Source organism: Choristoneura fumiferana, chromosome 12, assembly GCF_025370935.1.
Source record: "Choristoneura fumiferana chromosome 12, NRCan_CFum_1, whole genome shotgun sequence".
Taxonomy (NCBI): domain Eukaryota; kingdom Metazoa; phylum Arthropoda; class Insecta; order Lepidoptera; family Tortricidae; genus Choristoneura; species Choristoneura fumiferana.
In genome coordinates, this window is record NC_133483.1 from 9,349,054 (window position 1) to 9,421,142 (window position 72,089).

Genomic DNA, 72,089 nt, shown 5'->3' on the forward strand with positions numbered 1-72,089 from the left:
GTCGCCCAGGTATCTTTTTATGTTATTTCCTAAAAATGTTTGAATAAGTTATAATACCTGGAAAGTAGGTCGCAGCTCCCCAACAGAGAAGAACCATGCCAAAGTGATGATAGACGTGTAAGAAAGTGATCTGGTTGAATTTTTTACGTAAAACAAAAAACACCTGAAATTTAAGAAGGTAATAAATTAGCACACTTAAATTCATATCCACATCTCATCATCATCATTGCCTACTTATGTCATCTGTAAAAAGACGGTTCAAGCAGCGTCCATACGAAGCGTTGTCAGGCCTCCCACCAGGTTGACTGATGACATCGTTAGAGTTACAGGAAACTAAGGTCCGACCGAGATCTCGGTCTCGGTCTCGGCCCAAAACAACCGAGATTCTCGGCCGCGACCGAGACTCAACGGCGGCACTCAATTTAAATATTGGCGCGCGGTTAACCGCGGTGGCACGAGCTTTCCTTGGGATTTTGATTGGTCGCCCCGCCCGGGCTCGGTGCGTGTGGTACTTGCAACTCACTGACACTTGCTAACGAGAGTAAAAAGTGACAACTTGCTCATTTCTTTTCGATAACGATTGTTAATAGGTGATAGGTTGATTTACTTACGTGAAAATTAATATAAGGATTGTGAGAATACGTTATCGTATAGGTAAGTGATTGAGTGATTTATACTGTGAAAAGCTTAAAGTTCCTATAAAGAAATGCAGAAAAGTGGTTAGACACTTTCATAGAAGTGAACAAGCCCGCCGATACTTGAAGTCATATCAAAAAACGTTAAATTTACCCGAACATGCTCTTTTTCAGGATATCGAAATAAGGTGGAATAGCACATACTCGATGCTGGAACGTTTACACGAACAAAAACACGCTATAAATTTATACCGTGTTGAAAAGGGGACGGGGTTCAGGAAATAGACGGAGAAGAATGGAACACTATTAAAGACACTATAAATGTTTTACAATGCTTCTATCAGGCTACATTACATATCTCGTCGACACATTGGTTTCACTAGTTATACCGCTAGTAGCAATGTTGAACTGAAATTAAGCATATACAAGATTTCCACAGCTCCAGTCAAGAAGAGAAAGAAGAAGAAGAAGACATTTATTCACTTAACAGAAGCACACATATCAGAAAATTAAAAATAAAATAAAAAAAATACAGAAAAACACATGAAAACATTAAATACAATATATACAATGTGTGTGTCCCGCGAAAGGAAACGGTCGCTGACTCACATTATGCTGAAGCGTTAAACGCCTGCAGCGCTGATTTTCTGCCAAACGTCTGTGACTCACGGAACGATAACAAATATAATAAATAAATAACCACTTATCTATACTACACAAATAACTTAAGAGAAAAATAATAATAATAACTATAACAAACCAAGAAATAAATAATTAACGACAATAAGACGACACAAGACGACGAAAATTCGCCAACTCACCAAAGGCATACGGAAACAGAGCTAATGAAAAGCAAATTGCTGGCTGCATTAAATCAGAGGTTTGCATTCTTGAAAAGTTGTTGGCCTTTAATTACCACAACTCTCATCAATCCAACATTTAAAACCAAATATTTGACCGATAGTTAAATAAAAACAGCCAAAATTAAAGTATTTGAATTGCTTAATTCAAAAACTTCGGATCCCAGGAGACAGAGATGCAGGGAGTTACTTTAACGAATTCAATGGTGAGCTCACAAGGCACTCTTTGTGGGCGGTTTATAATTCGATTGATGCCGAGGACGAGCCTATTAATATAATAAGTAGCCTATGAATGAGTGACACTAAGGCACTACAAGAATTGGCATTGGACAGCTTTCGTCGAGAACCAAGACTACAGCGAAATGCTAATATATTTTTGAATATTGGCATCCTCGCCATATAAAATATTACGCACTGCAGCCAACAAATTTTTATCAGCGCCACCAACAAGCGTTGCCAGTGAACAGCTGTCAGTCGGGCTGGACAGTTGTACGACGAAAGACGGCATAATTTGACAGGGTACAATGCCGAAAAAAAAATTTGTATCGTACAATATTGTTCTATTTGATTTTGACTATTAAGTTTGTTGTGTAGGTGGAATGTTTAATTAAACATAATTAATTAATTTAATTTATTTAGTTTAATTTTTAGTGGGCTTAATTTAATGGCAGTGTTTAGTTTGATTTTATTTTGTTTTGTTGTTTGAATTTTGTAATTTGACATGTATTGCTATCTGACACTAAATAAAATATAGTAGCTAGTGGATTAAACATAATAAAACATTTTTTTCATTCATAAAGCGTTTTTTTTTTAGGTAAAAAAATTAAAATATATTGAAAAAACTTGTTTTGTGCCTCGGTCTCGGTCTCGGCCGAGATTAAAAAGCAGTCTCGATCGACTTTACGGGAAACCGGTGGATTCAAGTGGCGAGTTGTCGTTCATTGTGGCGTTCTAAGGGGGGGGGCTTTGTTCAGCAATGGACGTCTTCCGGCTGATGATGATGTGAAATGATGGTGCGGCATGTACGCACATGGTTGTAAGAGAGACAGCTACGGCCACATAATTGGCAAATGGGTGAAGACCAAAAAGTTGCACAGCGTTAAAGCTGCGTTAGCACGTAGTTTTAATTTCCATTAACTTTTTTCATTGTGACACGAAATTTAATCATACATTAGCCCTGAAAATGGTTTGAATCAAAATGGAGTTTCAAATTTAAAAGCACGTGAAAATTGGATTATTGTGGGAAAAAATTTCTTACTGTGTCTAAGAGGTCAAGAATCTTGATAAGATAGTAGGTGTAGACGTATGTTGCTATCTGGATTGCATGATCACTGTTAGAGAAGTCCACTGGCTCGCAAACCCACCGGTAGTGGAAAGCCCAGGCGTTTAATAAACTCTGAAAACATTTCATAATAACATTTTTGTTAAAAACTTGAAACAAATCTGAACTACAAAATAAACACGTCGTTTTTAATCTAAACGACATAGTAATACACGCTTATCGTCACTACTTTGAAAAAAGCTGGTATCTCAAAATCGATGATCTTTCCGAGTGAACTTAATGAACATTGCTTTAAGGGTCAAATTTGTTGACATATTGATTTGAGATACAAGATTTTTCAAAGTAGTGACGTTATGCAACAACACCGAGTAAGTCTGATTTTTCCAAGATAACACAAAAAAAAAACATCGAAGTCGGTCCATCAGTTTGAGAGCAAAGATGCCACTGGCCGGTTAATTATTTATCGTCAAACAGGTTATTATTGTAAGTTAATACTTTTTATTTAACATTAAAAGTAGGTATAAAAAACAGGGACTAAGTATAAAATGAACATAACTAAAACTAACTTAAAATAGCTAAACAAAATTTTATTTTTATTACTATCTAAACTTGGACCCTTAGGTAGAATGCCCATCACGCAGGCAGTATTCCCACTTTCACCGTTCAGCATTCACCATCACGATCACGCATATCAGTATTTTCAAATTAAGAGCTCTTTATCTCTTTTGAGCGAGAATAAGTAGACTTTTACAACAGCAGTGAATTACATCTTTGTCATTATTTCCCCATGGTAGAAATCATCAAAGAAAACACCAGATATTTGCGATCAAAGGTCATTCATCAAGGTGCATTGAACACTGACACTACATGCGTATGCGTTATTTAAGAAACTGCAGAATTGCCAACTAATAAATAATTCCAACGACGGACATTTGTCACTAGTTACATTGCTGATATGAAAAATTATGATTACGTACACTTATTAATAAGAAGACTTTAGCGGGAATATCGGGTAAAGGGTAACAAACATACACACACACACACACACACACACACACACACACACACACACACACACACGCATGCACGCACGCACGCACGCATACAAACTTTCGCGTTTCGCATTAACATATAATATTAGCAGAAATAAAGGCAGACTTAGTTTGTTATTTCAAATGATAAATATTCTATAGTTCTTGGTAAGTAGTCAGTTTTCTTAGAATTAAAAAATGTTATTGTTTTATTCTATTTACTTAGGTATGAAAGTGAAGCTGCAAAGATAGTGATCTTACCCCAGCAAATAGTCTCGCGCAGAGAAATATCTGTATTGCATTGTACACTATGAGGACCTTATCCAAGTTGAATGCATGTCGGTTTTTCATCCACTCAGGTCCCCATTTCAGCACAAATATGAGATAGAGGCCTAACAATGCTAAGCCTTGATATGGTTTTGCCACTAAAAACCAACTGCTGGTTCTTGGATCTGAAAAATGTTGAAAAAGAAAAATGTTTTTAACCAAAAACCGTACATTTTTATTAAGTATGTCATTTTGTAAAGCCATACATGGACGTCCTCTGTCTGGGACTGAGATCAAAATTGCTAATACTCATGTAGTCATTCATGACGTCATTGTTCTTATACTCGTAGAACTAGAACTTTATACTACTACTTTATTATACACTTTAACACTATACGTTCCGCCCAGTAGGCATATTGTTTATAGCGCAGATGTATATTTACAAACACAATCTCTTTTTAACGTCGTCTTAAATTATAAAAAACATATTTTCACGAGATGTTGATTGTGATTAGTGATTACTTTACTGCTATTGTGTGTACTCTTGATATTCACCCGTCTTACCTATGTCGTAAACCGTAATCTTAATGTTTGAAACTGCCTCGGAATATTAGGTGCTTATGAAAGGTGTGGGGCTTTCCGGCGGGGAATGCACTAGTCCCAAACGCACTATTGGTCAATACACTCTAATTTCGAAAGCCCCTCTTCTCATAAGAAACTAGGCTCAAAACACCATATTTCCAAAAAGGCTCATTCTCGATTTACACGAGAACCATTGAGAACTAGTCCCAAAATACACCTTTCCCAAAATACCCCAAATTGTGTTCACCTGTAGGTGGCGTCATACTTCATTCTCATAATGCATAGTTCTCAAAACACTCTAGTTCCAAAATACCCTAATTTTTCTTCTTTTATATTCGAATGACTCTTTGAAATTGCTTTCAAAATGTGCATTATTTAGATGCTTTTGAGGTATTTCATTTAAGTCAGTCGTTATTTCGTTCGATTAAGGTCTCAACTATCATAATACCATTGCCTTACGAATACAGTTTTCTACGGTGTTGTTATAAATATGTTTTAAGTACATATAGTAAAATTGGCCAAGAAAATGTGGAGCCATGCTCAGTTTAGGATTTCGTAATAATGTTATAATAGAAAAATGCTCTTTGTCATTGATTAACTTAAAGAACACTAAATCTTGACGGCACTGACGTCCTTTTAGGGAAATAATAGGGTATCTATTTTAGTAAATACGTATCCTCAAAAGCATCTAAATAATGCACATTTTGAAAGCAATTTCAAAGTCATTCGAAAATAAAAGAAAAAAAAATAGGGTATTTTGGAACTAGAGTGTTTTGAGAACTATGCATTATGAGAATGAATTATTATGCCACCTACAGGTGAACACAATTTGGGGTATTTTGGGAAAGGTGTATTTTAGGACTAGTTCTCAATGGTTCTCGTGTAAATCGAGAATGAGCCTTTTGGAAATATGGTGTTTTGGGCCTAGTTTCTTATGAGAAGCGGGGCTTTCGAAATTAGAGTGTATTGACTAATAGTGCGTTTTGGGACTAGTGCATTCGCCGCCGGAAAGGTGTGGGGTAGGCTGTTTATAAAAAGAGATCTCTCTCAAGGGAGAAGTTATGCTGGGGACTGAAATCTGAAGGAAGAGTAAGATATTTGAGTTGAAGTTATAGTTCGAAGTATAGTTATAGATAGTTGAGTTCGAAGCACGATGTAGTTTGTAGCTTGTTTTATTTTATGTGACTAGATGGCGCTTGAAGTCGCTACAAGGATAATCATGCTCTACATCCCATAGCACATAAATCTAAAGTAATCAACCGTTAATCATTAAGTCATTTTAAATCATTTGATAGAAAATAATAGAGTATGCGAAAGCGGGCGTGCATCTGTTAGACACTAAGTCCTAAGATCTTTTCTAGTGGTAGTTTGTTTGCTCATCATAAATCATTCTTGACTCAAAATATTTCCTCTAGTTGCCACCGGAAAGTCTTGTAACGGATTGGTGTTTATTAATTGTTCATCGAAATCAACATAATTAAAATATGCAAAAAATTAAGTATGAATTTATTTCCAGAACAATAAAGGTCCAACCATAAAAAAGGTATATTAGGTACAATAAAATTAAATAAACTAAAACTATAATAAATCTAAAAATGGACCCTGCGGCATAGTACCAAAGATGCTGGCAGCATTTCCCCGCTGAATCGCAAGACTGATGCGTTGAGCGAGGAAACTGCCAGCTCTTCGGTCTCCTGTGGTATCTCTGAGTCTCTTTGATAGATATTTGAAGAGACTTAGAGCGCCAGGGCCCCACGGACCAAGGGTCTCGACGCCGAAAGGTACAAAACCATATTCGGCACCGAGACCACTGTATTTTCCTGCTTTGGCAGTTTTTGCCATTTCTGCTACTGCTGCTGCCCTTATTGATGTTCGGTGGAGATGAGACGGGGCCAGTGTGTCAACACAAGTTGCATCCCACACTAGCACACGTCCCATACTTCACGGAATCAGCGACATTCCGTCCGGTCTCTTGCCGTCATATCTAGATATGCCTGTTGGCTCTAAAATAACCGGCACATTGACCGTAGCAAGAGACCGCCGGATAATATCATCAAGGGCAGCATGTCTTGAGAAACGACCCGCACTTCTCTGGCAGGAAAGACCGTGATGCCCAAGCCGGTCCACGTCGTTTCCGCAGGGACACCGATGTGGGGCGCAGACCGGGACCCCGAGGCGTAGGCATACCGACAGTCACAGGGTATTGGGTTCTAGAAAGGTGCCCATGTTTCGGGAGGGGAGCGCGTGGAGCCAGTAACCAGCTTCTCTCGTGCCTGCAGCTAATAATCTGGCTCGTCCAGCAGTGCAGGATTCGCGGAGTAGAGATTCTTGGGTCAATTTTGATATAGTGTCGTCCCAGCTCCGTTGCGATTTTGGATTTTCCGGAAAATTTTGACTGGGGCAAGCAATTGACCAAGCGTTTTTGGCGTCTTCCAAGTCCAAGATCTCATAGTTTGTGCGTAGGATTTTGCCTACGAGACTGATCGAGCTATGGACTGACGACAAAAAGGCTGGTAATGCGACATCCGAAATTTTGCGGATCCCTAAACCACCGTACCGAATGGGGATGGATCCTTGGGTCCACGACTGCTCGCTAAGTGGACAATTAAGGATAGCTTCCAAATTAGTTTTGATCAGATTATCCATTGGTGATAAGAGATTTTGATATTTCCAGAGAGGGGAGCAGCGTAGCACGTAAGTTAATTTAGGAACGAAAAGGCAAAATTTAATGACAGACAATGCGTAATGTGGGCTAATTTCAAGAAGGCGATGAGAAAGATTTTCGAATTTAGATTTGCAATTTTGAGTATATCCGGGAAAGCTGTCTTCAAAAATGGGGGAACCTAGGAGGCAAAGCGTATTCTTATCAAGTATTTTAATGTTTGGTGCAAGTTGGTTGAATTTTAGTTTCAGGTTGTCGACATTTGTGTTGGTATTTGGAATATATAGTTCACATTTATTGAAATTAAGTTCAAGACCAATAGATTTGAATTTGTCAATTATTAAAGAAAGGTCGGATAGTACAGAGTCTGCATCACCTCCTAAGGTCCCGTCATCCAAATACCATACATTAAATTTTGATGTCAAATTTTGAATTATTGGATTTATTGCCAAGCTGAAAATTGCAGGCCCCAGGGGATCATCTTGCTGGCAGCCGACTTCGGATGACAACTCGTTTGAACGGTACATCAACTTTGTTGGATCTGCATAGCAGTAAAGGACATAATTGTAATTAAAATTAAGTTATTTGCGTAAAATGTAGACTTCGTATTATACAACAAAGTATTTAAACGCCGATCAAAAGGTTATTCTGCTACTTATTCATACCCATTTCTAGTAAATATACCTACATAAGCTTACAACAATTCTGACTGATTATGCATGATAATTATCAGTATTTACCCGAGATAGAATAGAAACGGCTATTTTTTCGATCAAACATTTCATGAATTACTAAAAAAATGCACGCATCCATAGATTATTTCCGAATTCTGTCCGTACAAAGTATTTTTATGACAAGGAGAGTTTTTATATGTTGGCGCATTTGACGGTTATGTCATCTTATATGTTGAGATCGATTGTAGCTTCCTCATTTAACCCTTAACCACCTACATGCGGTCTCTCAGACCTTAGCAGATTTAAAAATGATAATAATTCGATGCAATCGCGGCGCACAAACTTCTACTGACCTTTTCCTGGGGGCCAATCAATGGCCGCCATGTGGTCGACAAGTTTGGATGTGTATTCCTTTGAATTAAGTGAGCATAATACTGGTGACAATGGTCTCAGAGACCGTAGGTAGTACTAGGTAGGTGGTTGCGTAATATTCATACGAGGTGGTTGTGAGTGTTTTATTTGTTAACATTTTTAATATACCTAATTAAAAAATATAAATTTTTATTTTTTAGTAAAACATGCTTCCTAGTAACACAGTCACAAAAGGTGGTTAAAATAGGTTGCATCATTGAATGCAAGAGACTAATTTGTCTCAAATGTTCGAAAAAATATTATCGATTTCCGACAAAAATGGTTGTTTTGAGGATTTCCAATTTTATAAAAATAAAATGTCCCTTTAAAATGAAATCAGTTAAATAACTTAGTTGATCATTCAATTTGATGAAACTTTAATAATAATCTTTATGTTATGTTCCTATATTTTGAGATCTCATATCCCCTTCGGGTAAGTAATTTTACAGTAGGGATAAGAGAAGTACTGAAATGTGTTAAGTTTATGAAAAAATCTATTGATTTATTTTGTAATGTTTATAGAAAATAAATAGCATAGACTGTTAAAATTTTATTTATTACTTTTTTATTAAATTTATACTAAATTTCTATAATAACTATATTGCATATCCTTTAAAACTAGTGGTCTTCTAGACCGCTCATAGGTGGTTGTGTTTCTGAAACAGGACGTAGGTTTAAGGGTTAAAGCTGACCTTGAGTAAAATTATCACACCGTAGTAAAGTAATGTGATGTCCCTTATTATGTCAATTGCTGAGCATTAAACTACAATCATTCAATTATACAGGTATTCGATGAGAGCTAGCCTTGATGGTGACTTGCATTTTATTAGTGCTACAAAGGAGGAACTACCTTTTTTCGAATAGTTTTCTCATGTAGGTAATTAAGTAAGCCGATGCTTAAAAATATCCATGGTACCTACGTCAATTCGTACTATCGAATTGGAGGACGAGACAATATCATCATCATCATTAGACTGGATCACCATTCTAGCGATTAGTGCAATACAAAGTAATACTGAATGTATGAATATTATTATTTTAAAGTTTTCATTGAATAAATTTTGTTGTTAGTTAAATTATGATTTCTGACATGATTGTCATTTCAGTTTATTTTTTTTAGTAGGTACTCTATCATTTCGTACGCCAATAGGCAAATTATAGCTGTGCCTACTTTTTCATTTAATATCATTTTACAATTACTAAACTGCGATAAAGCTTTGATATTGTAGATTTTTCGGACTCCAATCTCAACTAGCACGTACTATTTGGACACGTTGAATTGCATCGTTAAGAAGATACGCTTTATTAACACGTTGCATGTTGTATTCAAGTCTGCACTTACCTACTAGATTTGCACAAGGTAGAAATTTACACAAACTTTCAACGTAACTTTAACTGAATATCTTTAAGTTAGGCTCTCTCTCAAATTAAAACCTCTCAAATTCTATGAGATGCCAAATTACGAGTTATTGAGTTTGCAACTTGCACCCAAAACACAGCTTTCGCTGCTTAAACTAAACACTTACCGGCCAACTCTTCAAAGACGTAACGGTACCCTTGCCACGCAGACTTTAAAAGAAGCGCCATTTTCAAAATTCTTCAATATACGGGTATCCACGTGTTTTGGGGTCAACCGAGGAATGCTAACTGCGAACTGCCTGCGAAGCGTCTTAGACCACAAGCAAGGTGAACCTAGCGGTTAACTTGCATCACGGGGCTAAGCAAACCTGTCTATTCAAAAACTATAATCATACTGAGCTTACAACATGGATTGTATTTAAATCGACAGTGGAGTGATTAACCACATTAGCATTTGATTAGCGCCCGTCATTGTGGCATTTTTATAAGTTTGGGACAAACACGGGGCACGTAGGTACTGCAGAGTAGTCGGGTACACTATGCGCAAACGAGCAATTTTTGTATGTATTTATATATTTCTGGATCTCGGAAACGGCTAAAATGACTTCGATGAAATTTAGTATGTAGGGGTTCTCTGGGAAGCCGCGTGTTATCGAGTTTTAGCCCGAACGTAGCTCTGTCGTCCAGGTACTGCGCTGCGTTTACTATATCATAAACATATCTCCAAATAGCACTGTTACCTCACCAATCTAAACTGACTGACTGACTGACTGACTGGTGATATATCAACGGACAGCCCTAAAGTCAGCAGTGAGTAATATATAAAATAAAGATATTTTCATTTTCATTCATTTTCAAATAACTAGACCCAGAGATTTGAAATGTTGCACATAGATACCTTATACAATGTAGGCATCTACTAAGGAAGGATTTTTGGAAATTCTCACGGGAACGGGAAAAAACGGGATTTATGTATTCGTGTAAGCCGTGGTGGCCTAGTGGTTTGACCTATCGCCTCTCAAGCAGAGGGTCGTGGGTTCAAACCCCGGCTCGCACCTCTGAGTTTTTCGAAATTCATGTGCGGAATTACATTTGAAATTTACCACGAGCTTTGCGGTGAAGGAAAACATCGTGAGGAAACCTGCATAAACCTGCAAAGCAATTCAATGGTGCGTGTGAAGTTCCCAATCCGCACTGGGCCCGCGTGGGAACTATGGTCCAAGCCCTCATGTTCTGAGAGGAGGTCTGTGCCCAGCAGTGGGACGTATATAGGCTGGGATGGGATGGATGTATTTGACTCCGAGTGACCCAATCTCAGTAACTATAAAAACTAGACTCTTCAAATTTGATAAACATACATTAAAATTAAAATATTCATTTCAGGATTTTTTTAAATTCCTACGGGATAAGAAACAAACGGGATTTATATATTCAGTTCAACGGAATCCTATGAACTATAACTACTAGACTCTTCAAATTTAGCATAGAAGTAGATGATTATAATAGTAAAAAATACTTTTAACGATTTTCAGAAATTCCCACGGGATAAGGTAAAAACGGGATTTATATTCAGTTCAACAGGATCGATTTTTCGTTTTAATGGTCGAAGAAAGCTGAAATTTGGCATGTAGGTAGGTTGCTTGAGGAGTGTAGAGAAGCATTAAGAGATAATTTCTCGAAATTCCCACGGGAAAGGGCAAAAACACTCGTCGACTTTTGAGCTCCTGTAATTCTGATATTACACATTTATATAAAAATCTGAAAAACCAAAGGCATAGATAATTACGTCCCGTCCATACGTACAAAATTTCATCTACTTCTGCTGCCTTGTTTTGAAATGAGACCGGGACCGTTTGTATGGAGAATGGAACGAAGAGACATTTCTTAAATCTGTTACAACTGAAATTCTGGGATTTTATTAAATTCCCCTGGGAATTCCCAAAACTTATATCGTTGTCTTCATTGAGGTTTGAGGTTAAGAAGAACTGCCCAAAATTTCAAGACTCTAAACCCAGCGGTTGTTATTTCAAGATTTTATCCCTATCCCGTGGGAATATCGGGATAAAAAGTAACCTATGTGTTATTCCATATGTCTACATACCAAATGTCATCCAAATCCGTCCAGCCGATTTTGCGTGAAGGAGTAAAAAACATGCACACACACACACACAAACCATTTTTTTTAAATTTGTTCATTTTTTTGAATACATTCCGAAAAACGATAGATTAAAAAAACCATAAGTCAAGAGCAGTCAAAAGTAGGATGTTCATACTGAGCATATATTTCTTCACTATAAGAGGAACTCACAAAATAAAACCCGAGTCCATTTGATATAAGGGCCAACTTACTATGGAAACCCGACTATGGCCTTTGCAACTTTCTAGCACAACAGTTAGCAAACACTAAACAAAGCCGCAGATGGACGGAAAAACATTCCAAAACTACATTCCCTGTGTAGGACTTCGGAATCCTATAAATAAGTAAACCTAAACAGAAGAAAGAACGTCTTTAAATTGCTGAAAACCGTGTGTAGTTTATTTGTATAATTTTATCTGACCTGAAATATACACATTGTTGGCGACCCGACGGCTACACTGCTAAAAGCTGTGCCTCCTGTGGAATACTAAAAACAACTCTGAAAGTGCTACTTTTCAGAAGAGCGATTTTTAGTTTCAATAACCTAACCAACAGAAAGTTGGAAAACCCCCGACCCTACTTTGTCACTTCAAAGTTCAATATCTCAAAAACGGCTTAACCGATTTTGATGAAACATGTCTAAGAACCATTGCTAGAAAACCTGATTTGAAATAAATAAAAACCGCATTCAAATCGGTCTTCCCGTTTAAGAGCTACGGTGCCACAGACAGACAGACACACACAGACACGCAAAGCGGTCAAACTTATAACACCCCTCTTCTTGCGCCAGGGGTTAAAAATCACTTTCAGCAAAAAAATTATAAAGAAACGTTAAGCAGTCTTTGGATTGTCAAGGATCTTGTTGAGATGTAAAAATAATGCCAGAACAAATGAAAAAATCTAAAATGTGTGTATTAATACAGATGAACATAAACACAATAATATTAACACTATAAATTAAAAACATTAAAACTATTTAGGGCACAAAATACGTGACCCAGTACTAAATACACACAATACACAAGTCTAGGTTGTCTAAGAAGAGACAATTGGATTTGTAAGTTATGTCGACATTATAAATGTAAATGCAATGACATTTGAACCAAAGGATCACATGGAATTACTCGTAAATTAATCGAAAAGAGAATTTGCGTAAGACGTGAATTTATTTGTAGTTCATAATTACTTGATAAGATATATCTTGGTTAAATTTTTCACCAACTTCAAAAAAGGAGGACGATCTCAATTCGAGTGTATGTTTTTTTGTATGTTTGTTACGCGATAACCGCCAATTGTGGGCCAAATTTCAAAATTATTTTTAGTTCTAAAGGACATACTTCCAAGGTAGTCCCATTGACACCAAGTCAGGATCTGATGATGGGATCTTTGAGAAATCGAGGGCAACCCTCGAATTTTTAAGGCACACCTATAGCGATTTTGGCATTTTTAACATCAAGTCAAGTAGGTATATTTACATTCAGAAAGTATCATTTGGTGAACTGGACCCTGATGAAGAAGACTGTAGGTACCGGTACTCTGTTATAAAATGATATAACTAACTATGCTGTGCTATGCTGTGCACTTTTGCGAATCTACGTTCTATTGCTTGTCTTGTCAAACATAATTTCATATAATATAATCCAGTCAAATTAGGAGATTCACTTCGAAATGAGAGATAATAAGCTGGAATCTCGTATACAGCTTAATTTTGGTGTCCTAAATGTTTTCTCAAAAGTCACATTTAATCTCGAGTCCGCGTCGTAAGTTATTCAAGGTCATATGTCAAAAAAGTCAGTTTTTTGCGATTATCTCAGTTTCTATAGCTCCTACCTTCCGGCTCCATCATCAGGACCTCGGATATCGTCTAGGCCCAGAGTACTATAACAGAGTATCATAATCTTGCATTGTTACCAATTATACATAAGTGTACTAAATTTAAGCTTAATCGCATAAGCATAAGCATAATCACAGACTAGGAAGTGGTTGAAAAATGGTTTGCAAATTTTGGAACCTCACTTACGTATTTTCTGAAAAATTTACATACCCTATATAGGCACATTGCAAGTTAAATAAAAAATAAAATAAATTGTTTATTGTTAATTATATTATATCTTAATGACTTAAAACTTTATACAAGGTTTTATTCACTGAGATTCACGATTGACCTTGTCTCAGTCAGTATGGCTGAGCGCTTCGGGCTCTTTGCCCTATATCTCAAAAACGGTTGGACGTACGAAAAATTTTCAACACAATATTTGTTCCAAATTTAATGTTCTACAATTTTGTATTAAATGTTTACATCACTGGAGCTAAAGAAACCGAGATAATCGCGAAAAACTGACTTTTTTGACATTTGACCTTGAATAACTTTAACGAGGTTAAATGTGACTTTTGATACTACATTTAGGACAATAAAATGAAGCCGTATACGAGTTTCCAGATTATTATCTCTCATTCCGAAATTGACCCCTTCTCATTCCTTAAGTGGCTGGATTCATAGTTTTTAAAAGGTTTCATCGCCGTTGAGGTTATAATATATAATGGGAGGAAAACTAATTTTCATCACACTTGCTTGTAAACAGTGTCGTAACGTTGCAACCCCCCAAATAAAACCCTCGACCTTAATGTGCTTGTAATGAAACCCGTGGTCGGTAAATGATTCATTGCGTGTACAAATTTTCATGTCAAGAAGCCCAAGGTCGGTAAATGAGTCAATGTGCGTACTGATGCTACTGCGCCGTGCCCGTGCGCGCGCTGCTGCAGGACCACATGCACACACACGTTGCGGCGCGTGCTGCGGGAGAGGGAAAGGGAGGGCAGCGCTGCCAAGAGCGCAGCCTCCTTATCGCCAATATTTGGAACAATTATATTTATTTTAGAAATATAAAAAATTACTCGCAAATGTGATGAAAACATTGTTTGTCGCACGAGTGGTACTAGAATTACGAACATCGACTCATTAAAGCCCTTAGTCTTCAACTTTGGGCTTCTAATAGAGTCTGGTTCGCTATTCCTTATTTACCGCCCTTAAGACACAATGTACTATTACCGTTCAGTTACCTTCCGAAAGGAAATTGTATCAATTACAAATTCATTATCCAATTCTTTGTCTTCTATTTCAATAGTCAGTTTTTATGAACATTGTGGTTACAATTTTACTATGTTGATTGTTTCTGTAAATTAATTTGCATAAATAAATAAAACATTATCCCTTTGTCAAAGTACAAAGTTAATTAATTCCAATAGGTAATTTAGTCGTCGCGCTATTTGTAGCTACCAAAGGAATTTTGGAAATGAAAGTTTTTGAAACAATTATAATTATGTATTTAATTATGTTTGTCTAGCGTAAATTTTCAAGATTTCAAATTGTGAAACTCATGGTAGAAAAGGGTGCGATTAATGTACGATCGAGTATTCGTGGCCTCGGAATATACGGCAATCCTCGTAATGCACGAGTTGATAATATGGCTAATTACATGAGGTCATGAATTATCAAGTTATTGACTACTAGCTTTTGCCCGCGACTTCGTCCGCGTGGAATAGTAACTTTGGAAAGTGTTTAAGTTATTTAGGGTACCTATTCTGCCAATAATAGGACATAGAAACCTCTACGGTTTACTGAAAATAAGCTATTTTAATACATGCTTTATATCTAAACTATTTTTTTTTGTTCTTCCATTCGTTCTAAAACATAAATATTTTGCGGGTAGCCATATTTTAGCAATACGACGTGTATTCTACCCTGCCAACACAAAAGGACTAATTCTTCATAGTGAACTCTTGACATCTTACGTCCTTTATTGTAAGTTAGGAGGGTGGGATTATAATTAAGACGTCATTCTTACTAAGCATAGCTACACATTTTTCCGATAAGTATACTTATAGTAAATTTGTTTGGAATTCCTTAAGAACTTTCATCCCCATATTTTCAAGTATGAAAAATGTCGAAATGTGAAAAGAGCCGGAACAAATGTTTTTTAGGGTTCCGTACCTCAAAAGGAAAAAAATGGAACCCTTAGACCCTATATCCCGTAAACGCGCGGAGTATGTATCGAGTTGAAATTAAAACCCTAAACTCAGGTCAATAGTCCTGGAAGCTGTGAAAAAATCGAACTTCTAAGTTAACGCAATCAAAAGCTACAGTCATTAAAAAAGTGTTTCCATACAAATCGCCTTAACTGAAAAAGGTTTAGGGTACTTCTGGCTGTCCTAGAAACTTGGAATTTTGTATAAAGGTAGCTCTATTAGCAATTTTTTTTCCTAACACTGGATATTCATTCATAAATACCTACGTACGGAACCCTTGATGCGCGAGTCTGAGTCTAATTTAACCAGTTTTTTTTGTTCTTATCGAATACCTAAACATAAAGATTCATCGATTTATCTTTGATAATGACGACGTTCCATATAAGTTTTCATCCCCTATTTCATCCCCTCGCAGGTAAAATTTTCAAAAACGCTTGAACAAATATCTATTTAATTTTTTATAAGTGCCCAAATGCAAAGTTTCATAAAGTACAATCGATTTATATTCGACAATGACGACCTTCATATAAACTTCCATCCCCTATTTCACCCTCACACAGGAAGAATTTTAAAAAACGCGCGAACAAATATCTATTTATCTCTTATCACGTGCCCAAATGCCAAGTTTCACAAAGAACCATTGATTTATCTTCGACAATGACGATCTTTATATATAAACTTTCATCCCCTATTTCACCCCCATACAGGAAGAATTAAAAAAAACGCGCGAACAAATGTCTATTTATCTCTTAAGCACGTGCCGAAATGGCAAGTTTAATAAAGACTCATCGATTTATCTTCGATAATGACGACCTTCCATATGAACTTTCATCCCCTATTTCATCCCCCCACAGGTCGAATTTTCAAAAAAGCTCTTACAAATACCGACTTATTTTTTATTAAGTTCCTAAATGCCAAGTTTCATGGTTTTATCTTCGACAGCGACGAACTTCCACCATATAAACTTTCATCCCCTATTTCAACCCCTTAAAGCCTCTTTTTCGCGATAAAACATAGCCTATGTTCTTTCCCATGGTCTATTCTATCTCTGTACCAAATTTCATCCAAATCGGTTCAGCGGTTTTGGCGTGAAAGCGTAACAGACAGACAGACAGACAGACAGACAGACAGAGTTACTTTCGCATTTATAATATTAGTATGGAAGTATGGATTGTTGTGTATTTCGGGTCGAAATTTACTATGCATAAGCCGCGTACTGACTGAGCGAGCCGCCTCGCGAGGCAAGCGCATGACGCATGATTCTGTTCGACACATGGCTCAAAATCGCACCGAAAATGGCTGCCGCGCGAGGCGGCTCGCTCAGTCAGTACGCGGCTATACATTAACGGCACTGGTAGAAAATACTTAAAACGAATTGATTATGCTTATTCTCAAACGAATAAGCATAACATTCGCATGTTAAAATAAAAAGATAAAAAAGTATGAAATGAAATCGTTTAGTGCATTACCACAGGTATATAAATAAGATATTCGTGTTTTGGTGTGTCTTTTCATGGTCTACCATTTTCATGGTGTACAATATTTAAAAATTAAAAAGAAATGCAAGTAGGTATTTACCTATTACAAAATGATATAAAACAAAATTAAAAATTATATGTCCAGCATTAATTGGGAATATCATTTCATATTATAGAATATATTAAGGTTGTTACATAGTTCAAGTACGTTACATTTCTGTGAGAGTTCTTTGGGACTCATGTATCATAAAATGTAACAGAGAATTGAGTTTATTTAATAGCTGCATTTTAATTCGTCTTCAGATGGTAACTTTTTGTATCACTATTTGCGAGAATTAACTTAAAATGTCTCTGTAATTATTATAGAATCATTTTACGGTAATCCCCATATTATAACATTTGCAATGATATCAAAACTAGAAAGACGTCGAAAAATCGGTAAGTACTTAGTGTTTTTAATGAAAGTTTACTATGATGCCATACAGGGATCACGAGTAAAATGACACTACAAATAGGCTTATTACAACCGAAAGCGCTTGTTTACGCATCATTTCCGATTCAATCTTGAGAAAACTTCAACTACACACTTGATCACAAAATATACATATATCTTAGAATTAATCCAAACTATTTCTGCAGGTGGTTGAAATAGTTAGTGACTGAACACCGCATGTTTTTTCAAGATTTTTTAATTGTGATTGACAAATGCTTCCATGCTTAATCGATCTTTAAAATATATCTCGTTAAACGCGTGACTACATTTAATCAAAAAAGCCGATAAAAAATATTTACAGGTGTGTTTAGTTAAAAAAACCTAACCACCAGCTCAAATATTTCGGATATATTTTAATATACCTATTACATTATAAAATAAACAGATTTTCAATACGTCAAAACTCTAACAAAAGATCCACCAAAGTCTAAAGCTGTTCATAACTGAACTGTAATAATGGGTGTTGCTACGTTAAGCTGTGATTTATTTTTTCAACCAATTTTTTTTTTTCTAATTTGGATCACCGGATTTGGTTCCTTACTAAAATGCACCACAAAGGTCGTTATTTGAATATTTATTTTGCTAACTAATTATTCAATTAAACTTTTAATCGCGACAAGTTAAATCGCGATCAGAAGAATTATCCATTTATATAAAATCTCGAATAAAAGTAGAAAGACACTCATTATTTGTGCGTAAAAACATTTCAAGAGGTCTTGTGTACACACAATATAATTATTGTAGTTTCAGCAATGTTTTTGATGAGCTTCCGATATTTTAATACAGTTACTGTCATCACATTCACTGCAACAATAAGGCTATTTAAAACTCGCTTTACATATATCATTAACATCCACCCATTATTTCATTAATACTAAGTGTCATCGTTATATTAAATATCCTCACACCATTATGTTCATTTAATGACTAAACTTAAAAAATATCTTACTAGTAGGTACATCAACATATCACAAAACTAAACTTAAAAAATAAAGTCTTTTGCTAGCATTCTTTTGTTTTCCCGCTACTTATTTTTGTTTCACAATCCGCATCCTTTTGGGTCTCTCCATTCATTGCGCTATTAATTTTAATATTATTATTATTAATAACATCTTTCCTAATGCAACCATTTTGAGCTATCTTGGTGTTTGATTTAACATAGTTCACATAATAGAATTTACCGAATAAGTACAAAAAGAGACCAGCGTTAAGAGAGAGCAAGAAGTTGATGAACTTAGGGTAGTTGCAGTCGCTGAACATTACAGAGAAGTTGTGGTAGAAGATGATGCAGAATTGGATCTGAAATGTAAAATAATAGAATGATCAGGATTAAAAAGTAAAATATGATGGAAATATTATATTAAAGAACTGGCAGATTTAAATTATTCGTAAGCAAACTAAGACTAAATGCCGATATGCCAATATCAACTGCTTAGATTTTTACTTTCATTTAAAGTAAGTGACATCCAAGAATTATGATTTTAAATAAATGTGAAATAATCTGTCTAAAGCAATTATTAATGATTACATAAAGCAATTACTAAAGAAATCTAGTAATAGGTACTTACCAACTGTAAGGTAGTAACATGTTTCTTCCACCACAGGTACTTCTGGTATTGAGGCCCAAGACCGGAGATGAGGTAATACGTGTACATGATGATGTGAATGAACGAGTTGATGACGCCCAGAAGAGTGCCGTGACCACCTATAAGATGGTTAAAGCATGATTGAAAAATCGGCCAAGTAAGTTGCGCACAGTCTAAGATACCATGACACGCGACTTTATATTCCATAATTATAAATACAAGTAAACCTAATAAAAGCGTAATAAAAATCATTGGATCATTATCGTCATCGTAAAAAGTTCATAGTGATTGAATTCATATCTAAATATCTATAACTCATCATCATCTTAAAAAGCAATTACCGTACATAAGTAAAAAACTTAAGAAGATGACTTGTTGTATGTAGTAGTGCACAGAATTGATATGGGACTTTAGGACTTTTTGCGAATATGGAGCGTCGACTTATCTATACGGACACTTTACTAGGTACTAAATACAATACTACAGTGGCCCATTTCACGATGCTACAAGTTAAAATTTACAAGTGGTAGTCTCTTTTCAATGCATACTGTTAAACAGTCTACCGCTTGTAAATTGTAACTTGTAGCTTCGTGCAATAGGGCATACTCGTAGGTCATCTTCTTAAGTTTTTACCTATACCGACCGAGCGATGATAGTTTTTTGTTATATTCGCACGTTAGTAATTATTAGGATAAGGATTGTATTAAAAACAAAAATTATTAATTAAATAAGCAACATATAAATGACACTGCAATTGCTTACCTGGCAAGAACTTCACTCCAATCCAGGCGCAAATAGGCATCATGAAGTGATGGTATAAGTGGAGGAATGAGATTTGCCGGTTCTTTTTTCTTAATACGAAGAAGATGGTGTCCATGAGTTCAACGACCTTAGCCATGAAGTACCACCATACTGCTGCAGCCATCTGTAAATTGGAATTTCTTACTAAATAATAATGAGCCTAGGGTCTTAACTACTTTTGTTTATTTGTTGTTTATACTCTTTATTGTACAAAAAATCAATACAAAAAGGTTACAAAAATGTTGTATGTACTTTTTTTTTTATTCGACTGGATGGCAAGCGCGCAAGAGGGTCTCCTGATGGTAAGAGATCACCAACGCCCATAAACATCTGCAACACCAAGGGTATTGCAGATGCGTTGTCAACCTAGAGGCCTTAGATGGGATACCTCAAGTGCCATTAATTTCACTTCACTTTTCACGTCACTATAAGGCTTTTGTAACGCAAAAGGCGCGAAAGGGACACAATTTTTTATTAAGCCTCCTTTATCCGTTTGTCTCAAACTGTATCTTTAAGATCTTAATAGTTAGGTAGACATTAGGAATTTGCACAAAATAACTATATAACTAGGGGAAATATAATAAAATATAATGAAATTAAAGCGCCATCCAAAAATCCCATCATACATAGGTAGCTTTCGGTGACTTTCGCTCAATTATAAATAATGCCAATAAGTAAGTGACAACTTGCCAGTGTGTGCATTAGAGTTACGGAATCCTTTATGTGCAAGTCCGACTTGCGTCTGGCTTAACTTTTTATTGATACAAAAATATTACAATACTATCATTACTGGACTCATAATTTAAACCAAAAGATATTTTTTTGGTAGTGCGTGTTTCCAAATTAAAACAGAAGAAAAAAACCGGTCAAGAACGTGTCGGACACGCTTGAAATAGGATTCCGTAGCCATTACGAAAAAATTAAGTACCTAGTATTTTTCTAAGGATTTCGTATTTTGTACGGAATATTCCGTGTTTAGGTATGTTTTATACCTTAGGCTGCTATTTACTCTTCAACTACTAATAATGCTCAAGAAAACTTAAACATCATAGTTTTACTTGTAAGTTTGATATACTTACTACCATCCTAAATTTTTGAAATTTTTTCTACCCACCGGTTTAAATTTTAGAGGGGGGGGGGAACGCTCGATTTTAATGAAAATTTGCACTTTAAAGTTGAATATTTTGCAAACAAATATCACTGAACCGCAAAATCGTTTTTGCAACCCCCTAATGGTTTTAAAAAAATTATCCAACGATACCCCACACTACAAGGATGGATGGGGAAAAAAATCACCCTCACTTTACGTCTAAAAAAATATATAACAGCATTTTTCGGCATACTTTAAAAATATATTCATGCAAAATTACAGCTTTCTGGCATTGATAGTCCCTGAGCAAAGCTGCGGACGGACAGACTGACAGACAGAGACATGGCGAAACTATAATGGTTCCGTTTTGCCATTTTGGCTACGGAACCCTAAAAACGCACTTAGCGACAAGTGAAATAATAACACGTGCTGGCCATTTTCGATATTATTTTGACAAATTAAAAATAAAATTTTACCCTTTGTGCCTTAGGGTTATCCGAATAGTCCACTGGTTGGCATGAAAAATTATAGTCATTCCACCAACCGGAAATCATACCCTGAAATGGAAGAGAAGGCATAATGTCAAATTCAGTCCTCGCATAAACTTCAGTTCACTTCGCAGAATGAGAGATCTTGGGTTTTAATTGAGCGGGCCCATAATTAAGCCACCGGTAAAAATAATATGATTTTAATAACAGAAGAAACACATCCTATAACTTGGCAATAACACTTTTTGCTATATTACAGCAAATGCTATGGTTAAACACACAGGCACTTCGTCGCAAAATGTTTCTCTTTACCGGTTCACTATTACTAATACGGTTGAATTCGATCAATAATAATAGACGATCAAAATTAAGTATTGCATTACTACGGAATCCTACACTACGCCTGGCACAAAGATACAGACGGTGATGACAATAATAACAACATGAACAAAAATAGTTAACATCTCACCTCATAAACCAAAAATACACTTCCCAGCACTTGTATGACATTGTATACCACAATTGTGTTCTTAAGGTCATATGGCTTCCTGTCTCGCATGTAGCTGGGACCGACTGAAGTGCAGAAGTAGAGGTAAGTTGCAAGGATGGTGAGCAAGGGACCCGGCCCAGACATTAGGGTCCAATCTTCAGTTCGGGGATCTGAAAAGGAAGAAAACAAAACATCGATTTAAATAGTACACGTAAGTAGATATCGGGGATGTAAGAGATATTCAATTTCAGATCAGGATATGGATACAAGAATTATACCTATTGATTTCGGATATGTTACGGATAGATGATGAAGGATTTTTTAAATTAAAATACATTAGCGTAATGATTTGAAATTATTCCTAGGTAATTTGGTATTACAATCATCCATCTGAAAATCTGCCGAAATATGACCGCAACCGAAGCTGAATTCGTTCGTGGGCTTTCGTGCGACGTATGGAAGCAATCGAACCTGTGCATTCGATTTATTTTCGGGGCTAGCTTATTACTCCGTATCAAGTTGAAAAGACAGTCATTTTTTATAGCTACCAAACTATCAATATATCAAATAACTGCTTGAATAAAGCTAAAGTGAACACAAATTTTAAAGTGTAAGGGAGCGGCCACACCGCTGCTTAAAAAAAGGAGTTCCAAAATAAACTTTGAATAAAACGCAATCTAATTGAATTTTCAAATGAGAAAATTTCGAATAAGTGTATCATTTTCATTTTAAAGGTGCGAATAGAGGTAGTCTAGTGAATGTTGGCAGGTAGATAATAAAATATGTATATCACGGTTATGGTTAAGTTATTCGTCAAAACTCCATTAAGTAGGGATGTGATCCCTAAAAAAACTTTGTCCGTCAATTTGATCAACATTGAATAGGTACGGTAAGATTTAGAAGCAGACTCTGCCGTATGAAGTGAAAATCAACAAAGCGCACACCACAAACCTACTATTAAGTAATTATCTTTTATACATGTACTCGTAGTTGGAGAAATTGCAGGTATTATAGACAACTTTCTTCATCAAGAACAACGTAGTTTATAGTAGATCGTCCTGGACAAAACCAAGTTTTCTTTAAATAAGTGATTTTATGCGAATGGTGAAAAAAAGGAGTAAAATCTTAGTTAGAATTCTTAATCGATCAATCATACATTGTTATCCTGGGAGCAAAAACAAACCAGGTAAAGAACACATAACAGAATGTCTGTTTGGTATAAACGGGTGTATTCTGCCTACAAGTTCTAAGCATCAAGAGGTTTTTCATATCCAGCTAAAGCAAAGCCAATCTTTTTAATTAAATATTAGTGTCCGACCGAAGTTTCGGTTTCGGTTTCGGTTTCAGCCAATTTCGGCCAATAAAGTGATTTCGGCCAGAATCCGGCTGAAACCTTCGGCCGGGCCGAAATTACTTCGCGGCTTCTCGCGGCTCTCGCATCGAGAGCGCTCGGCTTAATTCGGGCGCGCTCGGCCGGGTAGGTAATAGGTATAGGTAATGCATCGGCGGCCGTCCCAGCCGGGACCAGCGACAATAGTATGTATGCAATTTGTGACGTTTGTTTGTGAACCACGTGGCGCGCAACAAAAGATGATGAGTGTTGTTTATTTATTAAATTATTATTTACTTTTTAGAATCTGTTACTGAATTTTATGCTGTGATTAATGAACAATACGTTTTATATTAGGATTGTGAATTTAGTTTAGACGTGATAAGAATAGGTAGTTTGTTTTGAATAATATAATACCTATGCCGCAAATTAGTGAAGTCTTGATAACTGCAGTAAAATAATACCTTATTAACCCTATTACTATCCCTTACATATGTAGGTAGGTATGTTATTTTAAATAACAAGTAAATAACTCAACTTATAAAGTTATAAATAGCAGACATATAACTTATTTATTTGCCGCAATGAATTGAAGACCTACTCTTACCAAGTAATACCTACCTATTGACAGAAAAGTTGATTTATGTTAAAGTAGCATGAATGCTGTGATTTCTATTGCAATGTTTGACTTTGTCACACGAGGTATTATTCTAAAACTTTGATTAAAGATCTCTGATTACAGTGATAATACTATAATTTATATAAAAGTTGATTTATGTTTAAGCTGTGATTTATCTTGCAATTGACTTTGTCCAGGTATTATATTAATTAGGTAACTTTGTTAAAAAGCTTAAAGATTTGATTTGATTTGGTTTAAAATTTCATAATTTACCTCTAATTATATCTATTTTCATTAAAAACAAACGTTTTTTATTTTGTTTAACAAAAAAAAGTAACTGTTCTCATATAAGAAATCCTTGCAATAACCTTTTCCTTACGATTTGTACAGTAATTTTGAATATTTTGATACGTCTTCAAAAATTTCGGTTTCGGTTTCGGCCGAAATCAGAAAAAAACCGAATATTCGGTTTCGGTTTCGGATAAAAATCGTGTTTCGGTCGGACACTATTAAATATGTAACGACTTAGTAATAAAGTCAAGTATGGAGGTCTGATATTAGAAATAAAGTTGTCAAAATTTGAACTCGTAGCCATAAATGTTGCTTGATATAAGTGTTACTTCTGTTATTGCTTATTTGTCATAATCTTTCAATCTTTCAGTACTGTCAAATCGTTTTTGCTCCCGCGATAACGATGTACATTAATCATTAAAAGTTGTCCGAACCAGGAACTGGATACACCTTTGGCCTCACTTGCACTTTACATCAGTTGAGGCAGGGGTCAATGACGGTCAGTTATATGTAAAAAAAATATAGCTGCTTGATTTTGAACAGCAAAAAGTTTCAAAACTGGGCACCTACGCATCCGTAATAAAACCCGAACAATTTGCAATGATCACTGTTATTATCAAACCATCAGTCCGCTTTGGTGCAACAAAGTTGATACCAAAGTTAATGCAACTTCTTTCCCAATGCTCATTAACTCTAAGGTCGGGAGCTAGAAGAGCGAAAACAATTCATTTAAGTGTACCGAATAAATTTTAATGGATAGGTGACGTTTCGAAGGACAATATGATTTTATCTGTGGTTTGGTAAGATTATATACCTACATTTAGATCGTATGCTTGAGACCTAAGTAAGACTGCATTATTTGGACCATGCTGTAAGTAAGATCTACAGATTTGTTGTCTCATGTAACTTCTGACATTACTTTTAAGAATAAACTCTGTGTCAGTTTAAAGCGCTCGGTTGTTTTATGTAATAAACGCTGCCAGCGTTTGACGCGCGTCTAATCTAACCAATCACAATCCGCGCAATCAATGGCCAAACATGTGTTTGCAGCTGCGCTCACCCCGTAAGACAATTTAAGGGCAGTTAAATTAACTGATGCAAATTGATGTGCGTCAAACGCATTGCGTTTAACGCAGCGTTTACCGCATAAAACAACCGAACACTTTATTGCAATGTAATTAAGACGTAATGTCATCAATATCATATAAAAAAATCGGTCAAGTGCGAGTCGGACTCGTACATGAAGGGTTCCGTAAACAGTTCAGTAAAAGTTTGTTTGTTTTAAAACTTTTTGCCCCTGGTTACCAATGTACTCGTCAAGACGAATTAAACGAGTCCAAGGTAGAGTCCAAGCTCGATGCAGTCATGTCGTTTATCACAGAGTTCCTAAAGTCACCCGCTAGCTTTATTAACAAATCAACTCCATTTCATAATAATAAATATAGCATTGTCATCGGATTTATACATGCGTGTAAAATTTCAGCTCAATTGGTTGACGATATCCATTTCAAATTTGAGTTCAAAGAATCCACCCAAGCAAACATAGGTACATTACATTGCAAATAAATACAATGCTTGTAATAAGTTTTGTTATTAATACAAGCTTTTTGCCGAATGTACTTGCATTGTCATCTAAACCACATATCTGTACCAAATTTTAAGTCGGTACTATTAACTATTGAGGAGTTCCCCTGCAGAGACGATCCTGGCAGGACCACCAAGATGTCACTACCAGATTATTGTATTGTCACCAAATTTACATAAGTATGCCAAATTTCAAGTCGATCGGACCACTGGAAGTGGGTCAAATTTAGCTTCCAAGATTTGACCCAACCAAACAATATAAATAAATAAATAAAAAAACAGGGCAAGCTAAAGAAAAGCTTATAAAAATATCGCCGAAAAGTAAGCACTTGTGCAAGTGTTTCCAATAAAAAAAACAATTTGAATTTTCGTCCACTTTGGTTCTTGCTGATACCATTTCCCGAGCCGCGCGTGGCTAAAAAAAAATGTGGCACCAGCGCGGTCCATTCGCGAAAAATTCGGCGAACTTCGTATGTTGTGTAAAATAAGAAGAAGCTTGACTAGTGTGAATAAATTTTAAACTGTATTATAAAGCTTGTAAATAGTGTTAAATACTTAGTATGATTTTTTTAGTGTAAAAACAATAGGTAAACATAGTGATTAGTGAAGGTGTGAATTTGGCGAGTGCTTTATCAAAGTTGGCTTCATTGAGGTTTGTGGTTCATAAATTGCTTCATTACAAAAACGAATAAACCACACAATCAGACAATCACTATATTATTATTTTCAAAGCTTTTATAAAATAAAAATCGCAAACTTAAAAGTAAACATATTCAAATTACATAGTTTGCAGGTGGTAGGACTTTGTGCAAGGTCTGCCCGGATTACTACCACCATCTTGCTCGCTAATCCTGCCGTGAAACAGCAGTTCTTGCACTGTTGTGTTTCGGCATGGAGAGTAAGACAGCCGGTGAAATTACTGGCACTTGAGGTATCCCATCTTAGGCCTCTAGGCTGGCAACGCATCTGCAATACCCCTGGTGTTGCAGATGTTTATGGGCGGTGGTGATATCTTATCATCAGGAGACCCACTTGCTCGTTCTCCATTCAGTCGAATAAAAAAACATAGGGGCTGTCATCTTGATCGCCTAGCAACGGCTTACAACGCCTAGCAACCAAAAAACGCTAAAAAAAAACAAGTTTCTTGTATGACAACCCCCTTTAATTTGTAACTTTATTTTATTTTTAGTATTTGTTGTTATAGCGGCCACAGTAATATAATTTTCTCAAAAATGTCCGTAAAAGTTGACATTATTCTTTACATATCAGAAGGTGAAGTGCATAGTTTATGGTCAGCGAAAAATTAAAAAGTTAAAAAGATTGCAGGCGCGCTAGCTCGACAACAAGGAATTAGCGCGCCTGCAATCAGTCACATTTTTTTTTTAAACTTAAAAAGGCCATGGAAATGTTGGCACAAGTCGTATACAGCCAAGTCTAATGGCTGGTATCAGATATTTTGTTAGAACTCCGGACTTTTTCTATTGGGTCTGAAATAGCTTGTGGTGTTTTCGGTGGAAAAATACACCTGCAGTTTATTTTTAATGAAAAAAGGCGGGAAAGCATAAGAAAAATGTTGGAATAAAATTAAATTTTATAATATATTTTGAGAAAAAGTTTATTCTATTTCAGAATTATTCACCATTTTTGAGAAAAGCTTTATATTAGTCTCGGCTGGAATAGCAATTGCTGGCTTCGTATTAGTTAAACGGACTCGCAAGCTCGTCCGTTTAATACTCATACTCAGCCAGCAATTGCCTACTTCCAGGCCACGACAATAATCTACTATATAATCTGTGAAAATATCAAGTGCCTAACTTTTACGGCTTAAGAGATAGAGCCCTGTGACAGACGGACGGACAGACAGACAGACACAGACAGACAGACAGCGGAGTCTCAGTAATAGGGTCCCGTTGGCACCCTTTCGGTACGGAACCCTAGAAATAGCAAACCCACTTCCCCTATGCTGGTGGTTACCGACTATTTTATGACGGAGTAAGTAATTAATTGAATCAGCAAACCAAAAGGCGAAGTCAGTGTGCAAAGCGATGACCTTGGATTGCGAACCAGAGCAGAACCAAATCAGTTCAATTTAATGATCTTCAGGAATGTAGTAACGTTTGTATTTAAAACTTTTAAAAATAGCTGAAAACCTCCATGACATTACAAAGTGCAGGAAAGTTATTTAATTTTATAATTAGTAAAAAAGTGACCGACCAGTCTTTACTTTAAAGAGTACAGACTGGACTGGAAAGAGGAACTAAACCGTAACGAACGGTACACGTAAGTATTTATAATAATATGGCTGTTCAATAGTAGGTAACTGATCAACATTGTAAAACGTTGTTTTTTACTGAAGCCAATAACTAATTATCCATAATCATCAAGTTCACTGCCACTTATCGACACCTAAGTATTTACCATTATGGTTACATATTTGAATATCGAAAAATTAAAATACCTACGGTTAAAATGTCATCATCATCATCCCAGCCTATATACGTCCCACTGCAGGGTAGAGGCCTCCTCTCAGAACAAGAGGGCTTGGGCCATGGTTCCCACGCGGGCCCAGTGCGGATTGGGAACTTCACACGCACCATTGAATTGCTTCGCAGGTTAGTGCAGGTTTCCTCACGATGTTTTCCTTCACCGCAAAGCTCGTGGTAAATTTCAAATGTATTTCCGCACATGAATTTCGAAAAACTCAGAGGTGCGAGCCGGGGTTTGAACCCACGACCCTCTGCTTGAGAGGCGATAGGTCAAACCACTAGGCCACCACGGCTTACAATTATTTTAATCAATCGACATTTCAATCTTAGACATTTTGACCATGGGTATAACAAGTTCTGATATTGTGATACAATCGATATTTTAATTTTCGATATTTTGAACATCGACATTTTACCCGTAGGTATTTTAACTTTCGATATTCAAATATGTAACATCGACATAAAATCACTACGCGCTTTTACAAGGTTTAGTATTTTGCTGTAACAAATAAAAACTGATGCTTAAAACCCGGACATTGCTGGTTCATCATTGTATTCTTGATTGAAGCAAGAACCATCTCCCTATTTTTTATCCCATAAATACCACGTATAGGATCGGTTTTTCCTCGAAAATACCTTTGCGGTGACCAGAAGTTAACAAACTACTTTGAACTTTGAACATGAAACTACCGTGAGACTCGCTCATATTAAATGATACTGTAACGGATAACTCACGTCTTTAGCTCGACATGTTTCGGGCTAATTCGTAGCCCTTCTTCATAGGAGCACGCGACTCGGCGGCTGCCGCAACACGCGCACAACGTGTCACCGCTTTGCTCGCGTGACTGCCCGACAAAACAAACACCGACGCACAACTACCCTTTCATCGCGTGCTCCTATGAAGAAGGGCTAGGAATAAGCCCGAAAAATGTCGAGCTATACTCGATTTAAGACGTGAGTTATCCGTTACCGTTACAATATCATATAAAAAACTAATTAATGATAGGTATACTTAATTACCTTTGCTTAAGTTAGTAAGTACCTAGGTAACGAGTGATCGAATTGATTTTGGTTGAACGAATCATCGTGCTGTTCGCTTAAGACTGTTTTTCTTTGGCAACTTCCAACAAAAACATCGTATAAGTAGGTGCATCTTCCTTTCTGTCGTCTATTTTTTTGGATAATTATAATTCAGTGATATCGATTTTAATGAAAATTTGTACCTGCTTTACGTCTATGGGAGGAACCCTAAAAAAAGTTTATTTTGAATATGGGTTCCTCTTTTGCCACTTTGACTACGGAACCCTAAAAAACAAAGTAACAAAGAATCCCGCTACCTGGTACTTTTAAAAGAAAATCTTACGCAGCTTGATATTATTGGTATTTATTTACTTATTAGATTAGGTACCTACTTTATTACCATCTTATTATGCGCGTTCCATGAACGCCATTGCTGGTCTATACTCGTACCTACGTGATAAGGTCCTGCATATGAATTAGTTAGACCGTGAACCGAGGCTTTATTGTCTAACGTCACTTCTTACTGTCAGACGGTATAGAATGAGGGTAGAAAGAGATGGCGAGCGTTTTCTGTTCATTGCGTGTGCCACGTAACCACTGTGCGGCAAGCATCTCGGCTGCACTATTATATAAACAGAAAACACACTCTGCTGCACGCCCCGCTGCCCGCTATTATAAGTATTCAGTATGCAGCCTTATTTATAATTTGAAATAAGGCACAGAACAAAAGTATTTTTTTTTAGACTAACCCGTCGCGCGACCAACTACTTTTTTGGGTAATTTTGGACTAGTACCCTATGTTAAAGAATGATCGAAACTAGTAACAAAAATTTACTAATCACGAGTACTTAGATACGCGCCACTGTGGCCACGCAGGGCGTTCGACGGGCTGAAAGCAGGGCTTCCCACTCAGCTACCCGCTAGCGTCTAGTTTGCGACCTTTGACGCCAAATTCTTTTATTTATTTATAAAGGGAAACAAACAACAAAAAAATAATACACATGAATATTTAAATTCGGATAACACAAAAGCCAAAACAGTTCTCACTAATGAATTAGCATCATTATGGTTGCTCAGAAAAGACTGATATGGCTGTTCTGAATGGCCTCTCCACATTCGTGCGCGATTCACGGCGTGAAATTGCGGCGTGGACCACGGCACGAATAACGGCAAAACTGCACTCGCACGCATCAAACCTTGTGTATTTCGAAATTTGAAAATTGAACATCGTATCGTATCGGCCCGCTTACCTCCATACAATACAATTAGCGTGAGCGGGATGGCAAGAAACAAAGTTCAAACTGTGAACTTTTAAGTACAAGGCCTTGTTTGCTGTGCGAATCCTTTGTTGAGGGCAAAAACCGACAGCAAACGGTGATCGAGGTGTGTAGGTTAGGTATGAGACGCGAAACAGCGAAAAATGTGTGGATTGAGTCCATAAATGCGCAGCGCCTATCGCACGTGAATATGGAGAAGCCAAAAAGCTATCATCTTTTCCCGAACCTATAGAAACACTTGGCAGGATGGAAATTTTCGACGAATATTGAGGAACAAGAAGCTGTGACTGAATTCATATTTCGATCACCTTGAAGATTCATTTTTTTTACAAGGAATAATGAAGTCAGAAGCAAGGTGGCAAAAGTGTATCGTTTTGAAGACTATGTACTATGTAAAGATTTTTTTTTTATAAAAACTCAAGTCTTTATTTTAAACGTTAGGAAAACTTTTCAATTCACCGGAAGTGTTTCCATACGAATTGCCGGAGAATCGAAATCGATTCTGAACGTTCTTTATTAATTATTATGGGTGCAGAATAATTGGTCATCCTCACGTCTATTATTCGGGAGACGTTAGCGCAATAGGTTACAGTAAAATAATACACAACAATAATGATGACATCAGTTAAGTAATGTGTAAATCTATAGACACACTTGAGTATCACTAAGGTAAATATTGTATAATTATTTAGTTGACTAAGCAAACGAGGATTAGACGCCCATCAAACATCATTGGATTTTGGCTTCCTTGCAAAAATAGTGCGTGCGCGTCATTAGCAATGTTTTTTTTTAATCTAACTGCTCAAAGAAAGGAGTACCTACGTTTATTATTTTTAAATGGATAATTAAGTACTACGCGTGGAATGGTATTCGATCGTTCAACCTCGAATTCCATAAAAATACTCGTAAGAAAGTTTACCTGATTCCACTATGATATGATCCATAGATGAAAAAATTCATAATTTTTAGAATTTGAATTCCTCAGCGCGTATTTAATTTCACAGCTTGTTGATCCAGTGTAGAAGGTCAGGTGTGTTTATGAAATTTTGAGAACATATTACTTATTATGTATCTTGCAAGCCCCAATTATATTATATGTGTGAGCCAAATTAGACACGTTTAAGTGAAATAGTTTTTGAGTTATGAGGGGGTCAAAAGTGCTCCAAATGGTTCGGGTAAAATTACACACAGTGCTGCTTCGCCATTTCTGTTAGCTTGAACTTGGCTTCCGCGTGTCTATGTAAATATTATTGGAATTAGCGGGAAGAAGAATAACAAACACAATAAAGGATACACATAAACGAAATACACGTAAATCTTAATGCTAAACAATGGTTCGCAAGCATGATTACGACTTCTTGTAGTTGGCTAAAATGTACAAAACTAATTTATTGAATCAGGCGTTACAAAACTATTCTCAATTCATATTTGTTTTTCTTTTAATTCACAGACACACAAAATCTAAGCGGTTCAAGTTGCTGTCTCAGTCACACATTCAACAAAAGAACAGCTACTTAGTTCAAGTGTATATTGTGCCACGAGAGTTGAGGTCAATGTTGCACCTTTATCTCTAGACTTTGGTTTGAAGCAGCTTAGCTTAATTAGGTAGGTACGCGAAAAAAAAAACAAAAAATAAGCTTAATTTATGTACCGTGTTTGTATGAGTGTAATGTATATTTTACTTTAAAAATAAAGAAACAAATACTTGACTAGTTTCATGTAAAATCGAATTAGTCCGTCGCTTAGATTATCAGAAAATATTGGACACGTATATTATTTTCGATCATACATATAATAATTATAATTATTACTTATTATTTTTAAATTAGATTACAATTTGACAATGTAATTTTGTTTTTGGCTGACATGATGAAGCAACTCAGATAATTATGATAGAACTTCACGTAAGGTAAGTTCGTTTAACCATTAATTGTAATTTGCTACTATCATACATTATAATTTTTTGTATACAATTTGACGATTCTTTTGTGATACCTGACATGTATTTATAATCTATTTTATTAAAGCAATAAATAAGTCTAATCTAATCTATTTTTTTATCAATTAAACAACAGTTAGGCAAGGTTTCAAGTAACTTCACAGCGTGCGCCACTTTTTAAAAACTTTGAAGCGCTTGAACTTTGTTATTTTTTTTTGTTACATTGACAATTGAAATCATGTCCAAAATTTTCTGATTATTTTACTGATGGACTAAATAGAACTATGTAAAACAATAACTTTGGTCACCTGCGACCTTATGATAGCTACGTTTATGCAAGATATGCGTGTTCATGCAGTTCCTCCACCTCCACATTGTAAGAACTCCGTGGTAAGAACACACACCAATCACACAAGCCCATCTATCACATACACCACCACTGTCACCACACTATACACTGACGCGTTTTAAACTCAGCCAGAGCTCATCTTCATAGCAATAATAATAATAATAGTGAGAAAAACCAATCCTTCGAAAATAATAATAATAATAAATTTATTTCAGCCCAAGCAATACAACCGTACTTCATGCTACCAGATGTAAGACTAACAAACGTTTGAATTTGTCACTTTAACTCCCTAAATACCCACCTATACTTTTTCACAAACAAAACTACCCACAAAAATTTTATAAATTTTAATCGTTATATAAAACTATCTTGAAATTTTATTTATTTACTATTAAGGCGTGTTTTATTAATCCTAACTGTTATTGCTGAAATTAGACTCAAGCCGTAGTAAGGGAGAATATATTAAATTTACTTGTTCATTAATAATAGAGACCCCATACTGTTGTACTTTATTATTTGCCTGCATTCCAGAGCATCGAGGCCAAACCCCTTGCCGCAATAATGTAACATTTCATAAAAAAATTTTTTTTGCAAAACATTTGTTAGAATCAAATCATTTTTTATTAGGCTTACTCAATTACATTAATGCGGCAAAGGGTTTCGTCTCGATGCTCTGGAATGTGAAAAAAGTGAAGTATCACTTCTACTTACCACTGTTTCGTTCCATAAATCGCTTATAAGAGTCGATTATTGACACGTTGAACTGAGGATTCGTCATTCCTGTAATAAAAAAAATAATACATATAAAAAAACCAGCCAAGTGCGAGTCGGACGAAACCCTAAATACCAAAAATGAAGGATACTATTTCTATTTAAAAATGTTGGCATCCCTTTTTTCTCTAAAGGAAGGATTGATCCCTTGCAGAATTGCTTTATTGTCCGTCTTCCATACAAATTTCTATAACCGAAAGTTGTATTGTATTTCCGGTACTTCTAGTTGTCCTAGAAACTTAAAATTTGGTGTAAAAGTAGTTGTCACCAAAATAAGGAAAGTTACAAAATCTTATTTTTGATCTTGTCAGTAACCAATCTAAAAACTCAACACTCAACTGGGTAAATTATGCCTGTCTACAAATTTGTACTAAACACTCGGTGCGCAAGCCTGACTTGTAGGTACTTGGCCGTTTTTTATTTAATTTATAATACTGCACCTAATTTAAAGGGTACCAAAAGCTTACAAATCTTAATAATGATTTCATAGGTCACCTTAATATTATTGGCACTGGCATAATAAAAAAATATATGCCCACCTATATTCCTACGATCTCTTTAAAAATTACTTACTCAAACTTTTGGTGAGAAACAATGTCACTCCTAACCAAATTCTAAAATGATACTAATCATATATTTTGAAAGTACCGAATATGATGAATAACGATAATGGAATATTAATGTACTTAATTTCCAGGTGCATAATTATTCTTTTTGAAGTATGCAGTTAATTGTTAATCAATAAAAGTTAGAGTCTAACTAAGTCTAACGGAAATTTATTCAACGTTTAACTGTTAAACGATTAATAAATTTTTGAAAAATGTATCACAAATGAATGTTGCCATAAATGCCACCTTCTTAAGAAAAATTGATAATATATAGTTATTTTTCCACCTTAATTAGAATACTTGATAAATATTTAATTGAATTTAGTAAAAAGTACTTAAGTATTTAAGAGTGGAACTTTCTAAAATTAATTTAAAAACTACCGAATATAGAGACAATTTATAAAAAAAAAGTTATATTTCCATAGAATATTAACATGACGCTGCTGGCAAAAGACCAGAAATAAAACGTAGGGGAGAGTGGGCTAAAAGTGAAAGAGGTAAGTAAATAAGTTGTTTTAATAATAATAATAATACATTTTTATTTCAGATAATTTTTACAATCATCTATATAAGTATTTTGGTGTGTTTTAATAATAATAATTATGATCGCGATAAAATACAGAGTAATTCGCATGATGTTTGTCGTGAAAGGAAACAACGCTAGGTCATTTCAGTTCAGAAGCAATTAGGTACAATGTAGTTGCTTCTAATATGTGTACTATTAAAAAAAGAAAAGAAACCTCACATAATAATATACTTTGACCTTTGATCATTTGTCGACTGTTGGAAGTACACAAAAATAATCACATGTCATATTTTGATGAACTACAATTCACTTTTAGATTGTGTAAACTGTGATTTAATTAATGAAGTATATGTTCATTTTAGAAACGATGGGATAACTATTCTCGTGCCTATCAGGGTTTTGGTAGGAAATCAATCTGTTTAACGATACTCAAAACCAAATTTCTAGCCAGAAAAATTAAATTATTATTCACATTGTTTTCAAATCTTAATTTTGTATTTTATGAAAACGACGCTTTTATCCACGCTCTCCCCTATATGACACTTTAACGAGACTGATGTCTTAATAGATACCTACCTTATTTTAAGACTTTTTATGCCATTTATTATAGCGCCAGTAAGATTCCCAGTGACTTGACTTGCACCACTCTGTGAGACAGTTTCTACATTCTTAACACGAACGCATGATTATCGGAAAATGTGATTAGTATATCAAACAATACGCTATTTTCACACGAATACAGAGTTGCCATAGTACTTTAAAGACATATCAGTTATACTTGCAAGCAATATCTTTCTTAACAATACATTATTACTAAGGCTACAGTTAGACATTGGTTCAAGAATGAAGAAAGATACGTGGAAAAGCGCGCTCATTACTTTTTGCGGCGACAGGTGGGTATTTTAGCAATATGGTGGGCATTGGTAATTGATATAGCATTCCAAATCAGGTAAGAGCACAATGAGCAATTTTGTGTGATTAACTGATCAGGTAGTGTGACATTTCGACATATTATAAACTGCAATTATACAATGCTTGGATTATTGAATTTACGGTTCGGTTCGGGCATAATTAATACATTTTACGCAAAGTAAAGTAATGCAAATAAGTACCTATATTCGAATTCAATGGAATTAAGCAATCTGGTAAACAAATGTGGTCTGACATTGACACTTGACTGTCGACTGGCTGACTGACTGACTGATTGACGTTGGCTCTAGTGATGTGAATGCTCTTTAAGATACTTCAATCAACAGTAAATATTATTTTTTTTTCATATTTCATTATATAATTAATTATTATTTGTATGTTTATAGTTATGATGATAAAATAGTAGCGAAATGAAAATACACGTTTATTTATATATAACCGCCTTATTTTTTTTAAATAAATAGTTTCTGTCCAATGGGGCAGAGTCAGGATGGCGGGTGTAAGGTGACCCAGGGCTATTGTATCTGAGCCATCTGATGGCGTCGTGGGATTGGCGTTCTTCTCGGCCATTTTAAGTTGTGTTCGCCAGAAGACTGTCTTCACAAAACACACATGAACATGGCGAGCATGGCGTCGTAAGGACGCCATTAGACGGCTCAGATACAATAGCTACAATACCCCGGGTTACCACTATAAATATAAAAATACAACTATACAAAAAAAAACCTCAAAATTTGCGTATTTTTTGCGTGCGTGCGTGTGTGTATGTATGTGTGTTACTCCTTCACACTAGACGGACTTTGATGAAATTTGGTATGTAGATCTACAGCTATCTATAGCTGAACATGGAATAACACATAGGCTACTTTTTATCCCGATATTCCCACGAGATTGGGATAAAACCTCGAAATAACAACCGCTAGAGTCATGAAATTTGGCATGGTTGTTTTTAATATAATGTCAATGAAAACCACGATGTCTTTTTTGGGAATTCACATGGGAATTTTTATTTGTCACTTCTACACGCTAGAATGGCTGGACGGATTTGGATTAAATTTGGTAAGTATGTAGATAGGCTGGACATTTGGAATAACACTATGAGAGTAGACATAGGGAAGTGATTACAAATGATTTTTTGGTCCAAAAATGGACTCCACAGTAAATATGATATTAGTAAATAGAATAAAATATATGAAAAATAGAAATCAACATAATTATGTACTATAATACCATATTTTATCGTCCGATTGGAAACCAATATAAGCCTTCAGTACCTAAATCACTTAACAAAATTAATTAGTATCTACGAATAAAATAATAGGTATGAATAATTTTAAGAGTACGACCTGAGCCAATAAAATTCCCCAATTTGCAGAGCCAGCCATAATTATTGGTAGGTAAGGTTGGTTCAATCAAATAATTAATTTTGTAGATACAGCACTAAATTTTCAGAGACTAGACAGACTAACAAATTTTCTTCTTCCAATTAGTTCTATAAAATAAACATATCTACACAATTATTTAACGATACAATGGTTCTTAAAAACAGTGTAGGTTCATTGAGATGTGAATGTGATCGGGATTGGCGTTCAAATAACTACGGAGTAATCGTGAAAAATTGCTTTGTTTACACCATTGTTTAATTTCATTGAATTCTATTTTCTGTTTGAACTTAGAGTACGTTATAAATGTTGCCATGATGAACTCAAAAGTTAACTGGAAGAGATTCCTTCGAGGATAGGTCAACCTTTGTACCTTGTACTTTTTTGTTTGTAACCTGTATTTTATTTTCGTACAATAAAGAGTTTTACTATACTACTACTAAGTAGTAAAAAAAACCAACAGGAAAACGAAGAAATTATAATTACTATTCTCACAATAAGTCTTATAAAAAATCATTTAATCGAAATAGAAAAAATAGCAGTTTACATTAAAAAAGGAACAATAATTTAAAAACATAAGAAAATAATATTCAGCCACATGCTTCGTCAAATTAATAAAAATAAATAAGTCTTATTGTCTGAGTTTAGTGGAATTAAAACGGGATTGTTATATATTCACACTAGCTGTTGCTAGCGACTCCGTCCGCGTAGTATTCGCTATCCTATAAATATATCCCGAATAAACGGATCGTAGTATTCTTTGTATAGAAACTCATATAAGTGCGTCCACCTGTCCGCATCGTAAGCATCGCACATTTCTATACAAAGCAACAAATCCGATACGTCCGAAGCGTACGATGCGGATAAGTGGACGCCTACCTTAAGTAAGTGGATCTGACTTCTAAAGCTGATCCAAGACTACCAATCGCCTATCACTCGAACGACCTTGAATGCCACGTCGAGGTCGAGGAGATTTTAGGTGCGACGCTCATTACCCCCTGTTTTGGCAGTCGGTTATGAGTCGAATGTCACTGACACGTAACGGTTATGACATTGACACTTTGTAATAGATTAGTGTGTTTATGAACGTGTAAAATAGTATCACGATTCTTGTACTTATTTGAAGATGTAATTAACTTATACTGACTTTTAAATGAAGGGATTGATTATTTAAGAAATGAATAGGTATATGTGAGTTGAATAGCCTCTTCGTAGCTGGTGAACTCAGTGTTTAAAATGTGTTTCGTAATTTCTTATTTACCGCCCTTAAGACACAATACAAGCTTATTAAATAATTACAACCGTGATGGCTTGGGACGGAGATGTGTTAGATAATTTACAATTGCTAAGTGTATTAAGTATGTGTAAACATCCTGCCTTATGTATAGCCGTAGCCTACATGTAGGTAAGTACTAGTAATCATTTGCATAAATATATTATATGCCTACTTTTAGGTACCAGCAGCGTAAGGAAGTATTTCCACCAGAGACGTGCAAAGCTGCGAAGCTTGGATACATCCAATATTTAGGATCGTTTTGTCATAACTCAGCTTAATTTACCTAATTCAAACCACTAATGTGGTAAGCTAAGTTAAGGTCTGATATTAAAAGATTCTGATTAAAGTCAACGGCCGTTATGAAGTAAATCCTTGCACATTGCAAAACTATGAATTTTTTTGAATATGAATCAAAGACAAAAATGCAATGCATAGGTACTTGTTGCGTGCGATAGAGTAGTAAGTATAGCATTTTTTTTAATGAATAATCAGGTACTTCGTAGTTGTGCAATGTGTCAGGATTGACTTCTTAGCGGCCGGGGACTATAGTGTACACGTACGTACAGTCGAGTCCATAAACTAGTGAGCAAACATTTGATCAAAAATATCTGAACACGCTTCCATGCCGTTAACAATAGAGTCGTGTTTAGATATTTTTGATCAAATTTTTGCTCAACAAGTTTATGAACTCGACTGTATCTACCTAGATACAGATGTTGTGAATAATCCGTTCATAACTACTACTACCGAATACGCCGACGTCGTTTCGGTGAATTATAATGTTAATAAGTGTTTTTTTTTTAAATGAAATAGGTTGCTTTATTTATTTTATTAGTGACAAATGTCAAACCACGATTTTGAAGCATATCACATTGAGATGTTATAACCCCACAATCACAACCACCAAAAATCGCATAAATCTTAATAATTTAGGTGTTAATAACTCTAAATCGATTATTAACCTCTCGACGGACCTTCCTCTACGCTGTCTTGATGTGCACAGAAGCTGACTGAAGTAGCATGAAAAATACAAACGTTTCCGAAAAAATACGATGAGAAAGGATTATTTACTTCATCTATATGAGTCCGGTAGCTACGCAGCTTAGTACAACGCTTTGTGCACTTTGGTGGGAAAGCATCCTAAGCGCAGCACGTGTGATGCGCTAAGCTAAGTAATTTATTCATACGGCATAACGTTAAATTGCTTGCATACTTTAGATACCTATGATATTACCAGAAGCTTAAGAATGGTAAGCATTCCAACTGGGCAATTGAAGAGAATCTGGAAGCTAAAAGAGTTTGAATTTTGTTTTGTTTAAAGGATTGGGGTGTAGATTTTTATTTTTATTTTGTATCGTACAAAAATGCATTATATACCTACCCATTGTATATGTCGGCGGCCGATCGTAAAATCCGCCAGATCACGAAATTCCTAGGCATATCGTGAAATGCCGCCATTTCATGAATTGGCTAAGGGACATCCGCCATATCGTTCATAACTCACCGTTTAGCGATTTGCCTAGTGACGTTTAGGCAGATCATGAAATTCCTAAACATATCATGAAACGCCGCCATTTCATGATTTGGCCAGTTTAGGCAGATCATGAAATTACTAGGCATATCATGAAACGCCGCCATATCGGTTCTGGCACTTCGCCGGCCGCTGCCGCGGCACGCTCCCTTCGCTCGCTCGGCTCGTGCGTCGTGATCACAATTAATACTAACCACTCCTCGCTTCGCTCGTCGTACCTAATTTTTTATATATAAATAAATAACAACTAGTGAATACCTTATTTACCAACAAAATTCTAACCTCTAAAATACGGGCAAACGTCCATGGTTTTTTCACATTGTGCACAGAATCCGTTTGATTCACATAAAAAGAACGGAGCTGATGTTCAAAAGCTTCTTTTGCACTTCTATTTTGAATTCAATCACTTTTTCCGGTTTAAAGATCATTTTGTTGCGACGCCGTCATTTTTCACGCGCTAAACAAACACGGGCGGTCAGCTGGTCACGGCCGCCATTGCATACGCAGCGCCACCAGTGGCCAAATAAGAAACTATTTTACGATGTGCCCGGTATAGAGCTAGGAATATCGACGAATGCGTTGCTCTAATCGATCTGCCGTATTATTTCTCAGGCACATCGTGATATGCCTGGCCAACGTTTAGGCATATCATGAAATGGCGGCGTTTCACGATATGCCTAGGAATTTCGTGATCTGGCGGATTTTACGATCGGCCGCCGACATATATAAGCTTTATTTAGTTTGGGACTAGGTCAATTGGTGTGTCCCATGATAATATATTTATTTTTATTTATTAACGAGAAATGAAGCAGGTACACAAGACTTACACAAAATATAGTCTTTAGTAGTGACTCAGGTGCCTATTTCATATCATTGTGACATAGGCTATCAGTGATTTTATAAAAAATAATGCATTGCTGGCTTAGGAAGTTCTATGGTTAAAATGAGGTAAGTACCTATAAATAAAATTAAATAAAATTTAGACCGAATTAACAGTGTTACTAACTCGCTCGTCATGTTAAAATTCATAGTAAAATTAGGGATTGGTGTGACTCGAGCCCTGTAGTTTAACTTTAGAATAGAATAAAATAAGCTTTAAGCAATAGGAAACTTTTTTATCGTGGGTGATTGATAAGATGCAATAAATAATGAGGTTTCAAAGAATCTCAAATCTACCTTCGACTAGATTAGAGAAGTATTCTAAAATATCAGTGCAATGATCACTTCTTACGTTTTTAATGGACAATAAAAAATCGCGAATTAAGGATAGGTAGAGATCTATGAAAATGACACATAGCAGAATAGTAAATCATACCTTATATTCATATATTCAGTACGATTTAGTTTTAGGACTAATTACGTCCTATAGAGCAAAATGAGATCTACCCGCGAAGTCAATCTCCTAATTTTCGATTAATTATTGTACTTTAAGACGTTTAACTAAGTCATTCCATTGGCAAAATGCGTCACCTTCCAAGTAAATAGTCTTAATAAACAAGCAGCTATATCAAACAATGAAGAATGGCCAGCTGACGTAGAATTAAGTAAATTGCCTAATGACTGTTTGGGTAAGACTGATTACACTGCGTGAGTTACGTAGGCTGTTCAATTGAGTACTAAAGTGCGAGGTTTTGAAAATCTTTTTATTCTTACCCTTTATTCGTTATCAATTTTACAATTGAAGAAGCACTAAAAGACAAAGAAGACAAAATCATTTATACCAATTTTCTTGCTAATCCTGGTGCTAAACGAGTCTTTTTTTATTGCAGTGAGCAGCGCAAAGAATAAGAATGGTTTACCTTATTCCTTCCTTATTCAGGTCAGGTCTTTTATTCATTAAGCGATAAAATATTACAAACTCCTCAACCTTGTATTGTTTTGGATCCTATTGATAATCCCACAGCAAAGGGTAGAGAATGCGGGGGTTGGTCGTTGTAGAAAAAAAATATGCGAATAACCCTCTTCGTTTAACCCGTCACGCGTCTTAGAGACTACATTAGTCGCTAACTTTTTTTGTGCGGGAAATGTCCTAGAGACTACCAGTAGTCTTACCAGTAATTTCTACTCTACTAAAGTACCTAACTGATATCCGTGCTAATATTATAAATAAGAAAATAACTCTGTCTGCCAGTCTGTTACCTCTTCACACTTAAACCGTGGAACCGATTTATATGAAATTTGAAATGAACATAGTTTGAGACCCTAGAAAGGACGTGATAGTTTTTATTCCGGAAAATAGCGTAGTTCCAGCGAGATAGAAATAAACGAATCCTTGGCGGACAAAATCGCAGGCAAATGCCAGTTATTAAAGGGAAGTAGGTACCACAAATTTACCCTGTAGCATTTAACCCGTATTTGTTGGTTGATTGAGAGTCGTCGTTCTATGACAGAGAAGAAATATAGTGTTTATATGACTGAGGTTAAGAGTTCAACTTGACAATTAAGGTACTTGAATAATTTGTACATCGGAGATAAGACTATAGAATCCATTGTACAATGGCGTAATTAAGTTTTAATTGCATTTAATAAGCCTTAATATAGTGGCACAATAAAATTAAAAGTACGATAAGATAACACAAGCAAAATCTATTAACAAAATTGTCACTCAAGGTGGTAACATGCAAGAAAATATTACTTACATGTAAACTGGAACATAATTTTTTAAACTGAAGAGTGTAAAATCATACAAAAACATAAATAACATATTAAATTTAAAAAACACCTGAGTACTGATGCACAATTTTCGGAAATCACATTAAACTTGAATTCGATGCAATTTCATTGTAAAACTTAACCGACTTAGTGAAGCTATAGTTGTCCAATTTAATATCCGATTTTACAGTTACTTAATTGAAAATGAATCTTGTTTTTAAGGATACAATAAAGTTGTTTCTTAGAATTTTAGTTTTGTAGTGCTAATTGTTTAGGTACCTAAACTGCCTAATTGTTCAGAAATAAATAAAATATTAATGCGAAGCGTTCGAAGAAATCATTGGCCAAGCTGGAAGTCATTACACTCCCGTTTAACGGGTTCCACAAGGATTTCGGCATTAACACCATAATCATCTCGACCTAATATATACGTACGACCCACTCTACATTAGGGCACAGGCTTCCTCTCAGAATGAGTGGACATGGGCCGTAGTTCCCACGTGCCACTGCGGATTGGGAACTTTCCACACACCATTGAGTTTTGCTCACCATGTTTTCCTTCACCGTAGCTCATGGTAAATTTCTATTTTAAATTTAATGGAAAAACTCAGAGGGTAGCTCCGGGGTCGAACCCACGATACTTTGCTTGAGAGACCACATAGCGAGGGTTACCTGGTCAAACCCAATAACTCGATCTAATAAATTCATAAAAACTTCGAATTTAAACTTCTACATAGTGTTCTTTTTTCAACAGCCAGTTATTTAGACTTATCGGTTTTGACCACGCAACCCTCGCAGGTCAAACTAAGTAACCATTACCACGGCTTACAAAAGAAATCTGACACCATGGCATGGGCAACAGAAAGCAATTGAATGGGCATTGAGTCAAAGACACACTAACAAACAAAACGTGCTAATTAAAAAAGACTACTTACTTTTATTTGATTTTTATTTCTTTCGCTACCTAAACTTATTGTCATTATACGTTTTTTTTAAGAAATTTAAGGTGCAAATTAAGCTATATCCGCTTTCTAAATTTGGGTATTGTACTATAATCCAAGAAAGTGAGTCAAACGAAAGCTTGGAACAGCACGGCAGAACAACCGCAAATGTTTAATTAGGTTTATATTATTACGATAACTTAGACCACGACGTTAAACTCTTGGTTAATTTTATTACAATTACAAAACTGAGTCTGTCTGCCATTTTGATAAAGGTTTAGTTTCCGATTTGAGACGTGTGTCATACAAGCTTTATTATGTTATATATTATGTGAGTAATTATGTTGTCTAACTAAGTTTTTTAGAGTTAAGATTCAGCGTTTTAGCGTTATCGTCTCAGCTAATTATTTTTTAAAACTACATTATGAATATGCTTCGCTCGGGTAAAATGTAGACTCATTTAAAATAATAACAAGATGGATACTCGATTTCAAATTCAAAATTAAAATTTTAAAAAAAGGGAACTCGATTTCAGACGTGAGTTATCCGTTTTGTTATCATTTAAAATAAGTGAGTGAGTGAGTCTTGCGATAGTTTCATGGTCAAAAATGGACGGGTGGATGGTGGACTCATAAATAATATTAGGTAGATTTTTTTGCCAGTCTAAAGACTATCGTATATATGGAACAATCTGACGTATGTATATTCCCAGCCTTAGTATTACCACAAACACTTTCACAGCTAACCTATATGTATCGGTATTTCACCAGAAGATATTTCTTCAAAATCTTATTTACCCAAATAACTATGATGTCTCTGTCTCACAATCGAGAAATTAGACCTTAGAGGTCACAATGGAGAACGGAATACGAACCTGTGATGATTGATGTGATAACATTGACATTTACTTTGCAGCGCCATTAGCAATTTATTCAATTTTATATTGAAAATACTCGATAATACAAATTTTCCGCCTACAAATTGTAGACTCGGATCGACTAACTTTTCACGCTCTTCAATTTGATGTGCATTTCATTCGAGTCTACCGTAGACCGCGGTACGAAATTATTATTTTAAAATATACCAGCCAGAACCGATGTTGAACCTGGATTGATTAAAGTGGGTGGCGATTTGTATTTTCCGCGTATTTTCGTTGTGACAATCATCGTGTGAGAGTTATGTATGACATTTGATATGAGACACAAAACGCTCGAACATCACACACTTTCACCTATTTATTTAATTTTGTGTTTTCACTAACTATTAGTTTTGATTTTACTAAAGTATAATGAAAGAATTACATTACATTACAGTATTATAAATCTGTTCTGGTATTTTAGTACAGGCTTTATTTAGTTACCATATTTTAGTTTCCATATATAATATATGGCTATCATACTTATTTGATTATGTAATTATAAAATTAACACAAGGTAAACATTATTAAAGCCGTGGTGGCCGAGTGGTTTTACCTATGGCTTCTCAAGCAGAGGATCGTGGGTTCAAACCCCGGCTCGCACCTCTGAGTTTTTCGAAATTCATGTGCGGAATTACATTCGAAATTTACCACGAGCTTTACGGTGAGCGGAACATCATGAGGAAACCTGCACAAACCTGCGAAGCAATTTAATGGTATGTGTGAAGTTCCCAATCCGTACTGGGCCCGCGTGGGAGCTACGGCCCAAGCCCTCTCATTCTGAGAGGAGGCCTGTGCCCAGCAGTGGGACGTATATAGGCTGGGATGATTATGAAACATTATTATGATTGATTGATTCACGAGCTACCTTGTGGTAGGAAGTGCGTTCGTCAGATGATATCAGTTATAAGATACAAAGCACTTACTGATTTTTTTTCAACGCAACAACGTCTCAAACGCGTTTACTTTAATGTCAAATATTAGGATTACTGATGTATGAGCAAAAAACTTTTCCCAAACTATACATCCCAAAATATTTTACTCAAATTATCATTTGGCAAAAAATCATTTGCTAAAACAACATCGCAATTTTACAGCTAGTATTTTTTTTTTGGCAAATTACAATAATTCCATTACTTAGTCATGTTTCATATTACCCAGTGTAATTAGTCAAATGTATCCTTTGCCATTACGTACTCTTCCCAAAATATTGCATCTGGTAGCAGTTCGTTTCTGTGAGGGACGCAGTTCTAACCTAACCTACTTTTCTGGTAGCAGTTGGTTTCTGAGGATGGTTTGTGTGCGAAGTGTCATTTTTAACAAACATTTTTTTGGAATATAATATTAGCCAAAAGAAAACGTTTGCTTAATAAACGTTTGTCGTAATAAAACCTGACAAAGTAAAATTATACCAAATTATAATTTGACCAATTTAATAAAATGCGAAATGTAAATATGCTAAAGATTCGTTTGGGAGATGAACTACTGCGAGAAGTTTTTTGGGAAGTGAAATTTGGCGAAGTGAAATTTGGCGAAAAATACAAAATTAAATTGTTTAGTGTCGATTCGACTAAATGGTTTGCTAAGTGGCTCCAGCGATAAAATCGAATGTGTGGTCAGATCTAATATTAAAATTGACAAAATAAATACAAATTTTAAATCGATTTTTGATACGATTTTTGTGAGATCGATTCAAGAGCATGCAATCCGATCCGTGAATACTAGTAATCTGTGGTACCCGTCCATGAAGTACGGTATTCTCTGTAGTATATTGTACCGAAAATTATTGTAAAACTTCACGTGCGTGATCTGTCAAAAGTTAAATAAACGATTGGAACGACTATAACGTTCGAACGCAGCGTAACTGTCGCCGCGACAGTGGCGCTGCGTCAGTATCGCCGAGCGATAGCGGCCGTGCCATGTTTGCGCAAGCACTGCCGCGCAATCGCTGGGATCGCACGTAGTTTTGAGGTTATTTTGCACGGAATAATAATAATAATAAATAATAATAATAAAATTTATTTAAATAACAACAAACTGACACCGGAGTCGCGCTGCTCGGAAGACAATCTGCGTCAGAGCCGCTGCGACACTGACGCAGCGGCTCTGACGCTGCGGCCGTTGGGATAGAGCCGCTCTAGTCGGAGGTCTACCTTTAGGATTAATAAAATACGCCTTAACAGTACATAAATAAAAATTCAAGGTAGGTAGTTTTATTTGAAGATTAAAGTTTATTAATATTTTGTGGGTAGTTTTGTTTGGAAAAAATATAGGTGGGTACAGTGCTTGACAAATTAAAACGTTTTGTTTTGGTTCAGTCTAACATCTGGTAGCATGGTGTACCTACGGTTGTGTAATGTTGCTCTAAAGATGTGCTCTGGTTGAGTTTGAAACGCGTCAGTGTAGTGTGATGGTGGTGATAGATGGGTATGTGTGATTTATGTGTGTTCTTACAGTGTGGCGGTGGAGGAACTGCATAAACACGCATATCTTGCATAAACGTAGCTGTCATAAACCCGAGTTTAGACTTGCAAGAAAAATCGTGCAACATTGCGAGGCCGTAAAGCCAACGAGTTTGTAGTGGTCAATCGAGCGCCGCAATGTAATACAACTTGCACGATTTTTCTTGCAAGTCTAAACTCGGCTTAAGGTCGCGGTTGAGCAAAGTAATTGTTTTAGTTCATTGATAAGGACCTCCGCAAAGTACCTAATGCCGGATTCAATATAGTAAGTGGCTTAGTGTGCTGTTGGTTCAAGCGATATACGCTAAACTCTGCTATTATGGCACGAATTAATAATAAAAGTAGTATTTCCATTGCAGTTTCAAGCGACTGACTATCACATTCATATCCTGATAGCTCCGCAATGTATTACGTTGTATCATAAAAACCAGGCCTAACATCGAGCGTCTTCGTAACAAACATTGTTTATCTGTTAAATGCGATTATGTTGTAAACAACAACCAGTTTATACGCTGCCGCTGCTGTATACATATTTATTTATCTATATAATATTAAAAACAAAAATTGTTTTTTTTCAAGACGCAAGAATTATTGTTATACTTATGCGAAAATGTTCTTATTTTATCATAACAAGAAGAAGAAAAAGATAATATCAAGTGTGAAATAGCAATGTTGTTTAATAATATAATAGGTAAGTATATAAAAAATCCGGTTTCGAGCGCATGATTTTCCACAAAGTAACGGAAACCACGGTATCATATCGCGCATGAGTATGAATGAATTTAAGGCGGTATACTAATGCTGCGCAAAACTATCTTTATTATAAAGTACGTGGACGACCGAGCTGTGCTAGGTATTTATTTACTCTATGAGTAACAAGTAGTAGTAGTATTTATTATAAGATTTTTGATTTGTTGTTCCTATGTTGTTTGCTGACAATTTATTGTAATAAGATTTTTTTTTTGTATACATTTGACGATCCTTTTGTGAATTTCTTGTAATTAACTGACATGTGTTTATAATGTATTTTTTTCAAAAAGTAATAAATAAATCTAATCTAATCTAAGTTTCAGACAAGTAAAAGAAAACAGTCATGTGTATCGTTATTGGATTTACACATATTACAAGTATTCAGTCAATCGGACCAGAAGTACTTACCTACAGACAAGGAAACTGAATCGCGTAAAACGGGAGGACGTTTTCATAATTCATTTCACAATGATTTCGTTCATGTCACTATGACATCAATTAGCACAGTTCCACCTTGGTACGCGATTCAGTGTCTGTGACTGTATCTATCTACTTTTATAAGAAATACTTTCAAGTTGCACCTAGCAACTGATCTTTATATTGTCTCTTCGACGCAACATCAACTGGCAACCTTGAAATTTCTACGTGCAGTTTATTAAAGTTTAAAGTATCATAGTTCAAGAAATGCAGCTTTTTAATATAATATATTAAAAATGGATTGACAGATAGACGGCGGGCAAACCAAACACAGATTGTACAACAAGAGCATAAAGTGAGACATTTTACCCGAGACGTTCATGTAGCCACCCGACCCGGTACGGCGAGGGTGGATAGACACATCGAGGGGAAAATGGGTTTAAGTAATGCTCGAGTTTTACACTCTGTTTTCACTTCGATTGAGAAGAAATTAAATAGCAACAGTCGAAACAATTGTTCACTTACTAGGTAGGTAGGTACTCTCTTATTAAAAAATATTAGCGCCAACGGGACGGCGAGATTCGAAGTTCGAATTTTGCACTTCATAGTAGGTATAAGTCCTGATGACGAGGCTGTATACAGTAGAACTTAGCATGTCCGGATGGACGAATAAAGCAATAAAAAGTCGAGCTCGCAATTGGCGCGAAAGCATACTTCGTTTGGTAAAATCTTTGAATAAAAATAAAAAATAAATGGTCAAGTGCGAGTCGGACTCGTACATGAAGGGTTCCGTAAACAGTTCAGTAAAAGTCTTTCTTAAAATTCTTCTAATATAGTTTTTAAAACTTTAGCTTTACTACCAAGCCTCATGATATAATAATAAAAATTAAATTAAAAATTACCTGCAGGAAATTTAGTAGTTAACGTGATTTTCAGAATAAACTTTTAATATTTTTTCTCTATTTGGAACAGTTAAGCTAGGGCGCCTTTCTGTTAACATCCATTTCAACCAACTGAACGATCTTTCTACGTCCGTAGTTGTAATAGGCGTGAGTAGGGACTTAATCTTTTCAGGTTTATATCATGCAGGCAGAAACCTGCTTGAGTACATTCTGTTTTTTATGTCAATACTTACTCTTTGGCTAATGTCAAACATGTATGCGACAACTAACTGACATCGATGTCTGCCTGCGACCTTCGGGGGTACTACGAAATTAGAAAATCGAAGTTCGTGTCGTTCCGTCCCTCTCACTCTCGTATTAAATAATATAAGCGTCAGCGGGACGGCAAGATACGAAGTTCGAATTTTGCGCTTCGTAATACGGGCTCTGCGTGACAGATACCATAGATAAACCTAGATACTTATGGATTTACTTTTCAGGTAAATGGATTCATCCCTTTAAATAAATACGAAGGTCTAACTAAGGTCAAACATATTTTTGCCTATATATTCGTAACCCTTAAGTATTTTTGAATCAGAATAGGACGAAGTTGTTCAAAAACCCTGTCCCTCGAAATGGTTTTCGAATCAGGGTACATTGGTAAAATATGAACAATGCCAATTTAAAGAGTTTCAACAAATTAGTTATTGTTTTTGAAAAAACAGTCTAATGGTTACAAATGCAAGAAGTTTTTACCTCTCAAGAAGTGGAAACTTTTTTAAACGAAACACCTGATGACAGTTATATAGCTATAAAATTATTATTTAATGTCAGTGGGTATAATCTTTTCTGTGTTAATTAAAAATTTCGCTCAATTTTTACTCACTTATTTAACTATTACCTACTTACTTTCCTTGTAGTCGAAATAAAAAGTAGTGTTTAACTTGGGAAAAACACCAATATCACACTTGAAATATTGGCATCCTCGCTATGCTCGGGTGCCAAGTTACCTCGTGTGATATTGGTTCTTTTCCTCTCTTGTTGAACAATTTACTAATATGTCCCTAGATCCAGCATAAATACCAACTTTACGAGCATGAGAAGTGAAAAATATATATGTATATAGTAGACGTTGGCGCCTTAACCAACAATAATTATATGTTAACTTAGCTACAGTTTACTTGCGCTAGGTCCAAGTCGTATTAACCATATATTTTCCACTTAAGTATATGTGCAATTAATATTCATTAATAGTTAATAGCATACCTGAGTGACGCACAAATCTTTCGAGAAAAAAATCTTGTTGACATCATTACAAACAATACGGCTACAGTATTATTTATTTATACGCCAATACTGTTATATTTCAATATAAAAAGAAACCAATCTATTTAGTCAGTTATATAAAGCTATATTACTGGTCAGAATGGAAATAAACAGGTAGGTACTGATTGGCGCTGCGCAAAAATAAAATGAATAGGAAAATACCGTGCGTGCTATTCGTTCATTGATCTTATTCTCACGACATTATTAATTTAAACAGATCTAGGTGAAAAATGCGTATAAATTAACGCAATCCATACTTCTTCTTTTGTAAATAAAATTTCAAACAACAAGTTTCTTGTACTAAGATTCCGTTTAATTGTTAATTCTATTTTATTTTAATCATTCATTTGTTTTAGTGGCAATAAAAATACACATTATGTGTGTAAATTTCAGCTAATGAACTAAAATAATTTCTTTACTCACCCGCAACCTTTTTTTATTTATTATTATAACCATTTGACATCGCTATCTGATAAATAGTATTTACCTCTAAATCAAATGAGTACCTAAATATCCTGGTATTACAGTATCTGTGTACGTGGGGTGGTGGTGCTGTAATACCAGCATCATCTTGTGTTGGGTGTTTTTGTACATTTGCTTTAACTTTGACACAGTGCTTGGTACATTAACATAAGTTATCCTGTGAATCAGTTTCAAGATATTTAAAAAAAAATTTTTTTTTTCAGATTTCGTACAAAGTAATTAAAAATTTACTTGCAGACTATTGTAAAAGGTAGGGTCAATTGGGTGTCATCTACGTCAGTAACTTAAACTTTGTGCATGACAGCATTGACAGCTCTTTTACAAATTTAGCTCAGTGGTAGTTCGATTGCTTATCAAGTAGAAGGTACGGGGTTCAAACCCCGCTAAAGTAAATTTTATTTTTTCTTCATGTTTATTTTTTCTTCCAGAAATAAAAAACAAAGCTACATAAATTAATTCGCATTATTTTAATCCTCTGAGTTTATTGCATCCCAACCAAGGGCGGATCCACCGTAGTGGGCACGATGAGCATGCCCACAACTCTAATAGACTTGTGACGACACACTTTCACGGTCTATCGAGATGCTTGGATAGCCAATGCAATGTCTTGATGCCCAGAAAAAGGGAAATATTCAAATTCATAAGTCGTTCATAGTCATGATTGTTCATGGACGAGTTCACGCTCCGACTCGCACTTGACAGATTTTCGGGTGGCTGTGACCACAACCTTTTTTGAGGCCTGGATCCGCGCCTGATCCCATCCCACTAATATTATAAATGCGAAAGGTTGTAAGTCTGTTTGTTTGTTTGTTACTTTATCATGTCTAAACCACTGAACGGATTTAAATGACATTCGGAATACAGATAGTTTGAGTCCCGGAGAAGGAAATAGGATAGTTTTATCCCGGAAAATGCGACGTGTAATATTGTATAATTTTTTTAAAATGTTATGCTCATTACTTACTCGGCAGTAGGTACTCAAAAAATACTGAATTACACGTTCAGTCTACCCTGACGCTATTTTATTTAATTACCCACAAAATCATAAAAAGTGTATGTTTCAGAATAATAATAATGTACTAAATGCCTAATGCTAATAATAATGTACTAGAGCCGTGGTGGCCTATGGTTTGACCTATCGCCTCTCAAACAGAGGGTCGTGGGTTCAAACCCCGGCTCGCACCTCTGAGTTTTTCGAAATTCATGTGCGGAATTACATTTGAAATTTACCACGACCTTTGCGGTGAAGGAAAACATCGTGAGGAAACCTGCACAAACCTGCGAAGCAATTCAATGGTGCGTGTGAAGTTCCCAATCCGCACTGGGCCCGCGTGGGAACTATGGCCCAAGCCCTCTTGTTCTGAGAGGAGGCCTGTGCCCAGCAGTGGGACGTATATAGGCTGGGATGATGATGATGACTAAATGCCTATTTCAAAATATAAACATTAGAACATAGAACCTCCTCCTTTTTTGAAGTCGGTTAAAAATATAACTGAATTATTATTGGTTTTAAGTACTTTTTTTATGCAAGTATTTCCAATTAAAACACAGGTCAAGACAATTTTTTATTTGTGCTAAAAGAACAAGCATAGTAAAGGTAAATATCAAAGCGATAGGCAAACATTTATTACTTACAAATTAAATTTTACAACAACTTTTTAACTGTGAGCTTATCTATCATAAATCACATTACCTACTAGTTTTCGCTTGGCTATCTTAAGATATACTTATACCTACGCGATTAACCTGTCCTCTCCCAGAGGCACAAATTTGTGCCCAAATTCCTTTGATCCTGTTATCCTGGGAGATGACAGATTAAAACAGTGTTTTGCATTAATTATGTCCAAGTCGCATGGTAGGTAATTTTCTACTAAAAGAAATAATTGAGTAGTTCTTGCTTAACATGTGACATTTTAAGATCAAAACTATGTAGATACTTTTTTTTTGCAAGTGAACAGCACGGAAGAGAGTGGGTATCTTTAAGAGCGTAGCCTACACGAATCAATACCTAAATTTCAAGGATCACCGCCTTAAACATAAAACCATATAAAAACATCAAGATAATTTGTTTTATATCTTTTGATATATTAAGTATGTATCTAAGACTTAGTTTTGTAGTATTTCAAATTTTTTAAAGTAACCATGAAATACGAAATACGACAAATAGTTTTACTTACTACCCAAACCAAATTTGAATTAAATTACTTGTCGGTGAAAATAAATGAATCAAATAATAATTATATATAACAATATCGAAAAAAAAACTTACCGTTCATTGCAAAACTGCACTGGCACAATCCAAAAACAACAATTTTTTTCCAACACACACAATAATAAAAATACACGACACTTTCACAGCCCAAAATTTTAAATCAGAATTCAAAAACGAATTCAATTCAAAAATTGTATTTTTTTTTTCGGTCAACCTAGGACGAGCGATCGCGGCACGGGATTGATTAAAAATGCAACGGCTGTGCGTCTACCTCTCCTAATAAGCACTCACGCGCAGTTAAGAGATGAAAAAAATGTAGTTACTTTAACCTGCTGATTTTAATTGAAACATTTTGTTTTCAAGTGAAAGTAAAAATATTCGTGTGCAGCTAAATTAAAAGTAAGGAGTACTGGAACTATGTATATTTTGCTATCGTTGCATTGGTTATAAATTCCATTTCCTTAAAAACGCAAAACATTAGTTTGTATTTTATGGCATTTCTATGAAAAGTTTAGTTATTTTTGTGGTTCAATATTTTCAAACTTTTTCTTTAATTGTGTTTAATCCTGTAGGTTCGGTTTAGACGACCAGATGGCCTAGTGGTTAGAGAACCTGACTACGAAGCTTGAGGTCCCGGGTTCGATTCCCTTGTCGGGGCAGATATTTGTATGAAAAATACGAATGTTTGTTCTCGGGTCTTGGGTGTTTAATATGTATTTAAGTAGGTATCTATCTATATAATTAAATTTATCCCTTGCTTAGTACTGTACTAACCTCTTGTGTCCGTTGATTCGATGCTGGCAGCATAGTTCTGTTTTTAAATAATAATAGGAAACGGACGCAAGGGTGTTAAACAGATGACTGGTATTCTAGCTGCCAACGTAGGAACTTGAGTTTGAAATACATACAAAAATATACTAAAGTAGTGATTTTATTTGCTTTATAGCTTAATAGGGCAATAATAGAATAGTGGACCGTCCGTCCACTACAAATTGGTGGAGGTGCGGGGTATGAGAGAGATGTGCAAGAAAATATTTCGCAACAAAAGGATGGTTTAGTTTTATATGCGTTGCAGATGCCAGAAGTGAAGGTAGCCCAACTGTCAGATGATTTTTGTAATATGGTAAGACGAAAATTAGTGGAAAATAATAGTAGGTCGTACAGAAATTTTATGTTACAGGAAGATGTCTTATACAAGCAAGTTCGTGTAAATAATAATGTAAATAATCTTTTGGTTTTGCCGAATTCTTTGTTCACAGAATGTATGAGGGAGATACACGATGACATGTGGTCTGGTGGTTGGTTGTGGTCAAATAGAATATTGGCTTTATTCAATAATAAAATAGGACATGGTAAAGAAACATAGTTGTTGATAGAATGACATAGCGACAGACAATGTCAGACACCATGGACAATAAGATATTTACAAGTCTTCTTATAAACACGCAAGGAGGCTATTATCACATTCGCCCCCTCTACGAAGAGACGTAGTCATGCATGAAGGCTGGAGGTCTGCGATCTCTGCCTGAACGCCGAAGTTGGCTGATTCCTGCATTCGGATCGATGTTGGCAGGCGGGTCTTGAATGGCAGAGATTTCTTCGGATTGGTTATCGTCAAGTTCGTCATCTGAAAGGTCATCGTCAACAGCTCGTGGTGCTGGAGCTAACGATCTATTGGAGACTGTTGTCTCTCGCCCATCAGGCAGTCTTATAAAGGAGTATTCTGGATTACTCTGCAACAATTGGACTTCCTGTACAGCGGGGTCATACTTGGAGCTTCTTACGTGCCTTTTCATAAATACCGGTCCAGGCGAATGTAGCCAAGTCGGCAAAGATTGTCCGTTTTGAGAACGGCGTGGGTGATTGAACATGCGCTCATGCGGCGTTGTGTTAGTGCTCGTACACAGGAGAGATCTTATAGAGTGCAGCGCCGGTAGCAGTGCCTTTTCCAGTTTACTATATCGTCATTGTTTGATTTGAGGTTTAGTTGGATCGTTCGCCACAGTGTGCCGTTGAGACGTTCAACCTGCCCATTTCCCTGGGGATTGTAAGGCGTAGTGCGGCTGCATGATATCCCGACGGAAGACAAGAATTGTCTAAGTTCGTCTGATAAGAAAGATGTACCCCTGTCGGAGTGGATGTACGCTGGAGTACCAAAAGTGGAGAACAAGTCTTCGAGACAATTGATTACCGTTCTTGAAGATACATCCTTACACGCATAAGCGAAGGGAAAACGACTAAACTCATCAATTATTGTCAGTATGTATCGGTTCTGGGTGCGAGATGGTATTGGTCCCTTAAAATCAATGTTTAATCTTTCAAAAGCGGCTGTCGCTTTGATAAGATGTCCTTGATGTTTCATGTAACGTGGTTTTATTTCCGCACAAGTTGGGCATGCGGCCGTCATTCGTTTTACATCCTCTACGGAGTACGGTAGGTTCTTTGATCTGACCCAATGAACCATGCGCGTGACCCCTGGATGGCAGAGATTTCGGTGTAGTTCCACTAGTTTAGAGTTAGGAGCGGCAGTATTTATTTGCATGCATACTCGTGAAAGTGCGTCCGCGGCGAAGTTATGTTTCCCAGGTCGGTAGACTATATCATATTTGAAACACGAGAGCTCCAACCGCCACCTTTCGATCTTTTCGTTCTTTATTTTGTTAGAGTGTGTTTGATTGAACATGTATGCGACAGATTGCTGATCAGTAATGAGTAAGAAATGTCTTGCTATCAGGAAATGTCTCCATTTTCGCAAAGCTTCGACTATGGCGCAGGCCTCTTTCTCAATCGAAGGTTGCCTTTTCTCGGAGTCGTTGAGAGAACGAGAGAAGAATGCGACAGGACGACCCTTTTGTGATAGGGTCGCTGCGATGGCAAAATCGGAAGCGTCTGTCTCAACTGAAAATATTTCACTGTCGTCAATTCCTGCTAATGCCGATTTCGATATATCAGTTTTAAGGTTTTGAAAGGCAGTGATAGCTTCTTGAGATAATGGAAAAGTGACTTCGATTAAAGGTCTGATTTTCGTAGAAAAGTTGTTGACCCACTTTGAATAGTGGGCGAAGAGACCGAGCGCTCTCTTCAGTGTAGCAGTATCAGTGGGGATAGGAAGATTCGTTAGCGGTTCCAATCGAGACTTGTCCGGCTTTATAACGTTGTGGGCGATAGTATATCCAAGCAAGTTGATTGACTCTGATTCAAATGTGCATTTGTTCATGTTTAAGGTTAGTTTGTATTTTTCAGCGGCCTTCATGAACATTTCAAGATTTTTGTCATGGTCGGATTTGTCCTTACCGCAGACAGTTACGTCGTCAAGGTAAGCGAAGGTACCTTTAAGTTTTTCAGTGTCAATTATGTATTGTAAGGTTCTTTGAAAGGCCGCCACTCCATTCGTTACGCCAAACGGTATTCTTGTAAACTGGTAGAGATTACCACAAGCTTCGAATGCAGTGTAAACTTTTTCTTTCGGTAAGATTGGGACTTGGTGGTAAGCACTTTTGAGATCGATTTGACTGTAAACGTTGTATTTTGCCACTTTTGTTATGATAGAATCAATGCTCGGGAGAGGGTAAGCGTCTAGGTCTGTAAATCTGTTGATTGTTTGCGAGTAGTCGATGACGAGGCGCTTACGGTGATGGCCTCCGCCAGCAACGAGTACTTGTGCCCTCCATGGCGAGATACTGGGTTCGATTACTTTATCCCTAAGTAGGTTGTTTATTTCATTTGATATGAAGTCTTGGTCTTCTTGAGAATGCCGTCTTGAGCGTATAGCAATAGGCTTAATGTCTGGCGAGAGGTTGGTGAAAACTGATGCTGGCGGGACTGACGCTTCTAAAACGTTGCAGACTTTGAGAGGTTGTTTGTCTCCTCCAAATTGAAGTACGAGTGACGAGTGCTTCCCGAGAACATCGTGCCCGATGATGATATCTGCGCATAGATCGTTGATGATGAGCAGTGGTTGGTGTTGGTACTTGTGTTCACCAATTTGAATTGTTGCATAGCATAGACCTTCGACATGAGAGACATTATTGAGTGATGCTGCCACCACAGAAGAAACATCGTCGTCTGGTGTGGTTAGGGTAAGAATCAGGTCGAGATCTGTTTGGAGCGTTTGTAGCTGCTAAATTGGTCATCGGCGAGTGTTCTGGAGCTTCAGAGGCAGCATTAGCATGAGCAGATGTAGAAGGTAACACTGTAAGTAGTTGCGAAGTGCTTTCGGCGGATTCTAGAGACAAAGCCAGGTTCAAGGTTTTCTCCAGAGTGTCAGTGGAGTTTTCTAGAAGTCTTTGTTTGATTTTCTGCGATGATACCCCGGCAATGAAAGCTAAACGTACGACATCGTTTTGGTAATCAGCTGCAGTGACATCTGTGAATTTGCAGTCACGAGCGAGTACGTTCAGGGCTCTCGAATACTCAGCTACTGACTCGCCCGGCTGTTGTTTCCTTGAAATTAGAATATGTCGTGCTAGGGTGGTGTTTTGTCGCTTTTCATAGGCATCATTGAGCGTTTTGATGGCTTCGTCGTAGGAGGTCTTTGTTTGAATAATATTGTAAATTGGCGGAGAGATATGATTGACAAGGAGTTGGTACTTAAGTATTTTATCTGCTGAGGCGGCTTCCCGTGCGATGAAATTCTCGAATGAATATTTCCAATGCGCCCATTTGAGGTCTGAACCTATCATCGAAGGCTCCACGTCAAACCGTTCGGGGCGCAAATAGCGTGACATAGATGAGTTTTCTTTTCCTTCAGTCATTTTTGGCGGCGCAAAAAAATTATTATTGAATAAATTGATACAAGTTTAGACAAGACCAAATAGAATATTGGCTTTATTCAATAATAAAATAGGACATGGTAAAGAAACATAGTTGTTGATAGAATGACATAGCGACAGACAATGTCAGACACCATGGACAATAAGATATTTACAAGTCTTCTTATAAACACGCAAGGAGGCTATTATCACAGTGGTCACTTTGGATTGTTTAAAACGTTTGCGAGGTTTGAACAACGTTACTTTATAGTCGCGGCCCAGAGACGAGTAGAGGCGTATGTCAGAAGTTGTCAAGTATGTCAAGAACGAAATGTTCGGAAAAATATTTGCACCGCTTGTAAACATTCCTGTTCGTGATATTTTCGAAAGGGTCGGTGTAGATGTTGTTGTAGATGTTGTAAAATCGTATACGGGTATGAAATATGCAATTGTGGCAGTGGAGTATTTAACCAAATACGTTGTTTGCAGACCAGTCATGAAAGTGACAGCTGAAATTATTATGGATTTTCTTGTGACCGAGATATTTGCAGATATGGCGGAGTCAAATATATTTTAAGCGATCGAGGATCGGTTTTCACATCAAGACTAGTGAAGGAGACAGTGGAAGCGTTTGGAGCAAAAATATTACATACGACAGCGTATCATCCAGCGTGTAATGGGCTTTGTGAGGTGACAAATAAAAGTTTAATAGGAATCCTTTCGAAGTATTTGGAACGAGACCAGAAGATTTGGAGCAGTATTCTTCCAGTAGCCACCATGGCATATAATTCAAGTAAGCATACTGCCACTAGTGTGACTCCGTATATGGCTTTATATGGTAGAGAAGCGTTATGTATAACAGATATAAACCTCGGACTTAATCAAATCCAATTTACAGAATCACTGCAAGCGAAAATCGCAAGGAAAGCTGTATTGACCGAGATGATTAAAAGAAGGATACAAAGGGCACAGGAAAGATCGAAACGGCAGTATGACAGGCATGCGAGGATGGAGTTTTATATGCCAGGTGATAAAGTTTTGTTATATTGTCCACATAGAAGCACTGGTATGAGTTATAAATTGTGTAGGAAGTTTAAAGGGCCATATGTTATTCTAAGGCGATCAATAGTGTAAATTACTTGATTAAAAAGTTAGGAGTGGAATTAATAATTAAGTATGTGTTCATTCAAATAGACTTAAAAAGTTCTATTCACGGGAAGTGTTATGATATGTAAAGTGTTAGGAATAGCTAGGGTACTTGATAATTTAATGAGTATTTTTTTGTACTTAGATAATTAAATAATATTCCTCTGTATATATTATGGAATTTTTAAGAAAACTTAGGCTCTAAAGTCAGTGAAGCACTCAATTCAAAAATTGTATTTTTTTTTTCGGTCAACCTAGGACGAGCGATCGCGGCACGGGATTGATTAAAAATGCAACGGCTGTGCGTCTACCTCTCCTAATAAGCACTCACGCGCAGTTAAGAGATGAAAAAAATGTAGTTACTTTTTACTGCTGATTTTAATTGAAACATTTTGTTTTCAAGTAAAAATATACGTGTGCAGCTAAATTAAAAGTAAGGAGTACTGGAACTATGTATATTTTGCTATCGTTGCATTGGTTATAAATTCCATTTCTTTAAAAACGCAAAACATTAGTTTGTATTTTATGGCATTTCTATGAAAAGTTTAGTTATTTTTGTGGTTCAATATTTTCAAACTTTTTCTTTAATTGTGTTTAATCCTGTAGGTTCGGTTTAGACGACCAGATGGCCTAGTGGTTAGAGAACCTGACTACGAAGCTTGAGGTCCCGGGTTCGATTCCCTTGTCGGGGCAGATATTTGTATGAAAAATACGAATGTTTGTTCTCGGGTCTTGGGTGTTTAATATGTATTTAAGTAGGTATCTATCTATATAATTAAATTTATCCCTTGCTTAGTACCCATAACACAAGCTTTGCTAAGCTTAATTTGGGACTAGGTCAATTGGTGTGAATTGTCCCGTGATATTTATATTTTATATTTAGGTTCCAAATACGTTTAGCCCACGGTTTTCTATAAAATATATTTTCAAACTAGGTGCCCGCGACTTCGCTCACGCGGACTTAGATTTATCTCAGTCAGTTATTGTTTTGACTGCCTACACTGCCTGGCAGTTTACAAAAGGTACCTGCCATCAAAATGTTAACTTCTTCATAGTAACCGAATAAAATACCTGTGATTGTGGACTTATCCCGATTAGTTTATTTACGAGTAGACGGGTGGCTTTTCTGCAACTTTTATCCCATTTTGCTTTTTTACCGCATGACGGGTTGGTGGCTTTTCAACGGCGTTATCGTTATCCATCACCACTCACGGACGAGACCACTCTTGGCACCAGACTACCTGAAAGGTAGGGCCAGAATTCGGCAAACTGTGGGACGTGAGTAAAGTGGCTGTCGTGTGTTGAGTTGTCAGCGCGGTTCTTTCAAAAGAGACTTGAATGGATGGCTTGGAAGGAGACAGGTGCGCGTATATTTTGTGATGACAGACCTCTTGATATGCTACTTCAATGAGAGAGTCCTGACCATGGTGACACTCAGGTCCTTTACGGTGCCTGAATAAAGCACCGTCGGAATCGGAACACAAAATCGGAGTACCGATGGTAGTCTTTTCTACTTCATGGAGATGTCCTATTTTTCCCCGGTATTCGTCGACAATCTCTTTTGAGAGGGCCAGGAGAACCAGGCGCGCGGCGCCCTTAACACCCTCCAACCCACTTGAGGTACCCCATCTTAGGCCTGCTGGCAACGCATCTGCAATCCCCCTGGTGTTTGCAGGTGTCTATGGGCGGTGGTGATCTCTTACCATCAGGAGACCTACTTGCTCGTTTGCCATCCATTTCAATAAAAAATAAATAAAAAAAATCTAAGCTGAACTCTATTGGATAAGCTTAACCACATTAATGTGAGTATGTGAGGTCAACTCACGTTGATTATTATTTCATCTTTTCCCATCAGATCTCACAATAAAAAAAGACTTCCACTACTGAACAAAGGCCCCCTCCCCCTTAGAACGCCACAATGAACGACTACACGCCACTTGCATTGTAACATGGCAATCCTCCGCGGTGCGCAACTGGCCGCTTACAGAGAAAAAAAATCTAAATTCTAAATTATTGATACCGTAAACTGATTCAACTTTGCCCTCTGGCCCCAACATTGCCTGACTCAATTTAGGGTCGATAACTAGCACCCTTCTAGGTTTTTAAACTTTTATCCCCCCGTAATAATAATTCCCGTGTAGATTTGGCAAGGCGTAAGCCAAAATTTGATTTTCTTTTTAAGAAAATATTAATTATTTACTCGGTGATAGCTATTTTACTGACTACTACTTGTAATATAAGGGCTGCCACTATTGCAAGTATCGTAAATATTATTATCAGTAACATTATAGTAACATTTATTTCTTGTCTACATTTTGTAAAACCTAATCCAAGTCTCGTTTAGCTCTCTTTCGCTGGTCCGACACTAAAACGAGGCTTGGATGGGTGCTGCGCTGCAAGCAAGCAGTAAAGCAGTGTGTTTCATTCCAGCCCTTCCTTTTTCCTGCTGTTCTTCCCATCTCCACTTCCACTCCGCCCCGCTGCCTCGGAGCAGATCGCCGGCGCGACTGGACGCTCCGAAGCTACCTTATCACCCTGCCCTGGTTCCCTACCTGTCCTACAAGTCTCAGGCCAGTGTTTTTTTTATTTATCTACAAGAGCAGTGCTGACTGAAATATTTTTTATTTTGTATTATATTTTTATTTTGTAACCACACGCCTTTCATTTCTCCGACCGGATAGCCAGTTACAGCATACATCTTTTCCCCACAACTCTCACGATGTCGTCAGTCCACCTGGTGGGAGGCCTGCCAACGCTTCGTCTTCCGGTTCGTGGTTGCCACTCGAGGACTTTTCTCTTCAAGCGGTTATCTGTTCTTTAACTTCAACTTGCATATTTTTTCAGTTATGTCGGTGTTTCCAGTTATGTGTTTATTTCCTGACTTTATATTTTTGTACTGCTGTATTCACAAAAAGTGTATATAATTAATCAAAGTTTAAGTTAAACTAACAGTATCATCATCATCATCAGCCAGACATCAGCAGGAAGTCCAAACACACAAAGGCCTCCCCCTTAGAACGCCACAATGAACTAAAACTCGCCACTTGCATCCACTGGTTGCCTACAACTCTCGCAATGTCATCCGTCCACCTAGTGAGAAGCTTGCCAACGTTAAACTATCAGTAATTGTACCAAAACTGTTCTTTGACATTCTTTAGATTGACGCAACTTGTTTACTTGTGAACCGATTCGTTAATCCAAGAAAACTACAATTCAAGTACATCAATGAAAACCACATCCATGTCAGTTAAGCCGTTCCTAGGATTATTGCCAGAAAACGCACAAACAAACAAAGGAACTGGCAAACAGACAATATTAAAAAAAACATTTTTTTTTTTGGGTTTTATGCGCCCAAAAATATTTACCACTACTGTAACAGTTTTTCGCAAATATCGGCCAACAGTTTTTTATATGTACACACTGAAATCAATCAAATTCTAAAATATTAAATTATGATACCATGATGGGCAGCGGCGTCTCCGTGTACTAAGTCACATGAGCATGTCCAATTTAAGATGAACCCTATTCATCATCTCAGCCGTAGGACGTCCATTGTTGGACATAGGCCTCCCCCATAGACCCCCAATAGCTTCGGTTTGCTGCGGCCTGCATCCACCGTGAACCAGCGGCTTTAACTAGGTCATCCGTCCATATCATTAGTGGACGTCCTACGCTGCGCTTGCCGATCCGCGGTCTCCACTCGAGAACTTTTCGGCCCCAACGGCCATCTGTTCTCTGTGCTATATGGCCTGGCCATTGCCACTTCAATAAGCTGATTCGCTTGGCTATGTCGGTGACCCTTGTTCTTCTACGTATCTCCTCATTTCTGATTCGATCCCGTAGAGAAACCCCAAGCATAGCTCTCTCCATAGCTCGCTGAGCAACTCTGAGCCTATTTATAAGGCCTATAGTGAAGCACCACGTCTCGGATCCATATATGTCATCACTGGTAACACACATTGGTTAAAGACTTTCGTCTTAAGACACTGAGGAATTTTGGACGAGAAGACATTGCGGAGTTTCCCAAACGCTGCCCATCCGAGTTGGATTTGACGATACCCCTACCCTAGTCTATTTGTTATATACATATTTTTGTCATCTTATCTAACGTTGGAAAATAATTTCTACGAACTATCCATTTATCGAATGTTATATTCCCGAAATTATTTTAGACTACATTTAATCAAAATTTCAATACGAGTAGGTAAGTGTTCAACAAAATTCTTTAATTAATTCTTTAATTCTTGTATTCTTGTCTGGGTGAGCGGTTGGTTCCGAAAGAGTGTGACGTCTCTCGATGAGAGCGGAACATAGATGTCGCTAGTGCTGCTGCATAAGTAGCGTAGTAGAAATAAGCAACCTGATATATGTATGCATAGGAAAAATTCGTGTCTAGATTCCTGTCCAGCGGTGGTGTAGGGGTTATAGCACGCAGCACGGATTGCTGAGGACCTGGGTTCGATTCCCAGCGCTGGTCTCTTTTCCTGATTTTTCTGTGCATCCATGTCTCAGTTTGTATTTTCGATATGGTTTCACGAGATACCTGGGGTAAAAGTAACAAATTTGGAGTTGAAATAAAAAATACATACAAAAAGACTCCAAAAAAACAATCATAAAATTCTTTAAATTAACATATCTTTTTTATTTGCTGACTGATTCGAATGAAATAAAAACTAAACCTAGTAACATTTTTTCTCAAATATTTCCAATGTAGAGACACCGACTTTCTACAGATTTATTATAATAATATGTATAGAATATAGAATAGAAGATATAAGAAGATAGATAGATAGATATAGATGTCGCTGTCGATGTCGATGTCGATGTCGATGTCGATGTGGATGTGGAATGTGCAATGTAGACTGTGGATTGACGTACAGTCACCAGCACCAATATTTGACGCAACAAGCGTGCATAAATATCTGATATGACTCTATTTCTGGGGCCAGAAGGATTTGTCAGATATTTTTGCACGGTCCGCTGTAGCAGATATTAATGCTGGTGACTGTACGAGTACAGTTCGAGCAGGAAAAACAGCGATAACTAGTATTAACGTAAAATAGCTGTCGTAATGTCTGTCTGTGGCACCGTAGATTTTAAACGGGTGGATTGATTTGCAGGCGGTTTTTTTTATTTCAAATCAGGTGCGCTTACGATGGTTCTTAGATTTTTTGAGATACTGAACTTTGAAGTGATAAAGTCGGGGGTTTCGAACTTTTCGTTGGTTAGGTTATTGGTATGGCTTTGGATCAAGAAGATGGTGACTCTGATAACGTGGTGGCTGTAATATCTGCGTGACAGATGGTAAGACTGATGGACAAACGCATTAGTAATAGCATAAGGCCACGCTTTGATATTTTGGATAAGTACGTAACCTTAGAATGCAATGTTGTTCTTGAAAAAAATTAATTATTATTATTAGAAAGAACAACGTTTCACTAATTACCGTAACTAAAACCCATGAAAACGCAAAAAGCGTGTGTGAGTATCAAAGTAGTGGCGAAATACACACGATGATTATCACGAGTATCTAGTTCTATACGCTTGCGTATCAACATTGAGAAAACGAGGAGTTAGGCACTTGTCCCACCGCCGACAATGAGCAAGAAGCGAGCAGAGCGAGTAACTAGAAACGAGTGATTACTCGCTCCACTCGCTCGAGCCGGGCGGCCGCCAAGCTAACAGCGCTGAGCGAGTATCGCTGAGCTAGTTTTATAGCCCAGCGAGTTTTATAGCTCTTGTCGCTGCGACAAAAGATGTAAGAGCGAGCTCTCGCCGGCAGTGTGAACCGCCAGCGATCAACTATTAATATATATGTCTCTTTTACTCACACATGATCTTATATCTTTTGTTCGTTTCTTGAGCGAGAAAATAGTCGATAGCCAATCGTTTCCTCGCCGGCGGTGAGACAACTGCCTTAAACGAGTTACTGAAAAGTCGATCGTTGATCTGAATAGCTAGCATGTTTCTGTTCAGCTTATTGCTCAATATGTATGTCCCTATGCTTCTGGTTAAGATTGAAAGAAATGACAAAACCAGTCGCTGTAGAATACAATACAACACAATACAATACAAAGACTCTTTATTGTACATACACCAGAAATAGTAACAATAGGGCGACGAGACCAGCGTCCCGCTAGCTTGATTTCTTGTTTTATTTATTTTATTTCATGTAATATTTGAGAAAAGCCCTATACAAGCCTCGGCCGGAACGTGGGGTTGCCGGCCTCTATTTCTCGGTTTTAGCGCGCCGTCTCTTTCTCGACCTATACTTTGAAGAGGGACGCGCCAAAACCGCACGGTTAGCCGCATAGTGTGTACGTAGCCTTAAACAAAAGCCGCAAGTGTTTCAGTGCAGTGCTGGCAATTTTAAGTACACCTATCAAAACTGCAAGAGAAGATAAAACATTAAGAAAATGACAAGTTACGAAAGTGATTTATTTGACTCCGGAGTCCATTAAATAGACGCCCAGAGAAGTCGAAGGAAAAATGCTTTACTTGTAATTTACTGTGCCAATTATATATAATTAATTAGTAATGAAAATAGAATTTTATTAAGTCCTAACACCTGGGTGACCGAGCTTTGTTCGGGCTAAACTCGATAGAAAGCGTTTTCCCAGAGATAAGCCAAGCTAGATCAATTTGTCATCCCCGAAAACCCCTACATACCAAATTTCATCGAAATCGTTGGAGCCGTTTCCGAGATTTTGATTATGTATATAAGAATTGCTCGTCTAAAGGTATTAGATATAGATACTTTTTTTAGTAGCCGTGGTTTTTATTGTCTCGCAAAAGGTGAGAAAAGTATGTACTCCTCGGGGATAAAACTATTTTGCCTTGGGCGCGTTTAAATCCTTCACAGCTCTCAGGACAACATCTTAATTCCCTCGCTTCGCTCGGGAGTTAAATCTGGAGTCCTTCTTTACGCTCAGGATTCAATATCGCATCCGTGACATAATACAGTGCATTATCCCCTTGGTGTACAACACACTATTGATGATGCAATCAATACGGTATTTGACAACTCCTGATTTTGCTATATCTTTATATTATTATAAAAATATAGATATACAGATATTGTTTAGCGAAGAGAAAATTTAAATCGGTTGAAAATTGGATTTATGGTGATTTTTTGAAAAGTCTATATACCTGTCTCTTTCTCAAACGCTTTTCTCTATGCAGCAAGTATGGCGGTACTGGCGTGTGACGTCACATGCCAGTATGTCTTTCTCTGTCTAATCTTGAATTTCAAACCTTTATAACTTTGTTATTTGTAAAGGTAGCTTAAAAAATGTTTTTCTTTTCAATAACAGGCATTGTGTAGTTTTAATTTATTAAACATATACAAAATAGTCAAATACCGTATTACCGCTATCAAAAAAGCTTTTATTTAAAATAGCTTTTGCCCGCGGCTTCGCCCGCGTGGAATACGGTTATCGCGCGCTGTTCCCTCGGGAGCAGTGCATTTTTCCGGGATAAAAAGTGGCCTATGTCACTCTCTGCCCCATAAACTATCTTTATGCCAAAATCACGTCGATCCGTCGCTCCGCTTCGACGTGAAAGACGGACAAACGTAAAAACATACTTTCTCATTTATAATATTAGTATGGATAATTTCATTTAACCATTTAACATTTAACCAGTATGCATAGAATCTTTTTAAAATATATTTGTTAGGTTTGTTTTTCATTCCAGCACTAAAATGTTCTTAAATTAATATGTGCTATCTTTATAAGTTAAGTACTAATAAAATTTAGTTTTACTCTTTCGACTTTGCTTTGTATTCTTTTGCCTAGCGCTAGCTGAGTGAGGGAGGAATCGGTATTTTACTTGAGTTGTATAAGTTTTTTACTACCGAAATGCTTCATGGTACTCGAAGGGCCTCCTCTCTAAAACCATACCGGCGATCGTGTAGAAGAGCCAATAAAATACTTTACTCGTACTCGACCTCAATAATGCTTACAATAGTGCATCACCCAATGTTTTATAAATGCAACCTTCAAATGCGAATGTACTGTAATAGTGTTTGGTAATAACTCCCGTAAGGCCACCGAAATATGCAAGTAACTAACGCCCACAAACAGCTCGTTCAAAGCTTGCAGTTGGGCAATCTCACTGAAGCTGATAATAATTTCTGCATGATAAAAATGATTGACCAATTTTGATATGCATTAGATAACTACACTATTTAGGTAAGGCTGCGGAGCAGTTCGAGTGCGCCGGGTCTTTTGTCCTAGCAAAATCGACGAATATAAACCAATATAACCTTGGGTAGGTACTCCGCTGTAACTTAATTCTAACATTGGTACAGGTGAGTGTGGCCGTCTTCATAGCAAGGTCACTGGTTCATGGACAAAATTCTTCGATTTTGATAGCACGCATGAAAAGCCGTGGTGGCCTAGTAGTTTGACTATATTGTATTTCGATCCAATTTATGAAAAGTGTAAACAAAGACGCCATTTATCCGACCACAGACGTTCAATGATGTGAAAACCTAGAAACTATCGCAAAATAATTAATCTGTTCAGTAAATCAATTAATTTATTAATTAAATAGATCAAAGTATTTATGTCCATTTTATTATTTACAATACTTGATTTCATTCCAAAGACTGTTTATTCAATTATAAAAACAGTAACTATTTTTTATTTTAAGGAAAGTAATAAAAATCCCTTATTCATCCGCGCATTAATCGATTTTTAAAATGTCAAATTTTCCACCACCTCTACGCTAGTCTATACTACCACAGATTATACCAAAGATTATACACATGTTTCAATCAAGAAATAACGTCAGATTTTGACGAAGATTTTTCTAATGAAAAATAAATATTGAAAACAAGTGAATTTTGGTGAAAAAAGTGATTAGATATCTAGTTAAAAGACACGAATTATTGATAAATGTGTTATTGATTTGATCCAGTGAGTGTTTATACAAGAATTTTGATGAAATCGGTTTGTTTACACTTTTAAAAATTGGATAGGCATAACGTATAGCAGAGGATCGTGGGTTCAAACCTCGGCTAGCACCTTTGAGTTTTTAGAAATTTATGTGCGAAATAACTCTCCTTACAAAAAAAGTGAATGTTTTACGTAACTATGTAGTACAATTATAAACAACTTGTATAAATTGAGTCAGCTTTGTTGGGTTGATCCCGATATCGTCTCCAGAATCAACCAGAATATGTAAAGCAAAGTTATAGTATAACTTTTTGAGCTTTCGTGATTTTCACACTAACTGGTACCCGTTTGTGGTATTTTGACTAAAATTAAAATAAAAAACCTTAAGGTATTTATGTCAAGAGTAAATGACCGCTGCCTAGATTTACCTGAGGTTAGTTTTAACTGCAGTTTTAATACTCCTCAATAGGATGCGGTTAGTTAGAGGCCTTTTCGTTTATAATAATACTATGTTTTAACCGTGGTTTCATTCACGTTAACCATTAAATTTGGTAGTCTAATCGAAATTCCGGAATTCCCGAAGAATTCGCAAAGATCTCATCGTGGTCTTCATTTACGTACCTATGCCTCTACGAGTATGCGGCGATGAAGACTTTGGGATGAGATGGTATTTTAGGATAGCCCATGAGAATGTCGAAATAAAACTAACCCTAGGGGAAGGGAGGGTAGCACCGGACAGTTAAGAAAAAAATAATATTATTAATTATTATACATAGCTCAACATCAATGTCGTCTAGCTATCATTTGGCACAAACTTGCAGAAAACGAGTTATTATTTAAGAGTTCAATCAAAATTTGCTTAAATTCCGTAAATTCGATTTCACCCCGTGTATAAGGGTAAAACCAGATACCATAATTTTAATGGTGGGGTGAACACAGATATTAATTATTTGCAGCAATCGTATAGGTCTTTTTTTAACAGGATGGCAAATGAGCAAGTGGGTTTCCTGACGGTAAGAGATCACCACCGCCCATAAACATCTGCAACACCAGGGGTACAAAAAACAAATAGTCCCTGAGGAGTACACCCATTGCAACCTTCGTGTGCCTATTTTCAGACAAACCGTGCCTTTGAATTCAGAAAATTGGCAGGCTAAACGTTTTAAATCCATTTTTGTTAGACCGGAAAGGCGAGCTTCCATCGTTTTCTAATTCATCGGTAAAAAGACATTTTGATGTACCTACATACTTGGGCATTTACGAAACACACTTTTGAAGCCCCTTTGCGTATCCTCTTTACTCTGTCTTCAAGTCATTTTAAATGATAACAAAACGGATAACTCACGTCTGAAATCGAGTTTAGCTCGACATAATGTTTCGGGCTAATCTGTAACCCTACTTCCGGGAGCAACGCGACTCGGTGGCTGCTGCAACACGCGCACATCCGAAACATGTCGAGCTAATCTCGATTTCAGACGTGAGTTCCGTTTAGTTATCATTTGAAATGAGTGAGTCTCACGGTAGTTTCATGTTCAAAACTGTCTTCAAGTCATGACTTTGGTACATTGTACGTATCAGCGGCTTGTAAATATCCCATTCTGCCTTCTATCACCGAATTAATTGCTAACAGCATGTTACTTTCGGACCACGCTATAGTCTGTTCGCTTACGTTACGTAATTTCGCTGCAATTTCACACTTGTCTGCAAGAACAAAAAAAAAACGAATTATAAATCGGTAACATAGTGAAACCCGCACAAACCTGCGAAGAAATTCAATGGTGCGTGTGAAGTTCCCAATCCGCACTGGGCGCGCGTGGGAACTATGGCCCAAGCCCTCTTGTTCTGAGAGGAGGCCTGTGCCCAGCAGTGGGACGTATATAGGCTGGGATGATGATGATGATGATGAACATAGTGAATGTTAGGGGGATATCGGATACCCGATTTTACCCCGTCTGCTTTAGATAACCCAACGGTCTTAATTTCATAAATAAAAAAAACTGGCCAAGAGCATGTCGGACACGCTTTAAATAGGGTTCCGTAACCATTACGAAAAAATTAAGTAATATTTTTCTAAGTATTTCGTATTTTTTACGGAATATTCCAAGTATATTTTATACCTTAGGATGCTATTTACTCTTAAACTACTAATAATTCTCAAGAAAACTTAACCGTTATAGTTTTTCTTGTAAGTTTGATATACTGGTTAGTACCATTTTGATTTTTTTAATGAATATTTTGCAAACAAATCACTGAATCGAAAAATCCATTTATAGTTTTGAAAGAGAGAGCTTGTACATAAATATAAGGATTTGTGATACAATAATTTAGAATGGTGTTAGTTCAAAAAAATCTTGATGTGTCATCTTTACTTTTTTAATTAAAACTGATTACTGTGATGACTCATCAACGTAATATTTTTGCCAGTCACCTTATAAAAGATATTTATTTATCAATAGCTATGAAAGCGGCCTTCGCCTTTTAGCAGTGTTACCAGCACACATCTGTAAAAAATCTTATAAAACCAGCCAAGAGCGTGTCGGACACGCTCAAAATAGGGTTCTGTAGCCATTACGAAAAAATAAGTAATATTTTTGTAAGGGTTTCGTATTTTATGAGGAATCTTCCAAGTTTAGGTATATTTTATACCTTAGGCTGCTATTTACTTTTAAACTACTAATAATTCTCAAGAAAATTAAACCGTTATAGTTTTCCTTGTAAGTTTGATATACTTACTACCATCCTGATTTTTTTTTAATTTTTCTACCCACCGGGGGGGACGCTCGATTTAAATGAACATTTGCACTTTAAAGTTGAGTATATTGCAAACAAATCACTGAATCGAAAATTCGTTTTAGCAATCCCCTAATTATTTTAAAATACCTATCCAACGATACCCCACACTACAAGGTTAGATGAGAAAAAAAAATCACCCCCACTTTACGTCTATGGAAGGTACACTAATATATTTTTTTTATTTAATTTTATTGTACCATATCGAAAATACAAACTGAGACATGGCTGCACAGAAAAACCAGAAAAGACCCCAGCGCTGGGAATCGAACCCAGGTCCTCAGCAATCCGTGCTGCGTGCTATAACCCCTACACCACCGCTGGACAGGAATCTAGACACGAATTTTTCCTATGCATACATATCTCAGGTTGCTTATTTCTACTATGCTACTTATGCAGCAGCACTAGCGACATCTATGTTCCTCTCTCATCGAGAGACGTCACATTCTTTCGGAACCAACCGCTCACCCAGACAAGAGATGTCGCTATTAAGCAATCAAATTATGATTGGTTCGAACCTGGGTTCGATTCCCAGCGCTGGTCTCTTTTTCTGGTTTTTCTGTGCATCCATGTCTCAGTTTGTATTTTCGATATGGTTTCACGGGATACCCGTAAAAATATCAAATTTGGAGTTGAAATAAAAAATACAAAAAGACTCCAAAAAAAACAATCATAATTTTATTGTACCATTTTGTCGGCATAGTTTACATACATATTCGTGCAAAATTACAGCTTTCTAGCATTGATAGTCCCTGAGCAAAGCCGCGGATGGACAGACAGACAGACAGATATGGCGAAACTATAAGGGTTCCTTGTAATTTTCATGGGTAGATAGCCGGGTGGAAAATTGCGTTTTCATCTCTTAAGTGGAAAGTATTTATTTTTTTATTTTTCGATTAGCCACGGAGTCTAAGATAATTGAGTCACGTCAATGACACTTTTTTTTCACGTTTCGGCATGGCCATCTGGATGCATGTCGTGACCAAGGAGTTTATATACAACAGTCAACAATGGAGGTTGAACGCCGAACATCCGTTTGAAACAAGAAATTTCATCTTTATTACGTCACGAACATATTCCATCTCTATCTTTAGTTAGGTTGAGAAAGAGATGGAAGTCATTCGTGAAATGTGAAAGAAAGAGATGGAATATATCAATAAGTAATAAAGGTACTTCTTCGTTCGGCGTTCA

The 72,089-nt window shown here is 36.6% G+C and overlaps 1 protein-coding gene across 2 annotated transcripts; it reads right to left on the reverse strand.

Annotated features, from left to right (window-relative positions):
- Positions 1 to 12,791: 12,791 nt before the first annotated feature.
- Positions 12,792 to 53,571, reverse strand: LOC141433255 (very long chain fatty acid elongase AAEL008004-like). Of its 2 annotated transcripts, none has more exons than XM_074095216.1 (7): positions 53,369 to 53,571; positions 33,959 to 34,027; positions 22,332 to 22,522; positions 21,851 to 21,931; positions 20,246 to 20,408; positions 19,466 to 19,602; positions 12,792 to 19,196 (listed from the first exon to the last, which is right to left on the reverse strand). In XM_074095216.1, the coding sequence occupies exons 1-7, from the start codon at positions 53,373 to 53,375 to the stop codon at positions 18,900 to 18,902; spliced, it is 945 nt and encodes a 314-aa protein (XP_073951317.1). In that variant the 5' UTR covers positions 53,376 to 53,571; the 3' UTR covers positions 12,792 to 18,899. The 2 variants fall into 2 exon arrangements, with proteins under 2 accessions (XP_073951317.1, XP_073951318.1); XM_074095217.1 differs by lacking the exon at positions 53,369 to 53,571 and adding an exon at positions 34,592 to 34,612.
- Between the last annotated feature and the right edge of the window lie 18,518 nt (positions 53,572 to 72,089).

Coding starts and splice junctions, on each gene's coding strand:
- LOC141433255 (XM_074095216.1), bottom strand. Junction 21,932..22,331: donor GTGTATTTTTGGTTTATGAG/GTGAGATGTTAA, acceptor CTTCCATTTCAG/GGTATGATTTCCGGTTGGTG. Junction 20,409..21,850: donor ATAACCCTAAGGCACAAAGG/GTAAAATTTTAT, acceptor TCCAATTTACAG/ATGGCTGCAGCAGTATGGTG.